The following is a 70,885-nucleotide window of genomic DNA, read 5'->3' as shown; positions in this document are numbered from 1 at the left end:
TCTACCATATGACCTGCATAGGCCTGCATAGACGTGTGTAAGGTGTTTCAGCTCTACCTTTGCGGAGATCTTCTGATAGATGCTCTACAGTCATGTTGATGACCGGCACAGTCTGGCAGTAACCTGAAGAATCCACACAAAGTGTTAGAAAAGGACACAACACACTTTAAGGTTATGGACACGGGTTCCTAAGGGCCCATATCCTACAGCTTCTTCCAGGAGGTCCACTAATAGCATTTGTGTTCATTTTATTTTTTCATGATTAGTCAAAGCTTGCAGCTGAACCACATGGGCGAAGAAACAGACTTCTAGAAGAAGTTTAATGATCAGATGAGATAAAGGTGTAAAGAATACTGGAACAGCTGTTAAGCATGGTGGTGGGAGCATCATGCTCGGGGCTGTTTTGCTGCCTGAGGAACTGGTACAGTGAGGTTGGATCACCTCCTTAGACTGCCGCATAATCCATCGGCTAGACAGTTTAAACTTGGACAGTGACCAACAGTACAGTGACCAGCAAGGGGGACATTTTCGAAGCTTTTGCAATACTTCCAAACTTTCTCTTAAAAGATCATTTTAATTATAGTGAGTAAAATTTAGTTTATTTGTAGTTTTAATTTGGTACAGATTAATTTTTTTATTATTATTATCCTCTTGATCTTGATCTTGATCTTGATGTGCAGAAAATATTATGAATTATTTGTTAACCATATATAATTTTTTGGAGTCCCACAGGGTTCAATTTTAGGGTCTCTAAATGTATGAGTATAAGTATGGGCCTACATCCAGGCCTACAACAGTGTAGCCCAGACTCCTATAAGGCAGCCAGTTATTTACACATATCAATCTTAAAGGTACAGCAGCAAAAATAGTCTGTTTAGTCCTAAAAAGAATAAAGAAAGATTGGGAAGTGGTCATGAGAGCTATGGTTTATTACCACAAACCGTAAGTCATTCTTCTACCAGCAATAAACCTCTTTCTTCTGCATGCTTCTTCAACAGTTATAAATAAGAATGATGACCGTGGCTCTGCATCATCATGAAATTGCTCAGATAATATTGTGGACTTTGGGCTTCTGCTGTATAACAAACACGAAACCTCAGCTCATCCCTTTCACCTGCTGCTCACATACTTACAGGTGGTAAAGAGGCCTATCAGCAGAAGCAGTGAGTTCCCCATTCTTCTGCCGTCCGTCTGTGGATGGAACATATCGTAACATTAAATATTAATTTGCTGATATTGGATCATCCATGAAAACATTTCTCTCACATCCAGTTATTATTCTGAAATGAAGTAAATGGACTTAAGGATCCAATATAATTATGTAACAATATTAGGAGAATTCAGAAAGTCTCTCAGAAGCATCATAACATTCACCCTAATGATTTGGATTATTTCATATATATATATATATATATATATGAGGAAATAAACAGATTTGTTGAGCAGGCCTTACTGTAAGTTCTATTGTCATTTAGATGGAGTCAGATCTTAATGGGACACAACATCCCTCTCATAAATACAAGCTATAATCTGAACATGAGGTAAAAAGGTGTCGGCAGTGAACCTTACACCAATAATATTTGTATATCAGCGCAGAAACTTTGTATCTCCAAAACAGCAACCTTACAGGAGAAAGAAAAAACCCTTCTTAGCCCTTACATAACTTTGTAGCTCTCAAAACGGCATTACTGTCGAAATTAACATCCATTTCATAGGCCCCAAAATAGAACCCTGTTGGACTCCACAATGTAAGATATGCTACCAAATGCAAAATATGCTCATAATAGTTTCTGCATTATGATTAATAAATGAATATTAAACCCAGGGTTTAAGGCTTAACTTTCAATGGCTTTTAATTTTAATTTAAAAGAAAAGTCATTTTCATTCCAAGAATTTCTAATGGTCCATTTATCATGAAATTCTGACGCAATAAAAAAAAACAACTGCCAGATTTGCAATAGACCAGAAAGTGAAAAATGGCAAAATGGAGATACAAGGTTTTTGCTTTACAGCAATGATTATTTTTAATGTGTTTTGCTAATGGGCACTAAAGATCTTTTTGTATATTACATATTTTGTATTAGTAAAAAATAAATTAGTGAATTTCGTTGGCTGTTGAAAGCCTTACTTTCAAAAAGCATTCACTTACAAATATCCTTTTAAAATCCATTTTTTGTTTATTTAAACAAATTTCTATTGGTCCATTCATCATAGAATTTGGACACACAATATAGCAAATATTCATTGGATTTCTTTTTTTTTTCTTTTTTACTTTTTGTTATATGAATATGCTACTTATCTGAGCAGTAAACACTGATTTGATCAGAAAACTCATTTTATTTATTAATACAAAAGATTGTGGCTTATATGTTAATGCATTGTAGCAAAAATGTTATATATGAATATATAATTAAACATTGCATACATGTTCATGTTATCTAACAGCATTAAAAGAACTTACCATGTCCGCAGGTGTCCTCGATGCTCCTCTAAAGGGTGTGAGGTCTGACTGAGTGAGGGAAGACTGAGGCCGTTGAGGGACCTTTGCCTGGGACGGATCTGTTGATTGCCGTCGCGCTGCTGTAAACGTATATCATTAACACAGGGGGAGCACGGCTCAGCTCGTCTGAGCTCCTCACACTCCACACACACATACACAAAGCAGCTTAACACCGACAGCAGCTCAGCGGGTCAGGAGTGGTCTGAGGATCTAAACAAATGTCACAGCAAACCATGTCCAGCACATACCTATCCATGCAGGAGGGGCTGCCTTAACACTGCGAGTGAATTACCTGGTAAATGTAAGACATTGTAATCAATAATTATATTAACCCTAACACAGTGTTATATACTAGCTTTAACACAGTGTTATATTCTAACCTTAACACAGTGTTATATACTAACCCTAACACAGTGTTATATACTAACCCTAACACAGTGTTATATACTAACCTTAACACAGTGTTATATACTAACCTTAACACAGTGTTATATACTAACCTTAACACAGTGTTATATACTAACCTTAACACAGTGTTATATACTAACCCTAACACAGTGTTATATACTAACCCTAACACAGTGTTATATACTAACCTTAACACAGTGTTATATACTAGCCTTAACACAGTGTTATATACTAGCCTTAACACAGTGTTATATACTAACCCTAACACAGTGTTATATACTAACCTTAACACAGTGTTATATACTAACCCTAACACAGTGTTATATACTAGCCTTAACACAGTGTTATATACTAACCCTAACACAGTGTTATATACTAACCCTAACACAGTGTTATATACTAACCTTAACACAGTGTTATATACTAACCTTAACACAGTGTTATATACTAGCCTTAACACAGTGTTATATACTAACCCTAACACAGTGTTATATACTAACCTTAACACAGTGTTATATACTAACCCTAACACAGTGTTATATACTAGCCTTAACACAGTGTTATATACTAACCTTAACACAGTGTTATACACTAGCTTTAACACAGTGTTATATACTAACCCTAACACAGTGTTATATACTAACCCTAACACAGTGTTATATACTAACCTTAACACAGTGTTATATACTAACCTTAACACAGTGTTATATACTAACCCTAACACAGTGTTATATACTAACCCTAACACAGTGTTATATACTAACCCTAACACAGTGTTATATACTAGCCTTAACACAGTGTTATATACTAACCCTAACACAGTGTTATATACTAGCCTTAACACAGTGTTATATACTAACCTTAACACAGTGTTATACACTAGCTTTAACACAGTGTTATATACTAACCCTAACACAGTGTTATATACTAACCCTAACACAGTGTTATATACTAGCTTTAACACAGTGTTATATACTAACCCTAACACAGTGTTATATACTAGCCTTAACACAGTGTTATATACTAACCTTAACACAGTGTTATACACTAGCTTTAACACAGTGTTATATACTAACCCTAACACAGTGTTATATACTAACCCTAACACAGTGTTATATACTAACCTTAACACAGTGTTATATACTAGCTTTAACACAGTGTTATATACTAACCCTAACACAGTGTTATATACTAACCCTAACACAGTGTTATATACTAACCTCCTTAAAAATTCTTTTACTGTGGAGTCACACAGAAACAGTGTGGACGCTCCTCTGTCCTGTTTAGCAGTGTCCTGTCATACCAGCATGTTCTGCGTACGGCCTAAGCAATTCCTAATTGAAAAGTAAGCCTCTTGAAAAGCAACTTGACCACTGTTTGTCAGCTCCTCACATTCATGATGCCACGGAGTGTCTTTCCTGACCAGACAGACTGGGAGATTACTCCAACACAGTGGCCTTGATGTGATGTGAGTCAAACTGAGAGCTTTGGATAAACCCTCTTTCCCTGGGACTAATGAGTTCTTTCATCCCTCGTCCCCATGTTCCCCCATTAGGGCTCTATAATGAATAAGAGATGAATGGGACAAGGGCCAAGTTCACTGTTAGCAAATAAAAAAACAATGGTGGACATTCCTCTGATGGCCCCAAGCATATCTGAACTAAGTGGTCACTGCTTGTTCCATCTTTTCTACTGTGGAATGAAGGGGAGGGACATCAGTACTGTTGGACTAGTACCGAACACTGTGTTAGAGCTGGTAATGGAATGGAAGGAATGCTGTGCTTGGCCTAAAGACTGCCGCTTAACTGTATTTAGTCTAGTATATAACATTGTGTTAGGCCTAGTGTATAACATTGTGTTAAGCATAGTATATAACACTGTGCCAGGCATACTATATGATACTGTGTGAGGCGTACAACATAACACAGTGTTAGACTTAGTATATAACACAGTGTTAGACTTAGTATATAACACTGTGTTAGACTTAGTATATAACACTGTGTTAGGCCTAGTGTATACAATTATGTTAAGCCCAGTATTTAACACTGTGTTAGGCCCAGTATATAACATTGTGTCAAGACCATTATATAACACTGTGTTAGGCCTAGTGTATAACACAGTATATAACACTGCATCAGACCTAGTATATAACTGTGTCAAGCCCAGTATATAACACTGTGTTAGGCGTAGTATATAACACTGTCTTAGGTCTAGTGTATAACATTGTGGTAAGCATAGTATATAACACTGTTCCAGGCGTACTATATGACACTGTGTTAGGCTTAGTATATAATACTGTGTTAGGGTTAGTATATAACACTGTGTTAAGGCTAGTATATAACACTGTGTTAAGGCTAGTATATAACACTTTGTTAAGGTTAGTATATAACACTGTGTTAAGGCTAGTATATAACACTGTGTTAAGGTTAGTATATAACACTGTGTTAAGGCTAGTATATAACACTGTGTTAAGGCTAGTATATAACACTGTGTTAGAGTTAGTATATAACACTGTGTTAAGGCTAGTATATAACACTGTGTTAAGGCTAGTATATAACACTGTGTTAGAGTTAGTATATAACACTGTGTTAGAGTTAGTATATAACACTGTGTTAAGGCTAGTATATAACACTGTGTTAAGGTTAGTATATAACACTGTGATAAGGTTAGTATATAACACTGTGTTAAAGCTAGTATATAACACTGTGTTAAGGCTAGTATATAACACTGTGTTAAGGTTAGTATATAACACTGTGTTAAAGCTAGTGTATAACGCTGTGTTATGGTTAGTATATAACACTGTGTTAAGGTTAGTATATAACACTGTGTTAGGGTTAGTATATAACACTGTGTTAGGGTTAGTATATAACACTGTGTTAAGTTTAGAATATAACACTGTGTTAAGGTTAGTATATAACACTGTGTTAGGGTTAGTATATAACACTGTGTTAAGGCTAGTATATAACACTGTGTTAGGGTTAGTATATAACACTGTGTTAGGGTTAGTATATAACACTGTGTTAAGGCTAGTATATAACACTGTGTTAAGGCTAGTATATAACACTGTGTTAAAGCTAGTATATAACACTGTGTTAAGGTTAGTATATAACACTGTGTTAAAGCTAGTATATAACACTGTGTTAAGGTTAGTATATAACACTGTGTTAAGTTTAGAATATAACACTGTGTTAAGGCTAGTATATAACACTGTGTTAGGGTTAGTATATAACACTGTGTTAAGGCTAGTATATAACACTGTGTTAGGGTTAGTATATAACACTGTGTTAAGGCTAGTATATAACACTGTGTTAAGGCTAGTGTATACAGTCAAGCCTCTGTTCTGTTTGTTTTGGTTTCTGTCTTGTTAGATCTACAGCAGCAGAAGGAACACAGCCTCAGTGAGTGTGTGTGTGTGTAGAAGTGGGAATCTAGCTGAGCTGAGGATTACGAGATTGTAAAATGTTTACCCAGCCATTCGATAAGTAACAAAAACATGTGTTATACTCCTAAACACTGTAAGTACATAATCAAGTATATCAGTAAATAATTAACCCCACTGTGTGAAACAGAGTATTTAACACTGTGTTAGGCCTGGAATATACCACCGTGTCAGGTATAGTATATAGCACTGCATTAGGCCTAGTAAATAACACTGTGTACGTTTAGTTTGTAACACTGTGTTAGGCCTGGTATAACACTGTGTTAGGCCTAGTATAACACAGTGTTAGGTATAGTATATAAAACAGTGTTAGATGTAGTATATAACACTGTGTTGGGCCTTGTATGTAACACTGTGTCAGGTCCAGTATATAACACTGTGCAAGGCTTACTCAATAACACTGTGTCAGGTCTAGTATATTACACCGTGTTAGGCCTTGTATGAAACACAGTGTTAGGTATAGTATATAAAACAGTGTTAGATGTAGTATATAACACTGTGTTGGGCCTTGTATGTAACACTGTGTCAGGTCCAGTATATAACACTGTGCAAGGCTTACTCAATAACACTGTGTCAGGTCTAGTATATTACACCGTGTTAGGCCTTGTATGAAACACAGTGTTAGGCCTACAATGCAACATTTCTGGGCTTAGTATATAACAGTGTTTGGTGTAGTATATAACACTGTGTTATTTGTAGTATATAAAACTATTAGGTGTAGTATATAACACTGTGTTATTTGTACTATATAAAACAGTGTTAGGTGTAGTATATAACACTGTGTTATTTGTACTATATAAAACAGTGTTAGGTGTAGTATATAACACTGTGTTATTTGTACTATATAAAACAGTGTTAGGTGTAGTATATAACACAGTGTTATTTGTACTATATAAAACAGTGTTAGGTGTAGTATATAACACTGTGTTATTTGTACTATATAAAACAGTGTTAGGTGTAGTATATAACACTGTGTTATTTGTACTATATAAAACAGTGTTAGGTGTAGTATATAACACAGTGTTATTTGTACTATATAAAACAGTGTTAGGTGTAGTATATAACACTGTGTTATTTGTACTATATAAAACAGTGTTAGGTGTAGTATATAACACTGTGTTATTTGTACTATATAAAACAGTGTTAGGTGTAGTATATAACACAGTGTTATTTGTACTATATAAAACAGTGTTAGGTGTAGTATATAACACAGTGTTATTTGTACTATATAAAACAGTGTTAGGTGTAGTATATAACACAGTGTTATTTGTACTATATAAAACAGTGTTAGGTGTAGTATATAACACTGTGTTATTTGTACTATATAAAACAGTGTTAGGTGTAGTATATAACACTGTGTTATTTGTAGAATATAAAACAGTGTTAGGTGTAGTATATAACACTGTGTTATTTGTACTATATAAAACAGTGTTAGGTGTAGTGTATAACACTGTGTTATTTGTAGAATATAAAACAGTGTTAGGTGTAGTATATAACACTGTGTTATTTGTACTGTATAAAACAGTGTTAGGTGTAGTGTATAACACTGTGTTATTTGTAGTATATAAAACAGTGTTAGGTGTAGTATATAACACTGTGTTATTTGTACTATATAAAACAGTGTTAGGTGTAGTATATAACACTGTGTTATTTGTACTATATAAAACAGTGTTAGGTGTAGTATATAACAGTGTTATTTGTAGTATATAAAACAGTGTTAGGTGTAGTATATAACAGTGTTATTTGTACTATATAAAACAGTGTTAGGTGTAGTATATAACACTGTGTTATTTGTACTATATAAAACAGTGTTAGGTGTAGTATATAAAACAGTGTTAGGTGTAGTGTATAACACTGTGTTATTTGTAGTATATAAAACAGTGTTAGGTGTAGTGTATAACACTGTGTTATTTGTAGTATATAAAACAGTGTTAGGTGTAGTATATAACACTGTGTTATTTGTACTATATAAAACAGTGTTAGGTGTAGTATATAACACTGTGTTATTTGTACTATATAAAACAGTGTTAGGTGTAGTATATAACAGTGTTATTTGTAGTATATAAAACAGTGTTAGGTGTAGTATATAACAGTGTTATTTGTACTATATAAAACAGTGTTAGGTGTAGTGTATAACACTGTGTTATTTGTAGAATATAAAACAGTGTTAGGTGTAGTATATAACACTGTGTTATTTGTACTATATAAAACAGTGTTAGGTGTAGTATATAACACTGTGTTATTTGTACTATATAAAACAGTGTTAGGTGTAGTATATAACACTGTTATTTGTACTATATAAAACAGTGTTAGGTGTAGTATATAACACTGTGTTATTTGTACTATATAAAACAGTGTTAGGTGTAGTATATAACACTGTGTCATTTGTACTATATAAAACAGTGTTAGGTGTAGTATATAACACTGTGTCATTTGTACTATATAAAACAGTGTTAGGTGTAGTATATAACACGGTGTCATTTGTACTATATAAAACAGTGTTAGGTGTAGTATATAACACAGTGTTATTTGTAGTATATAAAACAGTGTTAGGTGTAGTATATAACACGGTGTCATTTGTACTATATAAAACAGTGTTAGGTGTAGTATATAACACGGTGTCATTTGTACTATATAAAACAGTGTTAGGTGTAGTATATATAAAACATACACTATCAAAAGTACACAAGTACAAAGTATACAAGCCACTTCTGACTGAAGCGTAAATGGTGTGTCCTGTTACACAATTATTGCCCAAACATTTTTTATTGTTTCATTATTTATTTATTTATTTATTCTGTGTTTCCCTTCATGTCATTCCATTTCATATCAAATGGACCAATAAAGGTTAATTATATTAATGCAAATTTATGGTATTTTCTATTCTCTAATCTTTATTTTCCTCTATTTCCTATAAGTTATCATTTCTGCTGCCTGAATCAGTAAATGGGCGTGTGTTTGGGCGGGTCAGTAAACCAAATAAAATGCTTTTAAACAATCAAATGATAAAATGAATTTACTCTAAGTACCGAATCGAAACTCAGCTCTGATGGAAATATGTCATAAGCGTCTAATCTTATCCTCTTAGACTTTGGTTTGTTACTCAGTCATCCAGCTCAGTCCTAGTCGTCCAGAGGAAATATGGATTATTCAATAACAATGAAGATGGGCAATGCCTCCCCTGGTCTGAGGCTCATCCCTACAGTGTTTAGCAACAATACTGTAATAAAATATAAAATACAGATTTTAGCTCAGCTGATAAAAGTGTTGTTTTAATGCATATCCTGCCGTGTTGATCCGTTCATTCCCTGAACACTCCCTTAATAACAGGCTGTAAAAAAAAAAAACACCAGATCCACCAAATCAGATAAGCGGAGCTCCGCGTCGGGCTCTGCTGTGTTTATGGTTTATGGTTGGTAACAGAGTGTCTGCTGTTTCGGGCAAAGGTCACTAACTGAGTTCTGAATGTCATTTATGATGAAGCTGGAATACACTGATGTGATCAGACGAGAGGCTCCACGTGTGATCATCAGATGGAAACTGGCCCAGGCCAAGCTGGTTATACATAAAGCCTGAGAAGCAGCAGTTTATAGTAATAGTGTATAGTAATATTTTAAATGAAGGATGTAAAGAAAATACATATATATATTTATATAAGTCTCACGACTTCATTTTTTTATGGAGACCATAATACTGGGCACTACACTCTGCCTAAGCACTCTGGGAAGAGGTGGGCCTCTGCTGTTCCACCACTTCGGTGCAGGACAGAAAAAAGTCTGGACGCTCGTCTTCCGTGGCTCTTAAAGGATGGAGGGTCGAGCCGAGCCGTACTTGAAGCTGAAAGGGCTCTTGGTGCGGATCGGCTTTTGACCATCGCCATCACGTACGGAGGGGCTGGCTGACCTTGATGACCTGGGCAGCAGCTACAGGAAGCTACAGTGAAGAGAGAACGCATCAGCAGAGGAGGAGCTGAACATGGCTGAAGTTAGAAACGTTGAGGACGGCCCGCACCGCTGCATTCTGGATGAGTTGCAGGGGCCTAAAGGTGCCCCATAAGGAGAAGGGAGCCAGAAGGGAGCTGCAGCAATCTAATCAGCAAGAGGCTAAACGAGCACCTGGGTATATTAGCACCAGTAGCAGCAGCAGGGCTTGTGTTCAGGGCATATGAATATCCAAATACAGAAATGAAGTCAAATTTGGCCCATATTGCATTTATTTACATTTTTACAGATAGTACTTGTTTGTTAATTACTTCATATTAACTCATGAGCTCATGTTTGTTGGCGATTAGCTTGGCATGAGTGTCGTACTGGACTAGATTAGATTATTGGGATATGAATGTTTACGAACAGAAGCTCTTTATTAGCTGCATTTGCTAATAGGGCGTGATAAGGAACAGTGGAAAGATACTTGTCTTGGGGTGAACAGTACAGTAACTGTGCAGTGGGGTCTGTAATAGCCAGTTTTCTTGAGATATTCCTTGAACACAGCTGATCCTGGGAAATCAAGGGCTGTAAGGCACTAGTTACCTGTGGCAGGTGTGTTGGAGAATGGGACAGAGCAAGTACAAGGCCTGCAGTGGGAGAGGATCCTCTGGCCTACACCCCAGTCACTGTCACCACTGGGCCAGTAGAGGGAGCCATATCACTGCGCCGGGTAATGATAATGGTACAGCACATTTTTTAATATGTACTGACTGTATAACGTTTATTCAGAAAGAGAAGCTTTAGCTATAAAGAAAAACAATCCAACAGTGGACTGATAATACATATAAAAATAAATCAACACTAACAAATCCCAGACTGTGCTGTATTCATATTAATCATAATTCTACGTGTATATCCTCACTGCTTTAGACCTTAAATATGATCTACATTCACAGATCCAACAGGCATGAGGTTAGGATGTGTGCTTTTCCACCTTACAGTTCGCCACCCTGCATCATGGTTTATGATCTTGGCCGCCGTGCTGTGACATTGGGATGAAGTAATACAGTAATTACGGTAGAGCAAGTCGTAATGCAGGGCGCCTTTAAAACAGCCCACATAGGGGTGTCTCCAGAACCGCGCCAATGTGTAAAACATAAACTCAAGCCAATCCAGCTTCTAAAGTTATTTACAGGCATATTAAATGGTTTCTATTTCGTTACCAAGCAAAAATTGTCACGTATATGCTCTACGTTTGGCGCTTTTTCAAGTCCGGGATCCGCCAGCATCCCCGTCTCCGCGGCAGTGGTGCAGTCCGCGGACTGTTCCACTTGGCAGGAGGCAGCCGGGGACGTTAATGCCGCACCGAGTGGCCGAGAGACGGGGCGATGGATTACACAGCAAAACGAGAAAATGTCGGTGACTGAAATGCGAGCAAATTAACAATCAGGTAATCTTCTGACCCGGCTTTTATCCTCGCGTTTGGCCTGCGGTCGGGGGAGCTCCAGTGATAGTGTGTGTCTCGTCTGTTTGCCCCTCCTTGCTGGGAGAGAGAGCGGGAGACGGAGCCGAGCCGAGCCGAGCCGATGTCGTGTTTACATCGGGCTGCGAGTGCATCAGGCAGCCGCCTCAGCTTGGAGGTTAAAAACACACAACGACCATACGTTCCAAAAATAATAAGAAATAAGCCCCCTCAAAAGAAAAACTTAAAGAAAAGCAAACGACCCCCGGATTATTTGGTGTTAAGGTGTGTTTTCATCATAGGCTGCCTGGATGATGCATCGCAGTGCGGGGACGAGCAGGCTTCAGTTACCGTAATAACCCGCAGCTGCATCTGTGCAACCTCCGTTTGGCTCGTATTTCCACTCACAGGCTTATTTGGTGTGTTTAAAAACACTCTTGCTTGCTGTTGACTTATTTCTCAGATAATTATCCCGGGGAAATGATAAGGCAGCCCTGTGCTGTGTTCTCGCCCGTTGCCGGCTGCTCGTTTGGCGCAAGGGTTACGTAACAGGCTAGTGCTACCGCTAACCCAACAACAACAGTGCTGTGGCTCATTTCAGCCTGCTGTCTTCACACACACACACACACACACACACACACTTGCTTGTTTTGTGCATTTTTGTGCAGATATGTGCTGCATGTATGCTGTAAAGGTACTCAAATGTCTCATTAAAGAGCCCATATGCTGCCTTTTTGGGGTGATATTTTATTATTATTATTATTATTATTATAATTATAATTATATGCTGTGTAATTCCTGTTCCCAAAACACCCAGAATTCATTTACATTACATTTGTCTTCCTTTAAGCAATTATACTTGGTACTGTGCCTTTAAGACATCAAATATAGGCCTATGCAAATGACCTATGTTCTGATTGGCCTACTTGTATTGTGGCTCATTAAAAAATATTGTTGCTTTTTGTTATGATATCAGACATATGATCCTCAGGTCTTCAGATTAGTTTGATTAACTGTAAAAAAGGATTAAATGTAGTATATTATTGGATTGTTGTCTTCCGTATTTGGCTGGATTGTTGATCACATGGTTGTGGGTTCGATACCCATGCCTATTAAAGTGACTCTAAGTTAGGACCCTTGAGCTAGGTCCTTAACCCTCTCTGCACTTCTAAGCGGTAGTGGGGTTGTTGATCACATGGTTGTGGGTTCAATACCCAGGTCTGCTAAGCTGCCACTGTTGGGCCCTTGAGCAAGCCATAGCAGTATGAGATCACATGCTTTCATGATGTCACATGTGCTGCATGTCTTCATATGCATATTCAGCCTGCAGCAGTTTAGCTCCGCCCACTCCAGAACAGGTGAACGTAAATCCAGTAAAAAGGAGAAACAAGAGCTTCTCATTCTGAAGAGAGAAAGTAGGGAGATCTTGTGGGTGAGCTAGTCTGAAGAGCAGAGCTCGGTTCCTCCAGGGTTCTCCTGGACGCCCCCCAGTCCAGCCAGCACAGCGTGGAGGATGTGCTCACCTCCATCAGCAGCAGCAGCAGCAGCAGCAGCAGCAGCAGCTCACCTGATTTACCATCATTAAGCCCTGATTTACCACCAAACCAGGTGTTGATCTGAGGAGAACCCTAAATAACACTAGACTCCATGAGAGAGGAGAACTTTGGAGATGTTCTAATGATGAACACAGTGGAGGGGCTTGTTTTCAGCGCCGGGCCTGCTGCCAAGTGGAAAGTGATAATTGCACCCTTTTGGAAATGATCATATCGCAGAAGCTGGTGCTGCAACAATAATTAACATACAGACAACTTTTATTTCTTTCTTTTAGAACTTATCTCTAATGATTCACTGTGTAAATGACTCAGTGGTGGGTGAATCAGTTGCTCACTCTCACTGTTTATCTCATTAGACTCCACTGTTTGATTCATATCAACCCATAAACACGTGTCTGCATCGATCTGGAACTTCTACATCTACTAAAATCTACGTAAACTTCATATATTTTCATCACTCATTCAGTAATAATTGATCATTGATTCATTTAGGCGAGTTGTCAGTCTCGCTGAAGCGGCGAGTCCTAGGAAGAGGGCGGGGTCACGAATGAATCCTTACGTCACGGTTCTCCGCCGTAAGCGGCAGTAATGGCAAGTTTGATTCTGTTGACCGAACCGATTCTTTCTTGCTGTCTGTTTCAGTGAGTCGAACATGACTCATACGATTCGTTTGCGTTTGTTTTGCTTGGTCTGCAGATAAACAGCCGTAAGCTCAGCACAGTAAGGGTTAAAATGTGTGCGTTTCAGTGTGTATTCTTAAATGAATGGTTCATTTAAATGTTGTAGTGGTTCAGTGTTTAACCTTGAGCTGAATCGCTTCCCTCAACAGGTGCTGCCTGCTTTGCTGGATGTGTTTTTCCTGTTTTAACGATTTAAAGGAATAGTTTGATTAAAATCACATTGATGTAATTGATCACAGGCTCCAAAATGCAGTTAATCCGTCAGGACATGTCTGATATCTGACATGTGCTTCTTTAGTTCTGAACAGGAGGCGCCAGGCCAATGCAGCTAACAAATACTGGACTTAGACTGTCACCAGTTTCAGATCTGTATATACACGCCACAGCTTATTCACTTCAAAATGTATTAAAATCTTTGTAAAAAATAAAGAAAAGTAAAATAAAACATAAAACACAATAAAAGCATTTTTTAAGCCAAAATTGGATTCAAAATAGTTCCAGAATTCAGATTTATTTTATTTATTTTATTACTGGCCCCAAATTTAGTCAAACAGCCAGGATGGGTTTGATACCTGACACGTCTATATATATATATATAATATTAAATATAATAAATATAATATTATATTCAATTATTATATTATATTAATATTAAATATATTAATAATATTAAATAGTAAATAATATTGTTATTGCTTTTTTACTCCTTATTTATATTCTGTATATAGTGTAATTTATTTGTCTATGTTTTTGTAACTGAGTGTCTTGCTATCCCTTTCTGTTGTGACACTGAGAATTTCCCCACTGTGGGACTAATAAAGGATTATCTTATATATATATAGATATAGGCCAAAATCTTAAAATTTTTAAAATATACAGTAATCCCAGATTTGTTTGTGTTTATGGACTAAAATACAGTGATCTAAACCACATGAATGAAGATCTGGAGGTGTTTAAAGTGAGTTTACAGATATATGAGATTGGTGACAGTCTAGGGCCAGTGTTTGCACGCCAGATATCGAACATGTCTTGGCTGATTGACCTCATCCAGAGTAAGTGATTAAATACTGCTAATTAGACTAGTTCATTTTCACTTTGGGGTCAGAATGATAGGTCAGCTTCTTAAGCCCTGCATACAGCTGATATCCGCCACTCCTGTTCACCTCCAGACCTGTTCCAGTGCTAACCTTAAACCCTGCGTTCTTCCTCCAAGTCTGAGCTTCAGTGATGGACATATGGAGCAAGTGTGCAGACGTCTGTAAGGCCATGCATGCACTCTGTTGTGTTGGACAGGCAGTTGTAAACAAACCCATCGCTAGATTGCTAGGAAGGCAAGTCAAAAGCCCAGCCCGTACGACTGCGGATCACGGTCCTGCTGTGCCTGCGGACCGAGAAGGTTAAAAAATGTTCCGGCATGTTTTGAGAGAAGAGTGCTAGAGCTAATGGAAAGAACACCTTTCCAACTGTGAAGCACAGGGGTGGATCGCTCATGCTTAGGCAGCCATGTGCTGCAGCCAGTGGCACTGGCGATAACAATAACAACAATACATTGAATTAATGTAAAGAAATATGCATTTGCCAGCTGTGCTGATGTACAGGGTGTACAGTATAGTGTAAATAGTGCAAATTAAAGCTAGGATTAAACATAAGTAATGGTGGTTCTTCTGTGTTCCTCTTGTTCAAAGAGCCATTTGAAGCACCTGAATCACTCACTCTTCATATTGCGAGATAAATGATTTTCTTTAAATAGTGTACTTAGACGTAGAGCTGGGCAATCCGTTATATTTTATAATATCGTGATAAATGTTCTCATTGCATATTGAGGATATGATCATTACAAACACTGTAATGTATCTCCGTCTGGTGTTAACTGATAACTGATGAAGTGCAGCACATTTCTGAATATAGTATAAAGTAGTTTTTACAAATCCATCACTACTGATTCTTTTTTTATGAAAATATCCTGAAATATCACGATCCAATATTCCAATAAATCTAAAACCTCTGCACGGTATTTTATACATCACTTCATTGCAGGCCTTGCATCCATAGCTCTGTTCACAAAGGCTATTCGATTCATTTAGGACGCGCAAGCTTCGATTCGGAGCCGATTCCCGAGCCCCCAGCAGAATGACAACACGCGCGCTGGAATGTTGCGAATTAAACGAGTCGCGGCGATTCTGAAAGAGGCAGTTAAACCCAGCGACTCGCTCCTTCGACTCGGTTCGGTCTGAAATGGAGAAAACCCTCCAAAACATCGGGGAATAGGTCTTATTTTGGACATGAGCACTTCAGCGAGGCCGACGAGCAGCGAGAGGAAGTAATGGACAATAAAACAGGGAGGATAAGCAGCCCAAAGTGAAGCATGCAGGAGCGCTGATGAAGAGCCGCTGCTGGATCCGGACTATCGAGCACTGTTTCACTGCTAAACGCCTCGTTTTGTTGCTTTTAACGCCGTGAAACTGCGGGGGACACGTCCGAGTTGAACAGACAGGTCAGCCCTGCCAACTGGAGTCGATTTGCTGGTGGATAACATCATGTTTAGCTCCCAAAACAAAGCGAGTCGTGTGCTGTAGCTGCTCAGCCCTGCGCGTGTCGCTAGCTCGCTAGCTAGCTCGTTAGCTAGATAGCTAATGGTTTCAGCACAGATTAGAAGTGAGGGTTCTCGATAATCAGAGAGTTCTAGATAATAAACAACACTGTTGTGTGTATGTAGTGCTAGCTAAGCTGGCTGGCTGGTTAAGTCAAGCTAAGCTAGGCTAAGCTAACCTGCTACAGTGCACCTCTCTGCATTTCCTGTTGGAGCTTGTTTGCATACAGACTGCGCTGAAAACAGAGAGCCAGCAGCTCCCAGCAGTGCAAAATCGCCTTGTGGTTCATTCCCCCATTCCTGGCCACTTTTATCCTTTATTTTAGCTGACTGGGGAAGCACCACGAGTTAGTTAGATAGCTAGCATTAGCCAGTCTAAACAAAGTGAGCCACATGTGTTGGGTTGGCTCTGCTGCTCCTGCTCCTGCTGCTGCTGCTGCTGCTGCTGCTCTGTCTTTGTGCTTGCTGGCTGTTAATGGCTTAAAATCCACCCCACAGCTAAACTGAACGATATAAGAGCTTACCAGGAGGTCAGAGCGTGAGGAAACCGACTAATGTCGATGTGTAAACCGTGCTTTAGCACTGCATTGGCTGCACTTTTGCACAGGGCAGCTTAGGGCTGGAGCAGCCTCTTTGTTATTGCTTTGTCTGGGAGCACATGGCCGTCCCTGCTTTGTTGGAGAGTGCTAGTCTGGCCAGCCCTGGAGGCTTCCCAGCAGATGATCTCCACCTTTTCTCAACCTCAGCTCACTTCATCAACCCTGTCCACCTCTTTAACACCATGCTGTTTTCATTTTAGACCATTTTGGGCAGTGGGATGTGTTTTATATATATATATATATATAGGGCCTAGACAAGTGATCGCCCACCCTGCCCACCCACCTTATTTATTGCTCCCATTTCCAGTCAACCATTATTGATCTAGATGGTTTAAATCCAAGATTGCTTTAAGTGCTAGATTTGGTTGGATTTGGTCACTGGGTTTGGAGGTGAGACCTGCAGGAGGGTGGATGTCCCACTAGGTAAACAGCCCTGAATGCAGTCTGAGTATCGTGTTAAAGGGGAAGTTATGTTGAAGTTGGATATGCATGAATTTGTGTGTGGTTAAATTGTCCGGATGTAAACAAAGTCAGGCAGAGTGGCTGGTTGTGGGGAAACGCTCCGTTTTAGAGAAATGTGGCGTGTTGGAGTTGTTTACAGGGGTGGTGAATGGAGCCAGACGTTACGATACCTGATGCTTTTAAAGCCGTTCAGGGTGGATGGGGACGTGCGGGGAGAGGTGGAAGGCAAAGTAGTCTCCAAAGAAGGGGTATTGCCCAGTAGGTATGCTGGCTGCACTTGTAGTGTTGTAGATGTTGTGACCATTGGTTCCCAACACTGTGAAGAAATCGGCCACACACTCGGGTTGACCTCTGCTGTTCAGTTAGGCAGAAATGTTGAAATGGAGATCTGTCGAGTTCCCCTTATTTAAACACTATGGTTTTTAAGTAATGTTCAGATGTAAGGGCTTAACCCCAAAACCTTGACTGAACGCTCCTGGTTTGTGTCTTTGACAGAGTGAAGACAATCTGAGGCTGTGAGACCCAAGTGCCTCTAGCACTACCGCTCCGCCACCCCCAGCTGTGACTCGTTCGGCACGACGTCACAAATGCGACCATGGGAAATAGCTGTGAATAGGCGGCCGCCAACAGCCCCCTTAAACCAGAGGAGGTTCCTCGGGGAGCCCTGCAACACGCCTGTGCACCTCAGGAGAAGGTGAGTCAGCCGTCACGGATCTTGTGAGCGCACTAGCTTAGCATCGGGTTGAGCCATAGCCTGGCACATTTCTACCAAACCTGGCAATTATTATTGCTTGAAGGTGTTTGGGACTGGTGCCTGGGCTTCCTTACTTACGGCCAGGGGCGGTAGGCCGTACGGGAAACATGTGAATGGCCTGTTTTAGCCTTTGAAATACTGACCATGAATAGTGGATAAGAAGTAAAATCAACGACTGTTTTCTAACGTTTAGAAACACTAAGCAGTTTGGAAAAAACATTGTTATCAATAATTTTTTCAGGCAATTATTATTTAAAAATAGATTTGAGAAGTCTTCATAGAACTGCTCAAACTGAGCAGTGATCTGTATTACAGATTACAGAGCCTAGTAGTACCCGGAGATGCCCTTTCGTCCAGTTTTCAATGCTTATAAAGTGCTTATAAACTAGCCAGAGACAAACCCTGAGTTTATTTAATTCCAGTCAAAACTTGAAACATAGAGTTTCTGAAGTTCTTCAGGAAGTTATTGAGGAGATTAGCTAGAAGATAATCTATCTGGATGAGCAGGAGGTTTTCAAAAAGAACTTTCAAAGTTATTAAAGGTTAATAAATATTAGTAGAATATAAAGATTTCTGTTAATTTTTCCAGTAAATATGTTTTAATGCTATTTCCTCACCATGGAAAACAAATTATGTGTAATTAATGACCTTCTGGACTGGAAATAATTAAAATAAGAGTTTTTGACCAGCATGTGTTTGTCTAGTTCCCGACACTAATAGAATAAGGGAACGTTAAAGAGGGCTACTGATAATCCTCCATGAAAACAAGTAACTGCTGTGTTTCTACTGTTTTACTATCATGGGCTATTTTCATTAAAGGTAAATTCAACATTCGACATCATTTATCTTCATTTTTTGTCATTTTAATTTTCACTATTGATTAAGTACAAAAGCTGTCCACTTTATTATTGTAATATTTTATGATGAATGAACCAACATTCTCTGAAATGACTGAAGTGAATGAAATCTCTTTACTTCAATGTTTTTTTTGTTGTACAAATATAAGCTGTAGTTGGTGGGTTGAGACCTTTGGTTCTGACCACTTTTCAAATTAAGCATTGATCTGTATTACAGATTATTAGCTGGAGATGTACTTCCTAATACTTCTCAATGGATTAAGAAACAAACACCCTTCTTGATTATAGTACCTACAAACTAGTCAGAGACAAACCCTGAGTTTATTTAATCAAATACGAGATCAGGAGGCATTTCTGAGAAGATTAGGACACGAAATACTGAGGAAAATTAGCAACATATTTACTTTTCCATTAATTTTCAGTTTACAAATAAATATGTACTTAACAACCTTTTGGACTGGAAATAACAGAAATAAAAGCTGGTCTCAGTTTGCTACTGTACAGTGATCTCCAAAGCATATCATAAGTTTGGCAACTTCTCAACTCACAGCTTTTTCAATGTTGAAAAACATGAAAGATACACTGGCAATCTGGGCAAAAGTATTGGGACACCTGCTCATTAATTGTTTCTCCTGAAATCAAAGCTATTGGAGCTTCTCCTGCTTTTGTTGGAGTAAATGTCTCTTCTGTCCAGGGAAGAAGGCTTTCTACTAGATTTTGGAGGCACATTGCTGTGAGAAATTGATTGCACTCAGTTCCACCATGCTGTGGGTTTTTGGTATAGTGAAGAAGGGCTGCTTTCATATAGTCCTGCAGTCGAGGACTGAATTTGAATGCAAGTGAATATATTGTATTTATCATATTTCTGCTTATTGATTTGCATGTATCTTATTTTTTCATGATAAGTGAACCAATAGAAACGCTCCTAAATGACTTGGAATGAAATCTCATAACGTAATGTTTTTCTTTCTTTGTGGACTTACCATTTTTGGAAATATGCCGTTGTTATTGAGTGCAACAGTATGTTTATTAAATTGGATTTATTTCAGGCTTGAAAATTATGTGCTGTTTGAATCCTGTCACTTTTATCAAGTCTTGCAAAGTGCAGCCAGACTACTTTCAACCTCTTTGGCTGGAAGAGGAGCAGCTGTCTGCTGCAGCAAGAGTTACAGATTACAGACCCATATTAATCTACTGCATGGTGTCTGTATTGGTCTCTACAGTTTGGGCCTTATTTTGTGGATGTTGCTCCAAAGTTGTCAGTCTTGTTTCTGCCGCCCCTCTTAATGACCAGTCTGCATAAAAGCAGGTAACCCTGCAGGATGGTAACGCATGTTTGTGTGCTCTTTGTTCCCGTGCTCCAGTCCTCCAGTGCGACGGCAGTGGGGGCAACGAGACAGACCCGTTTTGCACGGCTCCCTGCGGCAGGATGAGACCTTTCACCATCCTGTGTTCTCGCAGCAGCAGCAGCAGCAGCAGCAACAGCAGCAGCACGTTCCTCTAGAGGAGTCCAGGCAGTACAGCCACCCCAGCGCGCCTCCACGCATGCTCCATCCAGCCACGCACCCGCCTCAGCAAAGCTCCATCATGGTGGACCTTCATGAACAGGTGGGCAGCGCACCTTCAGGGCTCCAGGAGTGGGCTGTGGTGGTAACGCGACCTCAAAGTCAGACACTGTGTGTAATTGACTGCATATTTGTATGAATATCATCACTGTCCCACAAAAGCCTTGTATCTCCATTTTTGCAGTTTTTCGGGTTTAAGTGTAATTTGAATTAGGATTCATTTATATAACCTTTATTTTCTCAATTATTTAAAGGAATAATCGATTATTTCGATTTATATTTAGCATAAGGTTGTTTTATGCATTTGCTAACAAACAGTGAAGACCGCAAAAATCATTTTTAATAAGGTAATGCATTATTTAATGAACTTTCCTGTGACTATAATTTAAAACCAAGGATGTGCAAATTAGCAGCTGTGAAATATAACAAATGAATTCCCTTAATCAGTTTCCCCCGTAATTATTTAGATCAGCAAAAAGGCAGACTTTGTTTATATTAGTGACTTTTATTTTGACACGGTCTGGCTGGAGCCACAAAATCATTGCCTCTCCTCCGCTCAAAATGTAACCAGCAAGCTGATTGGCTCTTTTTATTGATGGGCAGGACTAGAGTTGGGCAATATGACGATATTTTATTGTATCGTGATAAATTTTGTTATTGTGATAACAATAAGCTTTTCTAATCATATGGAGGAGACAGGTTTCATTACTAACAGTGTAATTAGACTGGGTTAATTAGATGAATTTCAGCAGATGTTGAGTGTAAATCACTGTATTCAGTACAGGAGAGGATCTGAACAGTAGTTCATAAGAGTCTGTTGCTACTGATGTTTTTAGTCTGTGATTTACATGTATTGTGATTAAATATTGTGAAAAAGGTCTTTATATATCGTGATATAGTAATTTTATGTACCATATCGCCCAGCACTTGGCAGGACTTACTTTAATTGTAACTAGCAAGCTGATTGGCTCTTTTTGTTGAAGGGTGGGACTTTCTCTATACACAGACGCCATGTTGAGCATTACAAGAACTCACCTGAGGAGATCTCCTCTTTACTCTCAGCCCGAGTCCATATGAGACTCCCACTCCTCACACTAATCTAACACGGCTCTCCACTCACACACCGGAGGCATGGCGCTGCAGACGTGGGGCCATGTTGGCTTCTGGCTCCGTTCACGTGACGGACAGCTGCTCAGTCTGCATGCTTCCGCCGCAGCTCTCGGCTGAGATTGAGGGAGTTATTACTGGAAGGAGTAACAGTGGCAGTAAAACTGTGCTCCACACTGTTTTGGTTAAACGGTGATGATGTTAAATTTTTCCGTTGACTTTCATCAATGGTTATGAAGGTTTATTTTGGACACGCAAGCAACACTAATACATGTGCAGAGATCTTTATTACAGATGATATTAAAATGTTGAAAAAATGATCTTGGCCGAGCGCTCAGGGACTTCGTTTGAACAGATGGACATGATGCTTTGACAATGGAGATGAATTGGGCTGGAGATGGAAAAGTTGCTTGGGTTCAACAATTGATCGTATTGATTTAGAGCCATTTTTTCTATCATTTTTATTGCTGTATAAAAGAAGTACAAAACATTCATTCTTGTTGGATGCACTGTGTTTTTTTTTTTTTTTGTTTTGTTTTTTTTTGTGAGAATGCAACAACCTTCAGAGCACAGTAAACTTTAACTTATTGCCCCCCTCCCCTCAAATCTCTGTAATGGTAAAGCAAACAATGTGCTATTCATGTTTTCTCATTTTTGATATTAACAAAGCAAACACATATACATGTTGTTTTGTTAGATCAGCTTTGTTACAGTTTATGTAAATCAACATCATCCGAGGTGTCTTATTATTATTATTATTATTATTATTATTATTGTTGTTGTTGTTGTTGTGGCAAGAGAAAAGTTTAAACAGATTAAACAGCAAAACTGGTGTTATCAGAAAAAAAAACTTGGTCTAGTTAAATAGTTTAAGTTAAATTGTTAAATAAGTTAATATTTATAGTAAAATGTTACTTGTGGTAGAGTTTGGTTTGATTGTTTTTCACAGAGATTTTGTACGTCAAGACTAAAAATGGAACAAAAAGGATAATGTAAATTTCAAGGATTATAATGTGTCCAATATGTAAAGTTGTTTTTATAAAATACTTGTAAACAATTAGATTAATTAAAAAATAATAATAAGGAACAATTAGTAAAAATAAATGTTTAAATCTACGCAAAAGCAAAAACGTTTTTCACATACATATCAAACACACTAGTGCACAAACTAGCAGTGAAATGCTTTGACAACTGATTATATGAAAACACAAGGTAGAGAGACAAAGTTCACCAAATTAGAATAAAAAAAATACTTTGGAAACGTTTAAAAAAGAGCAAAAAAAGAAATGTAGACCAAAAAAATTCATATATAGAATAGAAAATATACAGTACTATAAAGAAATGTAGTAATGAAGTAGTAAGAAATGTAGTAATTTATCATGATAACCTCGTCATATCACCCACAGCAAATCCACGGTCTGATTTATCTGTATCCTCAGACCTTTACAGAGTACCACAGTACCCTGGAATTAGAGCATCCTGCATGTTTTGGGGCCTTTTGTATTTATTCCCTGCTTTTAAATATTCATGTTCTGAATAACCCTCTTGTGTCTTCCCCCTCCAAAGATGCATCAAGGATCAGTTCCAATCTCTTACACAGTTACCACGGTGACGACCCACGGTTTTCCCATCCACACGGGGCAACCGATCCCAGCGTGCAACGCCCAGCAGCTCCCAGCATGCTCGGTAATGTTCAGCGGACAGCTCTCTCTGCTCTGCTGCCTTCCTCCTCCTGTGAGTTTGAAAAGGAAGAGCTGGAATGTCAGTGCCGTTTGTGTAGAGCGCACCTGCCGTATCCCACCACTCCAGCTTTACGCTAAGAAAAGAAAAAGAACAGTTTGACCAAAAAATAAATAAATAAAAAATAAAAACAACCCAAACAGCCAAAGGACACACTGACAACCTGGCTGAGAACAAGTGCAAGCTGGTCTCCTGACCTCCTGGTCAGCTGCCACTTCTTATAAGCCATCTGAACTTTTTGGTCGAACGGTTTCTTGAGCGCGTTTGGTCCAGGCCGCCTCAGCAGCCGCTGTACGTTAGTTATCAATATTCATCTAAATATATATGCTTTAATATATATTTTTTTTATATGGAAGGGAAGCATAATGTCTGCTAATTCTGTCATCTGCTTAACCCATTGCATCTGTGTTGTCGACATAGTTCCTGCCCATGTATTATGTTCGTGTATGTACTGTGGTGATGATGGTCATGATGATGGTGGTGGTGGTGGTGGTGGTAATAGTAGTAGTAGTGGTGGTCAAGCAGCCGTCTCTGTATCCAGTCTGTATTGTGGTTGACGCAGGTCAGGGCTTTTTAGTATGATCTGGTTTTCAAGTTTTGTAAACTGGGTTGTCGTGTGAGTGCAGTCTGTAAACGGGAGGCTTTTGGATTGCCAGCTTCATTTAAATACAGTTAAACATAAAAAAATTAGGACCACCCCATCAAGCAATACGGACGTATGGATCAATATTTAACCTTCTTTCAAACCACTGTCCGCTGTATCATGTACAAGTGCCCTGAACATCTGACCAACATGTCCAGGTCTGACCGTCCTAGCAAGTTCTTGCCTAACCGTTTCAGCAGCTCAGTGGAAATAAGATCCGGGCTTTGGATCGGTTTATTCAGACAGAACCAACTGTAGCAGGAGCTACCTGTGGTCCTGTGCTGACATTTTAGGACCGTTGGAGACTTCATTACGTGTCTTGAGGTCTGCTCTGCTGGGACGGTCAGATCTGGCCATGTTGGTCAGTTGTACCGCTTGGACTTTTAGTGGAACGGCTGATTTCTGATTGTCCTGAGATCCTTTTTAAACCCCTTCTCAGACTCCTCTGCATCTACAACCCTCTTTCTGAAGGTCTCAGAGAGTTCTCTGGATCTGGCCATGATGGTGATCATCTTCACCATCACCTCACTTCAACCATCAATCCAGAGCAGAGCAGTCTAAACGTCTGAGGTTTAAATAAGACCAACTCCTCCAGAATAATCCTCTCGAACCCTGTTCTGATCTTCTGATCCTAATTCCACACATTTGAAGTAGTGACAAATGTGGGTGGGTTCAAACTTCATTTCAGAGGCTTAAATGAGTTCAGAAAGACAAAGGCTTTCAATGGGGTGTCCTAATTAAATTAGCAGCTTGATGTTGGTGTTTTCTGCTGTGGCCTAGTAAGAGAACGTGTACTGGGAATGGTTCTCTAACCCGGAGAACTTTACTTTAATTTGATTGTTTGTTTGTTTGTTTGTTTTCTCTCCCTTCTTTCCATCTACTCTCTACAGCTAATTCAGGCATGCACCATGCAGCACCTGCCAGTGTCTTACCAGGCCTTTCCGCCGCTGATCTCCAGCGAGCACTTCATCCTGCACCCCAGTCCTCCAGTGCCGACTCACCAGCCCCCTCACCTGGCCCCGCTGAGCCAGTTCGTCCCCTTGCAGCCACAGCACCCACGCATGGTAAGACCCGAGACCTGCAGCCTGCCTCAGGTTCCGCTAGCAGAACGGCTCTTTTCTTGTACTTATTTGGGTCTGTCGGACCTCACAGTGAGGTACGGTTGAACACGGCTGCTCTGTAGGCATTCGTTCCAGCCCTCCTGAACAAGACTGTTAGATTTCATTAACTACGCTCCCTTGAGGAGCTGAGCTTATTAGTGAAATTAGGCCATGCTGGAATGAATCAGTGCAGACATCTCAGCTCTTAAGTTGAATTCTTAATTTTTGTTTGGGGGGGGGGGGGGGTGTTGAATTTCTGTAGTAATGTTAATAGGACTGATCAATGGAAAAGGTCAGATTGCTCACTCAAATACATGCATGCTCGTGCATAGTATGGGTCGGTGAGAACGATACAGGATCATTTGTTTAAATTAGTGTTAGTATTTACGAACCTCTTTACAGACGTACCCCTTTAGTCGCATTTGGGTAAAGCAAGTGATTGAGAAGGCATTTAATGCTGAGAAATGACACTTTTGCTGTTCCAGACATAAGTGCGCCCCCTAGTGGTTGAAAAATCAGTAAAAATGTGTCTGTAACTCTGCCTCAATTTTTTTATTTTAGAATTTTGTTTGTCTAATTCCCCCAATTTTCTTCCAGTTTGGTTCTGCCAATCATCCCACCAGTTTGTAGCGACCCCTAACACTAGGACGGGTCCCTTGCTCCACCACACCAGTTAACAGACAGCTGTGCTAAACAACATCATTTAAGACTGATAAAGAGAAAGAGCGCCATCTACCCACCTCCCAAGTCCTGAAAAAAACCATTTCTCTGAACATCGTTGTCTATAAATTGTACCAAACACTTGGAGAAGAGAAGAACCGAAAACGTAGACCACCCTAATGTTTGCATCGGCTATTTGCATGGTGGGAGCATCACTCTCGTAATGCTGTAGGTCCTCAGATGTTCAGCAGCTGCCTTTTGTGAAGCTGTGGCTACAGCTTGAACATTGGCATCCCACCCACCATCGTTAAGCCCACTAAAGAAAGGCGACACCTGCCTGTTTCTGTTCTCTGGTTTCTTACCAGCCTCTGCAGAGAGTGGAGAATGAAGTGGACCTGAGAGGAGACCAGCATCCTTTGGGAACATTCTCTTACCCTCCTGCCCATCACCCACCAGCAGCCATGCCTCCCTCTGTGCCCCTCCAGTACCTTCCCCAGGAACCTCTCCACCAAGAACTGCCCTTTGGAGTGGTGAGTCGTCTTCTACCCCAGACGCTGTTGTCTAGGTTTCATCAGTTGTCTGATGCAGTGACTGTAGAAAACATGGACAGCGCAGCATCTCTCGAAGGTGAAGCCACCACAGATCTAGAGCTCTTGCTGGCTAAGTTGCAGTATGATCAACTCGAGCAGTTGAGTAATTGTCTTTTTTTTAAATAGAGGGAATCCAAAATATATGTTTAGATTCCAGCAGGACTGAACAACTACTTGATGGCGTGAAGCCGAGGCAGAGGGGGTGGTAAGTTAGGCAACAGTGACGATGTTTCAGAAAAGGTCAGAAGCATGGAGGCATTTTTGAAGGAGGATCTTAAATGCAAGCTCTGTCTGCAAGAATCCGCTCATCATTCAACAACATCCAACATGGCAAACCACTGAAACCAGAAGGTTCCCACACCTGTCTCCAAAATCCTCCAGTGTAGGGCAGGTTTACTGCAGGCAGTGAGTTTATTGACAGGCTAATTCAGAATACAGGTTCTGTAGATCTCTGCTGAGCCCGTCATAAGACAAGAAAGCAGGACCACGCATCTGCCTTGTGATTTCTATATATTTCTATAAAGTACAGGCGCCTAAAAAGCATGAAATAGACCAGAAATTATAAGCAGGCAATGCTGCAAATGTCAAAAAATTTATTAAAAATGAAAACTTTTAATGAAAATTATTGTTTGTATATGTTAATTTAGTTTTTGTGTAAACAAAAAAACTGATTTTAATGTTTAAACTGATTTTTGCTGATTTTTAAATGACCAACTGTTAAAAACAAAACAAAGCAAATGAAAGTATAGTCAAATCTTCTTATTTAATGGATTGGAAACAGTCCTATATGTTTTAGTGACGGAACAGTTCATTTCCCATCTCCAGTGTCTTCAAATTTCAGCAGTTAGTTCTAGTGCACTTTTACTGTTGGAGCGTCCACTTGCCGGACAAACTGGGAATCCAGGGGGAAATCCGCTCTGCTTCTGCGCTGAAAGCTCAATGAAGGCGCTCTGAGACACTGAGGCTCGGTCTGGGAGAAGGGGGAGAGTCTGGCTACACCTCTGGTCTGCTCAGACTCTGGTTGAAAATTGGACGACATGGCGGACAGTTCTGGCATGATTTCTATAGCAGTCCATGTTTTCTGCAGTCACAGATCTGGTGTGAAGATTTTCCTCTAGATGGGTTCAGTTTATACAGCACATCCACCCTTACGTAACCGTGTCAATAATTTAACTCCAGAAGGGTCTAGACCATATGGTGCCCAGTTCATGCGCATGCTTCAGTGGCCCATTTTATCAGGCATATATCTGATCCTTTCCATTTCTTTGCAGTGCTGATCAAATAAGACCCAGTAACTTTACTGTGACACCCTATTAAATTTGTTCAAAAGGACAAAGGCTTTAATGGGGTGTCTGAGTTTTTCTCACGTGTGTGTGTGTGTGTGTGTGTGTGTGTGTGCGCGCCTTTTAAGTCTCTTTGCTGTTCTGACTTGAGAATGGCCACATTTAAGCATATGGGACTTGTGCTGACTTGGTGCCGTCTGTTTCCCCAGCCATATGCACATGTGCTGCCCAGGCGTGGGAGTGGCCAGAGATACCGGTTACAGCAGCCTCTTCCGCCACCACCCCCACCTCCACCTTACTACCCTGGCTTTCTACCTTACTTCCTGTAAGAGTCCTCTCTATCTCTCTCACTCGCTCGTCTTCTGCAAACCCAAAAGCTTAGTCCTTATATGGTTTATTCTGTAGGGGACATCTACACCGTTCTCCGTGTATTTACATGCAATGCCTTGTATCTTCCAAGCACCATTAGAACCCCAGCTAGTGCCTCCTTTTGCCCCATTCCAGATGCAAAAGCACTCTCTGTGCTCTGTGATTTTAGTGACTGCCGTGGGGGTAAGGACAAAAAGTGCTTTGGGAGCCAGTCATGCTTTTAAATGATCAGCTGCCCCCATTTCAAAAGGCTGTAGAAATACTACAGGTCCAGAATGCTTGGTGTTTGCCCTTAACTCCTTTTCCCTGGGTAATGTCATGTGTATTGCGTCCTGTGTGTGAATAGCTCGATGCTTCCAGTGCCTCCGACTGCTGTGGGCCCCGCCATCAGCCTGGATCTGGACGTGGATGACGTGGAGATGGAAAATTACGAGGTGAGCGAGTGCACCAGTCAAAGCAGAAGGTCATTTTCATACTGTGCTTCCAGTTCCCAAGAGCTGGACGGTCATCGCAGTGGGCTTTACCTGATTGCTTTCAACATTGTGTTTTCTGCTCCAGGCGTTACTGAACCTCGCTGAGAGGCTCGGGGAGGCTAAACCTCGAGGACTGACGAAAGCTGACATCGAACAGCTTCCATCCTACAGGTTCAATTCAGAAAACCACCAGTCTGAACAAACTCTGTGAGTGATATTCGTTGACACATACAGCCTGCATGGTTATATGCACTTTAAAGACAAAAGTATTTGGACACCTAAAGTCGAGAGTATGGGGGGGAGTTTATACTGGATTTGATTGCTATCAGTGATGGGAGCTTCAGTGAGGTCAGGATGTTGGATGAGAACCAACCTACCTCATCCCAAAAGTATTGGATGGAGCACCGTCCATCATTGTACATTTCCACTGCTTCACAGCTCAATGCTAAGGGACTAATACCCCTTTAGCCCATAGGCCTTTAGGTTTATCTGCTTCAGAGCGTCCTATTCTTTTGGCAGTACTTTTCTACCTTGCACATCTACGTCAGCACCTAAAAGTAAATCTAAAAGTAGCTGAATGCATTCACTAGAAGGGGTGTCCACAAACATTTGGACATGGTGTTGTCTTGTAGTGTTTGCGAAGGGATGCCAAACATTTTCTCTCTTCCTTTCAGATGTGTTGTGTGCTTTAGTGATTTTGAGTCAAGGCAGCTACTTCGAGTATTACCCTGTAATCACGAGTTTCATGCAAAGTGTGTGGACAAGTGGTTAAAGGTAAGTGACTCGCTTATTCACGTCATATTTGTCCACAGATTTTTCTGAAAAGCTCCCTTGTGCACTGACTGAGCACCTTATGATTGGGAACACCTGTACAACTAATCAGCCAATTGTGTGGCAGCAGTTTCGGGCAGTATTCAGATTGATTGATGGTCTCGGGTGTTGCTCACATTGGTGTAATAATGAAAACGCTCCCAGTGACCCTTGTTGATGAGAGAGGTCAACAGAAAGGACTGGTTGGAGCCGAACAGGGCAGAAAGGCTGCCGTAGCTCCGATGACCTCTCTGCACAACTGTGGTGAGAGGAAGAGTTTCTCTACTAGATTGTGGAGGAGCATTGCTGTGAGGATTTGATTGCATTCAGCGACAAGAGCGTTAGTGAGGTCAGGATGTTGGATAATTGATCACCATACCTCATCCTTAACTCCTCAACTGAACCTAAAAGTACTGGATGGAGCTCCACCACCATCATTCCAGAGAGTTCACAGTTCCTCCACTGCTCCACAGCTTAATGCTGGGGGGATTCATATCCCTTAAGCCCACGCCTGGCATTAGGCAGCATCATGAGCCAGAGAGTCCTATTCTATTGGCAGTACGTCTCAACTGGGACTAGACAAGCTGTGTGTGTGCTGAATGCATTCATTAGAAGGGGTGTCCACAAACATTTGTCCATATACTGTGTCCAACGTTTTTGTTTTTGTTTGTTTGTTTGTTTTTTCAGACCAATCGCACTTGTCCGATCTGCCGCGCGGACGCGTCTGAAGTTCACCGGGACGTAGAGTGAGTCCAGGCCTTCGTCCTTCACTGGAAAAACAGCACAAACCTTGGAGTGCGTCGTGCGAGCGGGCACACGCACCTGCCACCCAACTCCGTGCTCTTCAGCCAAATGCAAAAGCATCTCCCACCCTCAACACCCCCCCCCCCCCCCTCAACACCCACCCCCCACCCTCTCCAAAACCCTCCCACCTTTTGACAAATAAGCAATCTTGGAATTTGTACGGAACCTGTTAGACCTCTGCTGTGCATCATTGTGTGAGTTCTCATGAAAGCTACCGCCGCTTACAACTCCATAAACCCACACACCCACCCACATCTACCTACTCTACTCCACCCAGCTCCCTTTCCCTCCCTTCCACCTCCCCTCCTTTTAGAGTTCTGCAGTTGTGACCCCGTTTAGGTTCTCTGCCCTTGTTTTTCGCAGATTCCAAAGATGAACCTGTAATGCGTGTTGTGTTGGCATCTTCGTTTACACAATTGAATATTCTCTAGTCGTTCGATCACAGATAATTGAGAGTCGTGCTTTTCGTGGTTGTCGAGGGAGCTCGGGAGAGGACCAGGGCGGCGGTTTGGGTGGGTTCGCTTGATTGATTTAACGCTGTGCAATCAGACGAGCGGGGCGAGAGGGCGAGGGTAAAAAAAAAAAAAAAAGTAAAAGAAAAGAAGAGCTGGTGTTGGTCCATAAAGACGCCATTCTGCTTGGCTGAGGGGGGAAAAAAACACGTTTCGACCATCATAAGATGCATGTTTGTATAGGTGATGGGCTCAAGTGACTTGTTAATAATGTATGTTTTGCAATAATGTATTGATGATTTCAATATCTCTCTCTATCCCAACTCTTTTTAACCTGCGAATGCTAATGTGAACGTTATGACTTGCAGTGGTTCTGAATCTCCGAGGCCTGAAAAAGAAAAGAGAAAAAAAGACAAGCAGTACTGCAAATATGAGGCGGGATGCGCGAGTGTGTGTGAGTGTAATAGGGGGAGGAGAAATTCACAAAAGAAAACAAAAAGAGACGCTGGCGGGAAGCGTACTCCTTGAGACGGACTCTGGGCCTCATCGCTGTGGAGTTTTGCACTGTTGCTTGCGCTGGGAAGGTCACTGTGCGGCCAGGAGAAACGAGGACAAGGACAGCTCCGTGCCTCTGACCTTCTATACCCCCTCCACCCCCCCACACCACCTTCTGACCTCCGGCCACCTCCCTCTCTCCCTCGCGGGCGGGCCACGCCGCACACACTTTAAACCCGTCCCCCTTCCCCTCCACTGCCGACAGGCCCCCTTACGGCCCTCTGGGAAAGCCGCCTGACCTCCACCCATCCACTCTTAACTACGCTCTGGTCTCCAGGAGAACTCACCGCAGGCCTTTGCACGGACTGTTTCTTTTAGGTTAGCAATATTTTTTCCAATCGACGAGCTCCCGCCGCATTTCAGCAGTTTTTTAAGACGACCCGGGTCCAGCGGGAGGGGGAAGAACGAGCGCTCGAGGTGGAGAAAAGCAGAGGGTCGACCTCGGCACCGGGTGGTGGTGGTGGTGGTGGTGGTGGTGGGGGAACTTTAGTTACACCTTGACGTCCAAAAACAAACTACAAAAAAACAAAAAAAGACTTTGGAGAAGGTGCAAACCCCTTTCTTTGCAGAAAGCAATATGTGCAATGCGTGTCTGTCTTGAATGAAACATTTTACATTTAATTTTTGTGTTTTTTTGTTTTGTTTTGTTGGTTTTTCCTTTTTAGTTTCTGAAACCTTTCCTTTCGGAGGACCAGGCTTTTTTTTGTTTGTTTGTTTGTTTGTTTGTTTGTTTCCTCGTTTGTGAGCCAAAAATTCAATATACTCTACAAGAATTCAGCTCTGCCTTCTTCAAGACCTTCTGACAAGCACAAACCTGTTACTAATCTTAAAAAAAGAAAATCAAAAAAAAAAATCAAAAAAATGAAAAAATGTGGATTGAGGATCGCTCGTCGTTTTAACTCATTTTGAAGAGTGCAGTTTTTAAAAGGAGAGGGGCAAAAAAATAACGGTGTTATTTATTTGGTTTTATCTTCCTGCAAAAAAAAAAAAAGATCTGAAGGATATGGGCGCGGTTCAGAGCACTAGCGCGGCGTAACGTCGGTGTGTTTTGGGTTTTATTTTTGTGTTTTGGCAATTTATTATAATTCACTTTTTTCCGTTTTTATTTTGTTGGTCAGGTCCCAGGCCAATGCTAGTGGTGTAAAAGTGTCGTAAAAGATGAAGCATTGTACGTGCGCTCGCCTCGCCTCGCCTCGCTGTTAACAACAAAAAAAAAAAGAAACGGACAAAACCGTCTTTATTTTGTTTGTTTTTTGTTTGTTTTGTTTTTTAAAGACAGAAGAATGTCAAAAACAACCCCGTAACGTAGTTGACTCTACTAGTGTGTGTGTGCGTGTGTGTGCGTGTGTGTGCGTGTGTGTGCGTGTGTGTGTGTGTGTGTGTGTGTGTGTGTGTGTGTGTGCGCGTGTGCCAGCTGACTGTAGTTAATTCCGCGATGATCCGAACCTGAGCGACGGATCCGGACGGGGTTTGAAATTTTGAAGCGAGGGAGTCGTTGTTAGAAATGCACTGTAAACACGCTCAGCTCTCGGTTCACTGCTTAAAACCAGAAGAAGAAAAAAAACAACCTTGAAACGAGGGCCGGTCTTCTTTCTTTACTTACTTACTTAAAAGTACGCGAATTCTAGGACACAGATCTCTATAAATATATATATTATATATATTATATACATATATATACATATGGTATATATTCCTGCTTCATTGTGTACACTGAGTAGCGGTTCTAAGCAGATAGGCAGGCTCGCTTTTTTGGGTAAAGATGTAAAGATGGGATGTTGCTGTGATTTTTAGGAGCATGTCTGTGCTGATGCGTGCCAGGTATTTAAAAAAAAAACAACAACAAAAAAAGCCATTGTGATGAATTTAACCCACACTTTTGATATTAATAATAATAATAATCTGTGTATACATATCTGTTCACTGGCATATATTTTGAAAAAAGAAAAAAAAACTCTCAGGGCCTCTCAGTAACTGAAAAATAAAGGAAAACAGTCCGATTAAAATGGGATTGACGCCATTTGAAGGGGGTGTGTTTTTTGGGGGGATTTTCTTGGTTGTTTTCCTCAGGCCACGCATATTTTAAGTGTAATCAACTCAATTAATATTCCTTTTTAAACGGTAGTACTTTAATATTACTCCATCTAAAGACCGGCATGCAAGGGGGACATAAGAAGTGTAAAAAAAAAACAAAAAAAAAAACAAAACAGACGGACAAAAAAGTATTTAAAAAATTTAATATATGAATAAATAATAAAAAGCTGATTCATAGAAGCCGTATTAAGTGAAAATAGGCAAACGTCGTCACTGCAACCAATCATACGAGTGTTACTCCAACTTTTCAACATTTTCACTGTTTAACGTTTGATTTTTTGGGGGTTTCTTTTTTGTGTTCTCGTATTCTCGAACTACAGATAATTATTTCAAATTGGTTGTGATCCTGTCGAAGAGCGTGCAGCCGAGCACATTATCCTACCTAAACCACTTCCGAAATAAAATAAAAATACAAAAAAAAAAAAAAAAATACTATTAACAGTGTTTGCATGGACAAATATTTAAAAAATGGAAAAAAACCCTGTATTTTCAGTGAGATATTTAGACATGGGTGGGCGACTATTTTTAATTAATTGTGCACAAACAATATGCATGCGTGTCTAACCAGATCAGATCCCAGCTGGGTTTTTCTTTTTTTCTCGTTTTTACCATTTTTTGTTTATTTTTTGTTTATTATTTCTGTTTATTTTTTGTTTGTTTGTTTGTTTTTTTAAGCTCTAGTTGGCTTTGGGTTCCGGGGGATCGGGGACTTCCGGCTCAGCTGAAAACTGCCATGCATTGTACTGCACACATTTGTAACAGAACTGAATGACTACAAGATTTTATCGCGCTCCTCGTGCTCTCACAAATAAAGGAAAACAAACAAACAAAAACCTACTGAAAGGAACGACGGACGATCCTAGACGGTCCACCTCGGCTCGGCCCGGACGGGAGTAGATGGGGATGAAAGGCCGCTTTTGAGATGCCCCAACTCGTCGGCTCTTGACCACATTAGTGCTTCTGCTGTTGCCTCGGCGACTGCCTGGAAACTAGATAATTGAAAGCCATAATAGTGCAAAAGGTGCTAGATGTTCTATTTTAGGTATGTTGCTACGTTCACATAAGGGAATGCAATAGTTTGCTATGAATCATAATGTATTCCTCACAGCATGCAGTGCTAGTAGTGCCCCTACTGAACGGCGGTCAGTAACGGTGTTAACGGTGTCGACAGGGGTTCTGACTTTTTAAAAAGGAGAAAAAAAAACAAAACGACAAAAACGAGAAACAGGTTTTAACGTCAAGGCTACTGTTCACCGACATTGTCGACGTGTTTCCTCCTCGATGCGTACTATTCTTTTTACTTACTGCCCGGGTGATCAGATCAAGTGCATCTGCCTTAAATTTGTGTGTATTCAGAAAAGAAGAAAATAAAAAAATAAAAAGATTAAAAGCTTGCTCTCACCAAAACTGTTAAAAAGATGTACCTGCCATAGGGTCTTTTACCTTAACTTTAACTTTAACCAAGCACTATCTGACTATCTGTAAACGTTACGGTTTAAAAAATGTAAAAAATAAAAAAAATTATTAAAAAATAAAAACATTAATGAATTCAGTTGCCATATATAAAACACGAGCATTTTAGCTTGGGGGGAAAAAAACCCGATGGCTGTTTATAATGTACTCTTATTTAGATTTATAAGGAAATTTTCACAATAACCCAATTCCTCTGGACCCTCAGTGTTACCTGTACTGAAAAAATGAAAAAAACAAAAAACAGAACATGCATACAAAGAAAAATACATAAAAAAAGAAATAAAAATCTTGTAGTCTTTCTGTGATCCAATTAATAAATAATCTCACAGCTTGTGTGGTGCAAAAATTGTGTTCCAATAAGCAGCTAAAAAACAATTATTTAGGATTTGTGATTTGTTGATTGCTCCGTAGATGCCACTGATTGTTTACCAATGATTTCTTGCTGTGGGATAGTGGATTGTTTACTGTTCTAATAGCCCCCCTGGCTTCCAAGGGTCGCTGCCTGAACTCCAGACTACCCAGCCGCCAACTGGGCCAGGGGCATGTGTTCTGTGTTAGGAAGATTTTTCTTTTTGCTTTGGTACTTGCACATTTACAGTTACCTCATTTTTGCCATGTTTGTATTTGGAAGAAAAAAAAAGAAAAAAAAAACGACAAAAAACCAAACAACGTTCAAAAAATAAAAAAGCTAATATATATATTATATATAGGAAATGGTTCTTAATGCTATAATTTTTTCATTCCATTTGAATCATATTGTTTGTAGCATTTAACATATAACTAGGTATAGTGTATTATTATATACACACATCTGTATACTGATTGAAATTTTTAAGATTTGTACTTTTTTTAAATGAAAGTTGCTAGTTCTGCTTTACTGAGTAGTGCAATCATATTTTTTTCAATTGTTGTGGCTGATTTGAGAGGGTTGTTCACTAATAAATGTATGATGTATACCAATACTACGCTGACTTAAGTAATCACTGCTTTAAAAAATAGAAATCTTCCACAATCCAGTTATTCATAAGGATGCACCAATCCGATATTAGGATCGAATATCGGTCCCGATTCTTAAAAAAAAATTAGCTGGATCAGGTTGCAGATAATTAGTCTGATCCAAGGGACTGATCCATTTTTACGAAACCCGATTCTCACACTGTCGGTATTCTAGGCTTCATAGCGCAGGGTCAGAGGAATGTACAGATGGTATACACATATAGCAAACAGCAAGTGTGGCGCCCATGACCGGTCACCCCCTCTCAGCGAGTAATCCAGCTGGTCTTCATTATAAGTAGAACGGAAAAGGGAGGAGCTGCTAGCTCCTCTTTACTCTCATAGACTACAGAAGAATTTCAGAATAAAAGTCCTGAGCCCAGACAACTCTGTGCTGAGATCCAGCAGTTATTCATTTTAGTGACCAATAAACAGAAACCATTTGTTATAGTTTGTTTTACAAAGTTAGTAATGATTACATCAATCCTAACGCCTCAAGTCTCTCCCACATGGAAAAATATGATTTATTAATTCAACAATATCGGATCGATATCGGCCGACTTTTTACTAATTACATAAAGCTGCTTTGGAAAAAAAAAAGGGATTGATGAGACTCTAGTTATTTAGCGTTAAAATCGCCTCGTTTTGTCGGAGGATTTCTTGCACTATGCCTAGTTCAGTCAGCAGCCGCCGGGGATGTCCCGAACCGATTCAGTGGCTCGGGACAGGGCGCTGATCCAGGCATTTTTAATAGATCAGGTATCGGCTTTCTTTAAGATTCCGATCCACCTCTAATATATAGGTTTGCTGTAGTAGAGCGCCATCTGGCGTCCTTTAGGCAACTGCTGCAGTGATGAACTTACATTCACACTGAAGGCCTTTAGCAGAGGCTCTTTTCTAAAGCGTCTTACAGCCGAGCTTCACTGTTTTTACCCTTAGCTAGTTCGATCGGCTAGAATCCAGAAGATCCCGCTAAGATTAGACTCTACTGAGTACAGAAGTTAGTCAGGACGTCTCATTTGTTGGAAAGCTAGCCAGGCCGAGTTCATCTGTGGCATTATTTCAGTGAGCAAAACTAAACAGAGCTTTACTTGAACTGATACAAGCGGCGATGTTACCAGTTAAATGTCAAGACAGAAGCTAAAGTTGGTTCTAACTCTCCATTCCACCTTAAATAGTGCCGCAGTTACAGTGAGTGCATCTCAACAGCAGAGCCTAACTTATTTGGGAGAACTTCAGCTTAGCGTTAACTCAAAGCCTCGCTGTAAACGAGACGTAGCAACAGCAGACTCTTCACTCCTCACTCTTCCACAATATGTAGCTCTATCTTCTGCCACTTCTGTCTTTGCTGCCAAAAACACCCCCAGTTTAGTTGTAGCTGTGCAACGACATACCCATCCCATCATCTCCATTTAGGAAGACCTAACGTTCCTTCATCCTGAACTCACTCCTGATTAGAAACCAGACTGGACGCTACTTTCTTTGGTTCTAAACCGCCTCTGAATGGCTCATTTAGAACCAAGGAGGAGGCTAATGCTGATGCTAAAGCTAATGCACGCACACACACTAAGTGATCAGACTGCAGAGCTGTAAAGGAGCTGGGAGCTGAATGGTCAGGGAGGTCAGTCAGACTGGACTGTAAGATATTCAACACTATAGAGTTTAAAACATCGTTTAAAAAGTTGCTCCAATCAAAATAAATCTGATTAGAATCAGATTTTAGAAACTAAAATATGAATATTTATTAAAATAGTGATTTTACTGGGGTTTACTGTTGTGGATTAGCACAGCTTATCTAAATTGTGGAGCTGTAGTATTTCGGCTTGAAATATATCCTTGGAAATCGGACGACAGTCAGCAATAAGAGACTTGGATCGGATTAGGTAGGGGGGGGGTAAAAACACTTGATCAGGACATCCCCAGAAAACACCAATCCACCCGAAACCAGACCCCCTTCTTTTCCTGTGAAATAAAAAAAATATTTTAACCCGTACTTTGGCATAATAATTTTATTGTTTTTGTTTTTTTGTTGTTTTTTTTCACATACCTACAAAAATATTAAAACTGACATGGCTTTAAGGTCAGCGATGTCCGCAGCAAGCTGCAATGCAAAGGTTACCGAGAGCTGGAACTAGAGTGTTATCAAAGTCAAACCACACCGACATTTTAAAATGTTTAATTTAGAATTGGAAAATTACATCTTTACATGACCGGCCCAGTCAGATGGAAGATGGGCAAAATAGGCATTCATGAATTACCACAGGCACACTATGGGCAGACTTTACTACTATAGATACAGAGCCACATAGAAAAGATGTGGCCTTTCGTTGTTGCTTTTTTTGTTGCGTTATTTTTTTTATTTTATTGTTTTTAAATTTTTTTTCCCCTCCCAAATTGTTATGAGCTGCAGACATCCTGTCAGATACTTCAATCAACACTCATTTGGTCATCGTATGGCAGATACATTAGATGGTCGACTTTGATTTGCATTAAAAAAAAGAAAAAAAAAAGAAAAGTAAAACAAAAAAAAAAAAAAAAAAAAAATTTGTGGACTGAATTCAGGCTCGTCTTTAAATATCTAGGTCATATTTACAGGGCTGTTAACTTTGCGCTCAGCTTACAGAAAGTGTTACCTGTGGAGAGGGAAGGAGGGAGGGAGGGTACGGGGTTGGGAGAGTGGGTGGGTAAGCGGGTTGGTTGGTTGGGTAGGTCAAATCCTTATTTTAATTAAAGGAAATTTTAGTGATCCCTTGTACACAGTGGCTGTTTCACAGAACCGAAAAGAAAAACCGGGAGCTGGAGGGAGGGAGGGAGGGAGGGAGGTGGAAGGGAGGGTGGGGCGAGTAGAGTTGTATGCAAGGAGGAGGAGTTAAGCTAAATGTCAATCGTCTGTGAGGTCCTGCACGAAAAGCACCTCTGACCGGCTCAGGCCGGCCTCCTTCAGCGTGGGGGGGTTTGGCTGCTCCTCTGTGGGCAGGCAGGGCAGCACCCGGCGTGGGAAGTTCGTTACAATTTGGAATTTCTCTGGAGTCTCTTTCAAGGAAAACAGGAAGTCGTAGATTACCTAAAGGGGCACAAAATATATAAATACACTTTAGAAAATTTAGAATTTCACCGGTTTGCCCATTCTTCTTCATACAGGTTAACACAAGTGCAACGGAGCGGCCTGTAAAGGGTAAATCCAGCCTCAAGATCAGCACATTTACAGGGTTGATGATGAGTGCAGAGGCGAGACCTAGTGAGGAGTGGCTAGGGCAGAAATAAGCCAATCAGATGCTGTTCTGCTTCGGGCACCAAATAGGGTTGTCAACATTTAGAAGGTCGCCGCCCACTGCTACCTAACAGAGGGGGAACTCTCCTCTGTTTCAACATTAAGAGTTACAGATACAGCAGAGCAAATTTTTTTACCTCTAGGGGGAGCAACAGACAGCAAACGGTTGCGGTTGAAACTAAAACTCATATCTCCACAAAAAAAAAAAACATATCTTGACTTGGAAATCAATGTAATTTAATTTAATTCCAAGACATTTTTAAGCATTTCTATTGGTCCATTTCTCAGGAAATTTGAAAACATTTTTATGCCTAAAAGTGAAAAACTGTGACCACGGAGATACAAGGTTTGTGTGTTGTTTCTCAGCATAAAAATGGTTATCATTGGACAAATCACTTGATTTAACAAAATTCTACCAGGATGTCTATAAAATCGAACTTTCACTACTAACGTGATCAATAGTTTTCCAGTTGGGATTATTCTGGAAGTCAGAGAACTGACGGACCCTTTGTACCATAGATCTGCTGAGGGGGTTCCTTAGCTTTGTTGTCATGGCCCAAAAGACCCGGCCGCAGTTCCACCGAAGACTGGGCTTATTTTCAGCATCTCCTGAACTTGACCAGAATCAGTACAGCACTTTAAAGTGCACTTCTCAGGTACGAGAAGAAGTTGTCTGTAAACACACTTCTAAGTTAAGATGAATCTACCGGCTTCAGGAGGCCCTTACCGCCAGAGACTGAGAGAAGAGGAACCGTCGCTCTACACGCGTGTCGTTCGGCAGCTTGAACACTATTTTGACGCTGTCCGGGTCGTCCAGAGCCGGCTCCGGGGGAAGACACTCGGACTTCCGCTCCTTTTCCTCTTCAAGTGTCTGTGAACATGAGAACAGCAGACAGCCGTTATAAACAAAGCCAACAGGAATCACATCGCCATCAGTCATCACAGCAGCCACTGCCCCTTTAAAGCACGCCAAGGCTATGGTTCAGTCAAAACACAGAATTCTGTCTGTACTTCAGCCCGTGTTTACAGAAAACACTGAGTCATACAGGGTCTGAAACCGCATTAGCAAGACTATTAGAGATTGGTTTAAGGCGAGTGTGTGACGATTTGGGCATTATGAGATTTTACGTAGTGCTAACTGGTGGCTATCAGGCTTCAATTCCAGCACAAAAACACTGCGAAGATTGGGGGGCAGGTTCATATAAGCTGTGTGAAGAATCATAAATTCATAAAATTAGCCCTCATTCAACTGCAACGTCCCAAGAAAAGTGTTCAATGTGTTCTTGAGAAAAATCGTAGCAGAAAGTCGGTGTCAGATTTGTGACGTGTTTATGAAGTGCAGAACGGTTCGTGGCTCTGCTCTTATAATGATGGATCCCACTGACCTCACAAACTAAGCACATCCCAAATTATAAACACTGGTCAAAGTGTCAGAACGAGAATATAAGAATTATTATTCTTAAAAAAAAACAGTTGAACAGGAGAATGAGGCCCAATATTATTAAATGCAATTCTCAAATAAATAAATAATACAAAAAAATTAATAAATAATAAAATAAATATATATTCTCTTCAGAAAGTCTTATTATTTTCTTAAGATTTTGTTAGACACTAAATGTGATCTTTGTAACAGTCTTTTACATTTCACAGCCCATCATAAACGACAAGATTAAAATGTTCTCTTCTCAGTTAAATCCATGTAAAATGGAGAAAATCAGAAGCATCAAATAAATAAATATATATTTCTAAAGTGACAGTGAAAGAAACAGCCAGCAGGAGACAGAGAACTGTGGCATGACATCAGAAAGCCATATTCTTCCTCATGTAGAAACGAACAGTACTATAATAAAATAAAATCTCTTATCCTGTTAAATTAGACCGTGTTTGTAATTCAGCTTTTTAAACTGATCATTTAGAGACTGACCTTCTGAATTCCTTCTGAGTTAAGTGTGATAAACTCAGTGTTTATCGAGTTTATCGTAAGATTAAGAAAATAGTAAAAAAAAAAAAAAAGTGATTGTTTTTAGATTATTTCCTAAAAGTAAAGAAAATAAGAACATTCTTGAGATTTTTTAACAAAAATATAAGAAATTATCTTCAGTATGAAGTTAACAAAAAACCAAACCCACACACATCTAGGAGGAATTTCTTTTTTTTGTGAATCCGGCCACAGATCTTGGCTGATTAGGAGAAGGGGAATATTTAGGGTTGCAAAATTGAAATCAGCCAATCAGTCAAATGTAACATTTAATGGCGTAAGCAACACCAGTGCAGGTGCACTCTTGCTGTACCTGAATGCTACTGCTATAACTAAGGCCTTTATTAACCAAAGCCTAATAAATCTGCCATCAGCCAAAAAGATTCAACAGGTGGCCTCCTGAGTTTTGTAAGAGGCCGCGTGTGTCGTGGTTTGTGAGTGTGGAGCTGCTGACCCTGCGCCTCCTCTCCTCTGCCAGAACGCTCTGGCGGGCGGCCTCCTCCTCCTGCCGTCTCTGCTCCTGCTCCTCCTTCTTCCTCCGCTCCTTCTCCTGGTCCGCACGCAAGGAGGCCAGGTACGCCTCGTCCTGCTGCTGCCGCAGCACCTGTGTCTGGTTTCTCTCCTCCCTGACAGACATAGACACAAATGTCAAATCAAGAGCCTGTAGAGTTGTGCTGTACAGGATATTGGAGCTCGGATCACTCGATTAACCTTTAAGAAGGAACAGGAGGAAAGCGGTGATGCTCAGACAGGTCGTAAAGTGTTTGTGATCCTCCCAGGCCACCATAAACTTCCACTTTCATTATTACAAACTCAAGCATCTTTGTCAGGGGGCTAGACTGCAATGTTTGTGGTGGGCGAGGGCTTCGCAGAAATCCAGTAAGACAAAAGATTAACACCACATAAAACAGAAGACCCCCGGTGAGCAGCCAAAGGCAACAGTGGCAAGTCCCTCACCAGTCCCTCAGAGCTGCAGGGACAAACCCTTGAGCAAGGCCCCTCACCCTCTCCGCTCCCAGAGTGCCGGAGTTGGCTGCCCACCTCTCTGGGTGGGCGTTTACTCACTGCCCCTAGTTCATTAGGGTGTGTGTTACAGACCTGGTTACTTTGTGCCTCATCTCACCTCTCAAGCCGTTCAGACATCAGGTAGGTCTGATTGGCCTCCATGATGAAGGTGAGCTGGTTGATGAGATCCTCTGGCTGGATCAGACCCTCCAGCCGCCCCACAACTGTCATCTTGCGGTCCTTCAGCATGATCATGGCCAGGAAGGGGTAAGTGTTCTCCCGTAAGGCCTGGGACACTGCACACAACAGTATGGTGAGGTTTGGTCTATCACAGCTTTCAACAGATATGCCTTGCAGCCATAATGACAAATGAATAGGTTTCTCAGTCAGGATCTCTCTCTTTCTGATGGAAGTACAGATTGAGCAGAAGATCCAGTTTAGATTTAACTTAGAGATAAAAAAGTAACATTTAATAGAGTCTTAAATTAAAAAATGACCCAACCCACTCGTTAGTACTCTCTCCCCATCACATGTAACGCCCCTGACACTGGTAAGGAGGGTGAGGACTGACACATGCCTTGGGCAATCAGCCACCACCTGCCCCCACGCAACGTCACCGGGCAACCAACGGGTACCCAGCTCTGATTCCCGTGCCGGCCAGTTGGGAGAGAAAGCACTATCTTCCCACCCAGAGAGAGCAAGGCCAATTGTGCTCCCTTGGGCTCTGGCTGCTGATTACAGGCAGCATGACCCAGGTTCGAACCGGCGATTGTCAGGCCATAGTGAAACAGAACTGAACCAGACTGTGTGAGTACCTCTGTATCCCTCAGGCCTGCTTGTGGAACATGCCCAGAAGAGCATCCGTGTGTTGATGAAGGTGAGTACCTCTTCAGTACATAACGTGCTTCTGAGGGAGGAACGTGAAGGAAAATCAGGACATTAGGACAAACTGAAAGCGTGAGTGGACAAATCCACACGTTTAACCATTATGAAGACCATCTCCAACCTACCGGCAGAATTCATCAGTGTCCTGGTGGTCTTCGCCATGGAGGTAAACTAACAAGTAGCGAAGTTCTCGTTTGGCATCATTCAGAGCCTGCGGGAAGCACAGGGGAACAAAGGTGAAGAATTTTTTAATGTTATAAATAGTGGTGCACTGATTCTGATACCATATCGGCAATAGAGAGCACAGATACCATGAAGCTACTTTATTTTATTAATATTATTATTTATTTACATAAATCTTTTTTGGTTTGCATCTTTTTTCCTGAAACTAAATGTTTAAATAATCAGTAAAAGCCTGTCATTACCATTAAACAGACATTTAATAAAATTTTGTTTTTTGGATCTGAAACCAAAAGCTGAGTTTAGCAGCTTAGTAGTTTAGAGGCTCTGAAATGTGAATTTAAACACCAGTTAAAAGACGTTTGGTAAAGCTTAGTCAGATTATGCTTCCCTACCTGCATGTGTTTCTGCATTGTGGAATTTTAAATTTTCTCATAGCTTGAAACTTTTTAAATGTGCAGTTAGTCAACCAGTAAACGCTGCTCTTTCAAGCATATTAGATAAAATATATAAACAAGCACAACCTATAAAAAGTGGAATGTTATTAATATCAGGATTTATAGCTGTCTATCGGGTGTTTAAGTCAGGGCTGGTGTGGGTTTCTGTTCTCTGTATCGGCACATGCTTGAAAGTCTGGTATCTTTATCGGAAAGGAAAAAGTTGTAGTTCGGAACGACGATGTGTAAACAAACCTGACTATATGTTCCCTGGTAGAAAACAGGATGTGATCGCCCATATTTCTCTTCAAAACTATGAATAAAGGACACCACGTCTCCAACAGGATCTGTGACACGACCCCGAGGATCTGGCCTAATGAATCTCAGGGCAAACCTGAACAGAAGGACAAGACGTTGATCAGATCATTTAACAAACATTACACATACGGTGCACTCTGAATCAAACAAGGTGGTGGTAGCAGAAATGGGTCACCTGAATATGTCCAGAAGTGTGTAATACGTAAACCTGAATGGGAGCATTATCAAATAGTAACTCCAACCTAATAATCCCTAAAAAAAATAATAAAAAAGAGAAAGAAAAGAAGAAGGTAAGGAATAAAGGAGAGCGTAAACACATTTGCCAACATTAACAAACCAAAACGTCAGTATCAGAGGCAAGCGAGGCACTTACTCTGGGCTGTGGCCTTGAGACAATATAGCTATACACTCTGTGGTCTGCTGTGTTGACCTGTAAGGGTCTGGCGGGTGGCGGGTTAAAGACACTCGGAACTCCCTCCTGCTCATTTAGTCTGTCTTGTACGGCGGCCTGCAAGACAATGAGATTCTCCATTACAACAATGCATTTCAAGCTGCCAAAAGGTCACTCCAAGCATCTCTGTGAAAGGAGTCATTGATCTCCCTCATCCGCGCTCACCTCAATGTTCCAATTGTGCTGTTCTAATGTGCGGCGACATTGGTCCATTGACTCCAGTCCTGTCAGGTCCTTTGAGGGCAAAAAGAAGGATTTTTAATATTTATTATTAATTATACATCAAGGACAGACCACACCTATAGATTTTTAGCTCTGAATCAGTTAAGGAGTTTCCCTGCTGTTCTCTTCGGTGAAGACCTGCTCGTTTCAGACCCATTTAACGGGATACGAGGAGTAGGGATGTATTACAGATTTATAACGTCATAAAGAAAAATATTATATTTACACAAAAACCACACAGAAACTCAATTTTTGTTATATTTCTCAGCTTGACTTTTTGTATTTGTAATTTACTGGAAATTGTCATCGTCGGAAGGTCATGCTAAACAGACCGATAGAAAAACTATGAAACAACTTTTTACTTTGATTTGAACTGAATGTTAGTAAGATTTTTCTTTCTTGTGTAAAGCTGCTGTTTTGGAGATATGAGAATTTCGCCTGAGAGAAACAATATATAGCTTTACATACAAAATCAACTCTTATTACACCTCAATACTGTGCTGAGTAACATGTGCTGTGAAATTGCATTCAGGTATAGCAATATTTCTGACATATCATCCAGCCCCACACTACTACTACTACTACTATTACTTCTACTATCAGTTTAACTATTATTACTACTACTACTATAACTGTTCTTACTATTATTACTACTACTATAACTATTATTACTATTACTATTATTACTACTACTACTATTATTACTATTACTATTATTACTACTACTACTATTATTACTACTATTACTATAACTATTATTACTACTACTACTATTACTATTATTACTACTACTATAACTATTATTACTACTACTACTATAACTATTATTACTACTACTACTATAACTATTATTACTACTACTACTATTACTATTATTACTACTACTACTATAACTACTATAACTATTATTACTACTACTACTATTACTATTATTACTACTACTACTATAACTACTATAACTATTATTACTACTACTACTATAACTACTACTACTATTATTACTACTATTACTATTACTATTATTACTACTACTATAACTATTATTACTACTACTACTACTACTATAACTATTATTACTATTACTATAACTATTATTACTACTACTATTATTACTACTACTATAACTATTATTACTACTACTACTATTATTACTACTATTACTATTATTACTACTATTACTATAACTATTATTACTACTACTATAACTATTATTACTACTACTATTACTATAACTATTATTACTACTACTATTACTATAACTATTATTACTACTACTATTATTACTACTACTATTACTATTATTACTACTACTACTATTATTACTACTATAACTATTATTACTACTACTACTATAACTATTATTACTACTATTAGTTAAACTTATTACTACAACTATTTTTATTACTATTAATATAACTATTATTACTACTATTAGTTTAATTATTACTATAACTATAACTATTATTACTATTAATATAACTATTATTACTCATACTATTATTATTACTACTATAACTATTATTACTATTATTCCTATTATTATAATTATTATTATTATAATTACTGCTCCTATAACGGTCACTGGAACCAGCCCTGCTCTCAGTGGTGTTTCGGGGCGGGTTGAGGCGGTGGGGTTGAGGCGGTGGGGTTGAGGCGGTGGGGTTGAACGAGCTGAGGCGGTTTAATATCCCGGGGCTGTTCACAGGAGCTCAGTCTGATTAATACTGAAAGCAGGCGGACAGCGAGCCTAACCCCGTATCTCCTGAGCTCCTAACTACCTCTCAACCCTTCAGATCCAGCGAGCAGATTACAGCCGGGAGTCCTGCGGTCCTGTAGCGGAGGACGAGGGGCTGCTGAATGCTGAGTAACCAGCTAGCGACTTCAGCCAACAAAGCTGATGGTGACTGACAGCGGCGGCGGCTAAAGGAGCGGCCGGCCGGCCAGCCGGCCAACCCCCGCGCCCCCCAGAGCTGCCCCCGACCCGCCGCTGCCCCGCCGCTGCCCCCCTGCCGGGTAGATGTGATAAACGCCGAGGCGAAGCAGCTTAGCTAGCACTAGCACTAGCACTAGCACTAGCACTAGCCAGCTAGCTAGCTAACTAGCCACGGCGGCTAGCTTTAGCCTAGCTGGAGACAACATCGCCCTCCGTCAGATAGACCGCGGGGACGCGGGGCTCAGCAGCGACCGTAAACACGCACAGCGAGCAGCGCACGCGTCCTCCGGTATGTCAGCACTGATTACACGCAAAAGCGAAGGCGTCTGTACCTGAAACTGGAGGAGTTTCTCAGTCTGAGCCTGAGATAATTCCTGCTCCTCTGGCGCCGCCATCTTCCCTCGCCAGTCCCCCCGCCGCGACGTACTGACGTATAAATGCGACGTGATGACGTGGCGGCGCGCGGGTCCCGCTCGTGTCCCGCTCGTGTCTGACGTCGTTAGGAGTGCACCCGACCCGCGCTGGCCCGGGCTCCCGTTTAAAGGGCGTTAAAGGGGCAGTCTGCTCACAGTCAGACACGCAGCCGCGGCTGCAGCGGGGTGAGCGGGACCCCTTTCTCCAACAGCGGAGCATTTCAGCGCCTCATGAGCGAGATGTTCCAGCTTGAAGACCAGAGACCTGACGCGTCTTGAAGGTGGGAGGAGCTTCCGAGGAGCTGTGTTTGGATTGGGCGGCTGATGGCTGATGAGTTTCTCCCTGTAATCCTCAGTTACAACAGTCAGCGATTCTCAATGTAAAGTACAGCAAGTTTGGACGAGGTCCGTACGAGGACGGGGGACGGGGGACAGGGGACGGGGGGACAGCGGGGACGCAGTACAGTAATTTTGCCATTGGAACAGCAGCTTGGTGCGTGATGCATTTTGGGATATTTGGCTGTGTGCGGGCACAGACCCCCTTTTAGCTTTCCTAGATCATCCTCAGTTTTTGATGATGTCACTATGTACCTGTGGGTGGAGCCACGTTATATTAACCAATCATTTCATGTTAATCTTGAACATTGTTAGAATGCCAGCAATGCTAATATTGATTTATTTATTGAAAGCACAAATATTATTTTACATTAATATTGACATTGTAAAAGCAACACCACCAATAATAATAATAATAATAATAATAATAATGTTTTATAATAAACATCACAATGTATTATTATTATTATTATTATTATTATTATTACACAAATCAGCAGCAGCAGTACAAGAGCACTAAAATAAATGTGTTTTTTTTTTTGCTTTGTTATTATTATCTTTTGATTTTTTGATGACATCACCATGCACCAGTGCCTGCAAATTATTATAATTTATTTCATGTTTCTCATCCCTTGAGTGGATTAATAACCATGCTCATTAAAAAAATAATAATAATGATGTAAAAATATTTATTATTATTATTATTATTAGTAGTAGTAGTAGTAGTTGTTGTAGTAATATTAACAACAGTTTTGAGTTAATTAATTAATTATTTTGCAATAACAGCACTGTGTTGATATAAGATAATGATGATGACAATGATAATGGTTATAATAATAATAATAACAATAATAATGCTGATTATTATTATCAGTAGTAGTATAAGTAATTTTAACAACAGTATTTTTATTCATGTTGATATAAATTATTATTATTAGTAGTAGTAGTAGTAATAATATTTACAACAGTTTTGATTTAATTAATTATTTTGCGATAAGAACATTGTGGTAATAATAATAATAATAATAATAATAATAATAATAATAATAAAGAGACAGGTAGGTGAGTGAAAGCCAGGGGCAGTGCTGAGGCCTGCAGGCCTGTAGGGGGCAGTGTGCAGTGCTGGTGATCGTTCAGCAGCAGTAGAAGCAGCGGCAGCAGCGGCAGTAGGGGGGGTAAGTATGGCAGTCGCTCCGAGCGCGGTACACGACGAGCGCGCGGCCCAGACAGCGGCGCGCGGAGCCGCAGCCTTCAATCCGGGCAGCCCACCCGTCATAGAGGGCTTCACCCCGCTGCCCCGGCACAGAGAGGAGGGCTTCCAGGAGAAGTTCATGCGCAAGACCAAAGAGAACCCCTTCGTCCCTATCGGTGAGTGACGTCACTCAGTTACACAAGTCCCGGGGTGGGTTGATGGTGGGCTCCAGAATTATTACTGGACTGGGTTTCATAGCCTGGAGGCTTTAAGACTCATCCCTGCTCTGGGTTTGATCACTGGTGGTGATTTGGCCTCACTTCCTCCTAAATAGCTGGTGAACACCTTCATGACCTTTAACATGGAGCCATGAGCTCTGAGCTTCTACAGCTGCAACATCTGGACAGCCTGCAGGACAGCCAGCCCACTGGAACCTGCCTAGCCGATGAGGCCACAATGACCAGAGCTATGTTTGGAGGAGTGAAGGTGAAGCCCGAACCCCAAAAACAGTGTACCCGCTGTGAAGCATGGTGGTGGTAGCATCACGCTCTGGGGCTGTTTTGCTGCCGGTAGAACAGCCACAGGATGAGGGGATAATCTCAGACCATCAGCTGGACAAACTTGGACCCCTGCACTTGGGTGTCCCAACAGGACAGTGACCCCCAAACTCACATCTGAGGTGGTTGTGGAATGCAGCAGGACTGGAAGCATGCTAACGTTTAAGCATCCTAAAATCCTGACCTCAAGGTCAAATATCCAACTAGATCAAGAAGCAGCAGCTTGTTGATGGCTACCAGAAGTATCTGGTCAGCTGAGCAGCTTGCTGAGGGTCAGCTAACCAAATATTAGGGGGGCCGTATGTGTATTTTTGACCCTGTGTTGGTTTCAGAAAAGCAAGAATTTAAAACCTGTGACCAAAACAGTCGACAGCTTCACTTGTCATAACAGGTGAAATGATGGCGAAACTGACGAACGCAGCCCTTATTACTGCTGGCGCTTGTTGGAACGAGCCTTTATGAATGTTTATGTAGGTGGATGTCTGTTTTCATCAACGGTTAACGTAGGAAATGTAGCCTAGGGTCCACTACAGGACGTTTAAAGGCCGTAGCAGAGTATGAGAAGACTGGGTATCACAGTACACTACACCACCCCAACCTGCTGCCTAGGATAGACCGTGGTGGGTGGGTGGGTGGGAAGATGGAGTCAGCAGGGTCTGTACGGACTGCAGAGGGAGCTGGAGGTGAGGCTACCCTGTTTACGCGGTGGGTGTTGGCGTCTTATGAATGGAGCTGCTGAAAATTGGCTGTTGCTGACCAGTTGCTGACCAGTGACCAATGCAATCAGGAGGCCAAAAGGCCGGCTGATTGATCTGCAGACTGGAGACAACCAGCACAGACTCAGCCGGGCTGGGAATCGGGGCTAAAATCCAGGTAAACATTAAGTAGCGTAGCCCTGGATTAACCCTAAGAACATCTAGAAACCCAAAAATCAGTTTGGGGTGTCTGTGGTTCGGATTTTTGCCTCCCTGGTGATCATACAATAATATGTAGCTACAATTTGGTGACGATATTGGGAATATAGGACAGTGCTTCATGCCTCGGTCAGCCAGTGTAATCACCACTTTACTCAACCAGCAGGATCTGACATGGCGATTTTCCCCTCCAGCAATGGCTGATGGTGGCCTCCAGCAAGGACCCCAAACATGCCCTGGAAGGCTGAGTACTTCTGAGATTCTGGAAAAACTGTAAATTAGAAAGAGCCATTTCTTCTCCAGTTCCTCAGCAGTGGACCAGCATGAGCTCTGTTGGTCTCAGAGGCTGTGGGACTGCAAACACCAACAGGAATCTGGACAGTTTGTCCCCAAACCTTTGCTCCCCCTGGACTTGAGAGGGTTTCTGTGATGAGTATCAGGATTCCCTTAAAGTCCAGCTGGGATTCCCTGCAAAAATAAACCTGGACAGGAACAGGAAATGACTGTTTAAATAGTCATTCAAACCCGAGACCGGCTGGAAAGGGAGTGTCCAGCTTGTAAGCTGGAGCAGAACAGCGAAGGTAAACATGTTGGTACATTATATGTCCAAATGTTTGTGGACACCCCTTCTAATGAATGCATTTGGATATTTAAAGTCACACCCATTGCTGACACAGAGCTTCTCTAGTCCCTGTAGAGAAGTACTGCCAATAGAATAGGACTCCCTGGAGTAGATAAACGTGAACCTATTGGCACCATGCTGCTGCCTAATAATGCCAGGCGTGGGCTAGAGGGTATAAAGCCTCCCAGCATTGAGCTGTGGAGCAGTGGAAGAACCGTGTTCTCTGGAATGATGATGGTGCTCCATCCAATACTTCTGTGATGGGGTAGGGTGGGTTGGTGCTCAATCATTGGACATCCTGACCTCACTAATGCTCTTGTCGCTGAATGCAATCTAATCCTCACAGCAATGCTCCAGAATCTAGTAGAAAGCCTTCTTCACTGGACAGTAGAGACAGGTACTCCAACAAAAGCAGGGTAGACTCTTTTAAATACCCTTGAATTGGGAAGAAATAATAAATGAGCAGGTGTCCCAATACTTTTGTCTATAGTGTATATGCTACTACCGCCTTTACCAATGTGACTTGCTCTAAAATGGTCATTTTTGCCAAACTATCGCTGTAATGCTGTCGATGCTTTAGGCAGTTAATAAGCAGGTGTCCCAATACTTTTGTCCATATAGTGTATGTTGCAAAAACATAGTAAAGTAGTACTGGAACAGGGTGAGAACGGCGTCTCCGTCATTCCCACTCCGGGCCGGAGCGCTGCTGCTGCTACTGCACTATGGAGGTTTGGTGGTGGAGCTGCAGGAGGAGAACCTCTCTCCAGAACTGCTGTGTAATGCTGCAGAATCCATAGAGTCATATTAGTGTAAAATCCTGTAGTATTACTCTACCACCTCAGCCCACATGCTGCTCTACCTTCAGATGCTGCTTTTGTGTATCTCAGCTTCTCCACAAGAGGGCGCTCAGAGCGCAATTTGTATTTACAGCTGTGGTGTAAAAGTGAATCACACTAGATAACTATAGGGGGAGCCCAGGAGCTAAAAATACCCATTCTCACATACCGCTACTTCAAAAACAACAGATCATTTAATGAATTGATGTTATTTTTCTTGTGTTCGTTTCTCCGCAGGTTGCTTGGGGACAGCGGGAGCATTGATCTACGGTCTTCGGGCCTTCAAGCATGGCAAAACCCGCCAGTCTCAGCTGCTCATGCGAACGCGTATCTTCGCCCAGGGCTTCACCGTCGTCGCCATCATAGTGGGGGTGGCGGTTACAGCCCTGAAATCCAAACAGTGAGAGATGAGTGGGGCAAAGGGCGAGAAGCACCACAACCAGTTACTCCATCACCTGAGCGACAGCTATGGACTTCAGGTTTTCAGACCTAACGTTGATGTTTGTTTGGTTGAAGCATTTATTATGGGACAATTAGAGAGATGTTCAGGGAGAATCGGACCCCTCCAGCTAGCGCTGTGGCAGTGTGCGCCATTCTAGGACTTTAATTGCAGGTGTTTCATTTAATGGGGCATCTTGAGGAACGTCCCTACTGACAGTAGGTGTACCCCCCCCCCCCCTCTTTTTTTTTTTAAGTTTAATTGCATCTTGCTTCAGCTATATTTGTACCTCTCAGACTGTGTGAGTAATGCAGTGTGTGGAATCTCTGAGAACACTTTAATATTAAAGCAATTTAAGGCCTAACTGCTATTTTCTGTCTCATTTAAAAGCTCTTTATTATTATTATTATAATTAGCCTAGCCAAACTACTCCACTATATGTGGACACCACTTCTAATGAATGCATTCAGCTACTGATTCTCTGTTCCCATTTTGCTGAATACAGTCAAATCCTCTCAGCAATTGTACTTCAAAATCTAGTAGAAAGTCTTCTTCCCTGGACAGTAGAGACAGTTACTCCAACAAAAGCAGGATCAACTTTAATACCTTTGATCTCATAAGAAACAAAACAGGTGTCCCAATACTTTTGTCCATATATGGCCTACATATTTTTGTATGATTCAGAATAGCATGGTCTGCACTAGTAATAGGTGACAATCAGTTCAGTTTGTTAGCAACGCTAGCCTAACCACACTCCACTATATGACCAAATGTTTGTGGACACCCTTCTGATGAATGCATTCAGCTACTGATTCTGTGTCCCCATCTCTGAGACCGATGTGCAAATGCACACAAACACAGCTTGTCTAGCCCCTGTAGAGAAGTATGGTCACTAGAATAGGACTCTCCGGAGCAGATAGCATGAATCTATCATCACCGTGCTGCCTTATAATGCCAGGCGTGGGCTAGTAGAGGGGTGTAAAGCCTCCCACCATTGAGCTGTGGAGCAGTGGAAGAACTGTTCTCTGGAATGATGAAGGGGTGTAGTTGCATAGTTAAGGATGAGGTGTGGTGGTGATCAGTCAATGCTCTAAAATCTAGTCGACGGCCTTCTTCCCTGGACAGTAGGGACAGTTCCTCCAACAAAAGCAGGATAAACCATTTAATACCCTCGATTTTAGAAGAGACAATGAATAAGCAGGTGTCCCAATACTTTTGTCCATAATCTCTTTGTTCAGTATTGAAGAGATTTAAGGCCTTTTTGTCTTATTTGAACTGAAAAAAAATAATAATAAAGTCTCACCATTTGAAAACACCATTTCATTTTTATTGAGTTGTACAATTCAGTATTGCATGGTCTGTAGTTCTAGGCCCGACCGCGCACACCCTCATATGCAATTAAGGTATCAGAATTCAGTAACAGAACATTTCAGAAAGGCTCTCATTACAATTCTTGGACAATTCTACCAACTATCATCTACTAAAAATGATCAACAGCTTGAGATGACTGTCCAGACCTACGTTAAGCCCGTGTTCACGATGTCTTCCATTGTAAAAATGCTTCATCGCCAAAAGTAGACAGCATCTGGAAACCCGTCCCGATATTTTTAATTAATTGTTATTAGCATTATATATTTTTTAATAGTTTTATAGTCAAGCAAGGGCATACTGATGGACTCTTTGGCAGCCAGTCAACCACAATCTGTCAACTGAAAGGCAAGTAACAGTATTCAATCTGTTCAAAGTGGAAAAAGGCCTCAAAGCTGTAAGGTCAGGAACACTAACACATGCCAAACTAACTGCATCTTCAAGGCGATGCATGGGATACTAATAAAGCCAAGTCAAACTTGCTACAGAACTCTAACCAATATACAGTAGGTTAAAATGGTATAAACAAGACCACCAATAAATAAGCAGATAAAGTCTGGAAAGAATGTGTTAACTGTTAAATATATGCGTCAGATAAATGTTGCTTTTCTCAAACTGGCTGAGGAACTGGAAATGTACTGTATATATTCCTGAATATAATGGAAATCCATACGAATATACGATCCAGCAAGGATGATTGGATGGAAACAGGTCAATGCTGATCAACAGACAACGGGAGGACGGGTAAAACCTTTCTATAAAAGGTGTCTGCTTCTAAATCTTAAGAAAACGCCACGAGTGAGGACTGAACTCTTCCCCCGATTCACATTCCCAGCATTTGGCTGATGCTCGGACACTTCTCCAGAGCCATTTACATTATGAATGAAGGTACACAGGTAGGCAAGGGTAGAGTTAGAGGAGTCTTGCCCAAGGACTCTTATTGGTGTAGAGGGAATTGAATCCTAGTCCGCCACAGGGAAGGTGGTGCTGTTACCCACTGCGCTACACTAACCATTGGACAACCATTGGAAACGAGCTAGACTATTCCTTGGACAATCGTTGGAGATGGTCTAAACCAATTATTGGACAACCATTGGTACAGCAACCATTGGACAACCATTGGAGAAGCACTGCACCAACATTTGGACAGCTACAGGAGGAGAAGTACTACACCAATCATTGGACAACTATTGGAGAAGTGCTGCACCAACCATTAGACAATCACTGGAAAAGCTCTACACCAATTATTGGACAACCATTGGAGAAGCCTTACTTCAACCGTTGGACAACCACTTAACAAGCGTTTTACCAACCGATGGACAACCACTAGAACATCTGATCGCTTCATCTGAAGTAAATGCCAAATGTAAACCGGGCCCTCAATGCTCTACAGCGGTCAAACCACTATGCGAACACTCCTCTACTCCCCTTCACTGGAGGCACATCATTCCTTTTATCACTTTTTTAAAAACAGGCAAACTTTGTAAAGGGGAAAGGCTTTGTTTGTTATCGTTACAGTAGAAACGATGGGGTGTAACAGGGCCCAAAAGTTTAAATAGAGATCATCCACCTCACGTGACGCTGTTAAAAAAAATAAACCTGAACCGCTAGTGTGTCGAATCGTACTAAAGTAAAGTGCGACAGGGAGAGGGAGGAAAGGCGAGATGCAGCAGAGGTATGAGGTCTTAGCGGACCAGAGGCGTCTGTTTCAGAGAAATGAGGACGGAGCGCATCCGGGACACGTCTTTAGTCTGGCGGCTCGTCTTGGGGTTGAAGTCGCACAGACGGGCCACTTTCTCCCACTCGGAGCCGGGACTGTCGTCATCACACTCCTTCACGAAGGCATCTTCTGACGCTCTGTGGAGGAACATACAGAGGAACGTTAGGATAGAGAGACGAGTGGAAGCCTCTTGGTAACACCGGATACATGCCATGCCAATGGAGCCATGAAATGGAATGGAAAAGGAATCGACATATGCATGCTCCGCCCCAGATGAGCTGTTCGTAGCTATGGTTGTGAGGTTAGACATGCTACTGATCAAGCTTCAACCTATTAAACACACTGTAATAATGGTGTCCTGTATGATTATGATATAATTAATTGCTGCCCGTCTAAATAAGCGAGCACACCAGTCAGTTGTAGCAGAGTGCAAAACGATCGTCGCGGGCAAATGACTCGATTTGACTAATGTCCAAAAGAGCATGATAATAGGGTACCGGGTGAAAGGTGGTAGAATTTGGGAAAACGATAACTTCATGGGATGTTCTAGAGCTGCTGTAGTGAAGATGTGGCAAGAAGGGACTTCTCTACGTGACTGAGCGCCTGCCAACAGTACAACAGTGGTGCCCTACGGTCCACTGATGCCAGAGAGGAATAATGGTACAGAGCAATCAGAGCTTCGCTGTGGAGCAGCTAACCTCTATAATAAACACCTACCATCACCCTAATACAGACCCTGCCACAACGTCTCGCCAGTGTCATCCAACCCAAGGGTGGTATTCCCAGTATTAGGTAGGTGGTACACATACACACACAGATCAGCTATAACATGAATGCCACCTGGCTAATATTGAGTAGGTCCCCCTTGAGCCTTCACAACAGATCTGAGCATTAAAGGCATGGCCTCCACAAGACCTCTGAAGGCATCCTGCGAGATATCTGGCCCCAGATTCTAACAAGCAGCAGATCCTTCTAACTGTCCTGTAAGAAAGTGAGGTGAGGCCTCCATAAATCACATAAATGAACCTTATTTATCCATGGCTGTCCTTTCTTGGAGCACTTTCGGTAGGTGCGGACCACCACTGCCTACCAGAAACACTCCACAAGACCTGCCTGATTTTTTGGAGATGCTCTGACCTTCTAGTTGCCTAGCCATCTCAATCTGCTTCCTGTCAAAGTTCTAGTCTGGTTCTTGAACTAACTGGTTACTTGCTGACTAATTGATAGCCACCCCTTGACAGATGAAGCTGGTGTAGATGAGGATAATCCATGTATTTCGCTTCACCTGTCAGTGGTGCTAATGTTATGGCTGGGCGGAGTTTAATATAATTTGAAATTAATAACACTGCAGGTTGCAATACGGATGTGGGCGGAGCATAAATAAGTGAATTCCTTTTAAAGTATGGGATTATGAATAACTCCTAGTGTGGGGAATGTATACCAATGGAGAAAGATGAGCTACTGTATGTACAGCTCCTACAATGGCTTACAGTAACCAATCACCCTGTGGATTTAAATGGAGACATGCACATTCAGCACATTCACTACAGTGATGCACATGGGCAGTCCCTTAAATCCTCCAGTGAAGCTTGGCAACTGGTTATGAAGGGTGTCCTGCCTGTTCACCTAATGGAGGAAACCCACAACAAGTGATGGATGCGAGAAAATGCGAGATGCCACCCAGGTTCTCCAAAAAATACATAAATAAATATCTTGGATTGGGTGGAGAAGAACATTCCTACCTACGGAAGTGAAGAATGTGTGGGAAATAGTTCCTTCAAAGATAACATACTCATGTTGGCCCCTCCAGGGTCCCACCAGGGTCGTTGACAGGATCCCATCTGGGCTGTACGCTGTACATAGGGCGAAGCTAGAAGGAACCCAAGTGAGCTTCACGTGGGCTATAACAATAAAGGCCCATTTGGGAAGTCCAAATGTATCTGTACAAACCCACTCAGAGCCCACACCCACCTGAAACCCACCTAGCCCACGTTCCACCCACATGAGCCCTACATAAGCATGCTGGCTGGGTTTAGGACAGTATAACAAAGCACAGTGAGGATCTGTGAGAGGTTCTCGGGGACAACCTCACACTGCTTTGCCATGCTTTCAATGATCTGAAGGACCTGCTTCCCACACATTCTTCACTGCTGTTCACGGATCTTCTACACTGACTGGATTTGGATTTTTACCTCCACACTTGAGAAACTGTGTGGAGTCCTGCGTTGTCTTGGTGGAGCATCCATGATTTGTTGAGGATTTCATCCTTCAAGCCAAGAGACAGTATAAACACATTGGCAGCAGCTGCAAAGCATCAGTGTGTGACACACAGTCCCTGCATGTGAGCAGTTCTTTTGGACTGCTAGTGTGTGTGCTGTTGCAACAAAGGAAGAATCTGCAAGAAGACTTCACCAGTGACTCCCCCCCCCCCCTCACTACACACTGAAAAAGCCAATACTGAACATCTTGGGCATTGTGCTTCATCCACCCCTTAAACCCTGAGGGTCTACATAGTCATGTGAACATATTTGGACATGGGATGTCCTGGTCAGGTTACTTTTTAACTATGCTGGTGGACCAGCTAAACCATCAAACTAAAAAGAAGACATACACTATATGACCAAATGTTTGTGGACACCCCTTCTAATGAATGCATTCAGCTACTTTAAGCTGCACCCACTGCTGACACAGATGTGCAAATACACACACATGCAGCTTGTTTAGTCCCTGTAGAGAAGCACTGCCAATAGAATAGGACTCTCTGGAGCAGATAAACATGAGCCTATTGGCACCATGCTGCCTAATAATGCCAGACGTGGGCTAGAGGGGTGTAAAGCCCCCCAGCATTTGGGTTGTGGAGCAGTGATGGAAGTGTGTTCTCTGAAACGATGTCGTTGAGCATCTCTCTGATGCTCTTATTACCGAATGCAATTAAATACAGCAATCCTCCTCCAAAATTTAGTAGAAAGAGCCAGTTACTCTTTTTTTTCTTCTTCTAAATACCTTGATTTCAGATGAAACAATGATGACTGAGCAGGTGTCCCAATACTTTTGTCCATATAGTGTAACAATAAGCTTATCAAGCTTGTCAGGCTGGAGATTTTTTTTTTTGTCAGCAGGCCACAGCTTGTACAAGGGGTTAACAGGAGGTACTGTGTGATGATGTGCTTTTGCTGATTGGTCCTTGACAGGAGGAGAACATGACTGGACACATACACAAAGCCTATCACATCAGAGTTGGGCTGTTTGTAGAAAGCCTTATCAGCGATCCTAGTATGCGAGTCGGCAAAAGAGGGGGAAAAGAAGATGGGAGAGAAAAGAGAGAGAAAGTAAGAGACGTTTGGGGAAGAGAGAATCAGTTTCAGACAAGTGGTTAAAAAGCACACAAGACAGATGTTAATAAGCCGTTAATAAGCCGTCAACAAGCCGAGAAGATTCTGTGGGGAAATAATACCACCACTACCTACCACTAGCTACCACAGCATTTGGAAGACTGGGGTTTGATTCCTGGTCTGGGTGACTATGCTGCGCTACACCAATAAGAGCCCTTGGGCAAGACTCTGAACACTACATTTACATTTATGGCATTTAGCAGACGCTCTTATCCAGAGCGACTTACAAAGCGCTTTGCAATTTACCCAAGAAAGCCTCAGCTAGTTAGAATAGACTAATAATTCAAAAGATACCTCTAAGCTTAGACATTACTAAACACAGGGCAATAAGGTGACCATAGTACTCTATTCGCCCAAGTACTCTCTGAAGAGGTGGGTCTTCAGTCTGCGTTTGAAGACAGCGAGCGACTCGGCCGTTCAGACTCCCAGGGGAAGCTCGTTCCACCACTTTGGTGCAGGACAGAAAAAAGCCTGGACGCTCGTCTTCCGCGGGTTTTGAGGGACGGCGGGTCGAGCCGAGCCGTACTTGAAGCTCGAAGGGCTCTAGGTGCGGATCGGCTTTTGACCATTGCCATCAAGTACGGAGGGGCTGGTCCGTTCTTGGCTTTGTAGGCCAGAGTCAGGGTTTTAAATCTGATGAGGGCAGCAGCTACAGGAGGCCAGTGACGAGAACATTGGCTCACCTCTGTAATACGAGTAACCTTGTAAGTCGCTCTGGAGAAGAGCGTCAGCTGTACTCAAGGTAGCCTTCAAATGAACCATTTACTGAATTCTGGTCACCTTTAACAGCTAGCTGTTTCATGCGTCTGATGATTTTACCTAAATGCATTTCTACTGTGCAGGATTGACAGTGTACTATACAGTACTGTGCAAAACTTTCTATGGAATCTAAGAAAACGATACGTCTGATGGTTTGTGGACACTCCTTCTAACGAACGCATTCAGCTACTATAAGCTGTCCCGCTACTTGTCTATATAGTGTGCTTCTGCCGTTCTCTACAGCAGCTTCATGAAGGACTTTCATGCTGAAATGGGCTTTTGCTCAGATTAGCACCTAAATCTGTGCTCGTCTAACTAACATATCAATAACTCTACTCTACTAATACATTCTTCTCATTTCAAATACTCTAAAAATATTTCTCTAAAATACACCGACCTCAAAGTCCTAAAGTCAACTATCGTCTACCAGGTGTAGCTGGGTGGAAATACCTGTTGTTGGATTTATTCTTCTCCATTTGCTCTTGCTGGTGCAGGTGCCAGTCCTCCAGCTCCTTCTTCGCTTTCTCCTTCCACTCCACCTCTGCGGCTTTAGAGGCTGAATCTGCAGACCAAAAACAACAGTTCTCGGTCACTCTCTCGCTACGTCAATGAACTTCTCTCTCTTTCTTGTGTATATTTCCAATAACACAAACAATATATATAAGCAATACAGAAGACTACATCACATTCACATGCCTATTTATCTGTTTTTGTCCAGTTATGGTCTTATAATTACACTTTAAACCAATTCTTTAATTTTTAAATCTTGTGAGCTAATCTAAAAAACAGAGCTTGGTTCCTCCAGGGTTCTCCTGGACACAGCAGCAACTCACCTGATTTACCATCATTAAGGCCTGATTTACCACCAAACCAGGTGTTGATCTGAGGAGAACTCTAAATAATACTAGACTCCATGAGGAGAACTTTGGAGATGTTCTCATGATGAACACAGTGATGGAAAACTCTACGGAGCTCGCTTGTGACATCCCATATAAATAAAACTAGATAGTGGCCATGACTTAGTATGGAGTGAGAACAAGATCCTAAGACGTGGCCTGAACTTAGGATCTTGTTCCCTAATACTAAGTTGTGGGAACAAGATCTTAAGTCGTGGCAATGACTTAATAAGGTGTGGGAACAAGATCCTAAGTCATGGCTATTACTTGGTATGACATAGGAACAAGACAATTAAGTTGTGGCCATGACTTAGGAAGGAGTGAGAACAAGATTCTAAGACGTGGTCTTAACTTAGGATCTTGTTCCTTACTAAGTTGTGGGAACAAGATCTTAAGTCGTGGCAATGACTTAGTAAGGTGTGGGAACAAGATCCTAAGTCATGGCTATTACTTGGTATGACATAGGAACAAGACAATTAAGTTGTGGCCATGACTTAGGAAGGAGTGAGAACAAGATTCTAAGACGTGGCCTTAACTTAGGATCTTGTTCCTTACTAAGTTGTGGGAACAAGATCCTACGTCAACAGCACTGCACTGTATATGTATAGTATACCTAGCTGCTCCAGCCTGGTCTTCTGCTCCTCCCGCCACTTGCGCAAGCTTTCAGGCTCCTGCCTTAGCTGGTCGACCTGGGCGATGGCTGCATAGCTGTCAGCTACACCATTTGAGTCCTAAACCATTTATTTATAAAAAAAAAATATATATATATAAAACCAAACCAAAACAAAACATAGGAAACCCTCTGATGGCTATTTAGCAACGTATAAGTGTGGGTTCATATGATTAAGTACTCCACAGCAAAGACTACATGTAAACAGTGTAGGTTTAAACAGACTAACCACACACAAACGATCAGCACAACAGCCTACAGCGTAACTACAACGTCTGATATTTCAATTCTTTTCAAAGCCAGTGACACCAGAACATACACACCTCAAACATGTCTCCGTTCACTGCTGCAGCAGGTGCTTCTCCAAACGCATCTGGTTTAAGAAAAGAAGAGGCACAGCTTGTCAAATCCACGGTTTCTGGTCTTGCAACACTTTTCGTTTTGCCTCTCAGAATTACTACAAGCGTAACAGGAATGCTGTGAAACCTGTCCACCTATACGACTGTTAGGGAGTCCTCCTATAGGTAAACGGCTGGCTCAGAATGAGGTGGCAACACAACTCCTTTTACCAGAGGTAAAAAACCACAGTAGTAATCTAGATAATTAACTAGGTAAAGATATGCTGACCACTTTGGAACCTTCAAGAACCTGCCAGTAGTTGTTCTACCAGGGGTTGGACAGTACAGATGCACTACACTAGTTAACAAACAGGGTACAGATATGCTGATCACATGTGGAACCTTCCAGAACATCCTGGTAGTTATTTTACCAGGGATTTCACAGCATACACATACTAGCCTAGTTAAGCAACTAGGTAGAGACACAATGGCCACTTTGGAACCTACAGGAACCTGACAATAGTTCTTCTACCAGGGGTACTCCACTCTTTAACTAACCTACAAGGTAGAAATGTTCTGATTGCACTGAAACCTTTCAGAACATCATGGTAGTTATTTAACCAGGGATTTCACAGCATACACATTTATAGGCTAGTTAAGTTACTAGACAGAGATACAGTGGCCACACTGAAACCTGCAAGTAGTTGTTCTACCAGGGGCTGGACAGTACAGATGCACTACACTAGTTAAATAACATGGTAAAGATACACTGATCACATTTGGAACCTTCCAGAACCTCATGGTAGTTATTTAACCAGGGATTTCACAGCATACACATTTATAGGTTAGTTAAGTTACTAGACAGAGACACAGTGGCCACCCTGGAACCTACCGGAACCTGTTAGTAGTTGTTCTACCAGGGGTACTCCATTCCTTAACTCACCTATTAGGTAGAAATATGCTGATGAATTCATTGAAACCTCCCAGAACCTGCCAGTAGCTGTTCTACCAGGGGTTGACAGTACAGGGGTACTCCATTCATTAACTAACCTAGGTAGAAATATTCTGATTGCACTGAAACCTTTCAGAACATCCTGGTAGTTATTTTACCAGGGATTTCACAGCATACACATTTATAGGCTGGTTAAGTTACTAGACAGAGATACAGTGGCCACACTGAAACCTGCCAATTGCTGTTCTACCAGGGGTACTCCACTCTTTAACTCACCTATTAGGTAGAAATATACTGATGAATGCTTAGAAACCTACCAGAACCTACTGCCAGTTGTTCTAACAAGGGTTGACAGTACAGATGGTCAGATAATTAACTAGGTAAACATAGTGGAACCTACTATGTTTAGTAGGTTCCACTATGTTATAGCTGTGTATAGTTGTTCTACCAGGGGTTGGACAGTACAGATGCACTACACTAGTTAACTAATATGGTAGCGATGCTCTGATCACACTGGAACCGACCAGAACCTTCCAGCAGATGTTCTACCAGGGGTCAGACAGTCCAGGGGTTCTCCACTGGTTAACTAACCTACTAGGTAGGAATATGCTGACTGGGTTGAAACCTACCAGAACCTACCAGAGCCAGTTGTTCTAATAAAGGTTGACGGAACAGATGGTCAGAAAATTAACTAGGTAAAGATACACTGATCACACTGGAACCGACCAGAACCTGCCAGTAGATGTTCTACCAGGGGTCAGACAGTCCAGGGGTTCTCCACTGGTTAACTAACCTACTAGGTAGGAATATGCTGACTGGGTTGAAATCTACCAGAACCTACCAGAGCCAGTTGTTCTAATGGGTTGACAGTACAGATGTTCTAGACTAGATCATGAACCAGGCACAGATGAGGTGACCACACTGGAACCTGCCAGCAGAAGTTAGCTGTTCTACCAGTGGTTGGACAGCACAGTAGCTAGTTAGCCAGCTAGCCGGGCTGGAAATGATCAGAACCCTGGCTTTAATGAGCTAGCTAGGTTAATGAATTAGTCTTAATTAATAAGCTTGTCTACATGGCTCGTGTGCACTGGCTTTCCATAGCGAGGGATGCTAGCTAGCTATTTAGCATTAGCGGTCAAGCTAGCTAGCACTAGCTAGCTTCAACTGAAACAAGCGATCATTTGTAGCAGAAAATATCAGTTTTATAAAAGTCTGATTCTCTATAAATACTCTAAAATACAGTTTATGCATCAGATAATCCTGTTTAGTTATCTGCCCCCTCCTCCTCCTCCTCCTCCCTCTGTTTAGCCCGAATGCTAACAGGCTAAGCTAACGCCCGTGAAGGCGACCTGCCTTCGGTCGCTCCGAGCCCGTCCGCCTCGCTCTCGATGCCGGCGATCTCGCTCTGCTGCTGCGCCAGGAAGGCAGCGGCGGGGTCCTCCTCAGCCTCGGCGCCGTTGGAGAAGCTGGAGAACCCGAAGGCATCGGCCATCTTCAGCGGAGAGTAGACACCTGCGTCTTATTCCCGGGACCTCGACGGGGGTTCCGCTGGGCTCCAGCTGTGGCTTTGTGTTGTTGTTGTTGTTGTTGTTTGTTCTGGAAGAGTTCGGCTCGCCCTGAAGCCTGAGCCGGACTCCTAAACAGGGTCAGCTGGAGTTTAGTTCGGCACTTCTGTCCCAGAACAGCAAACAGCCTGATGTGGCGAGGAGCCCCGGGGTCAGAACGCGGGGAGGAAGACGTAGCGCCAGCGAACGCTCACACCCTCCGTTTGGGTGGTACGGTGTCGCCATCTGCTGGACAAGCGTGAAATTACACGCTTTCGTGGTAAACACACACAGACACACAGACACACACACACACACACTATCCACTGCGTTAGGAGTGTCTTGTGCATCAGCCAAAACATTAAACTCTGACCTAAATTGATGATCTGTTTCTAATGGCATCCATTCAGAATAGCTCCATTCAGAGCATCTCCCAAACATCAGGCAGCTCCTGTGGAAGGTCTGGTAGGTATGCAGCAGTCAGTACCTACCCAAAGTGCTCCGGCAACAGGTTCATGGGTCCCGAGACTTACTGATGCTCACAGGATGCCTTCAGAGGTCTTGTGGAGTCCATGTCCATTGAGAGGTCACAGCTGTTTTGGTGCCATGAGGGGGGCGCCCCCTACACAAAGCAGGTGGTTTTGGTGTATGTAATGAAATGGGTCATTATGTCCAAAAGTGTATAGAAGGGGATCAGCAGAGTTTGTCCAGATGTTGGGTGGTTCATTCTGGATCACAGACAATCCCTTTAGCCCGTACTTGGCACTGGGCATGTTGACTTTAAGCTCATGTGCGGTCAGGTACCATGCAGTACGCACAAAATTAGGACACCCCATGAAAACCTGTGGATACCAGGATACCTGTAAATCCTGAGATGAAATTTTAGGATTGTTGGAGGCTCGGTCAGCTCATGGGCTGAACTTGCTAAGATGGCCTGACCTGATGTTCTCCACTTGTAAATGATTTAGCGGACGGTGCAACAGCTGCTTTTTTATAAGGTCTGAGATCCTTTCGAACCCTTTCCCTGACCTGACCTGCTCACTTCAACCATGAAGAGCAAGCCATTCTACATTTACATTTATGGCATTTAGCTGACGCTCTTATCCAGAGCGACTTACAAGGTGACTCGTATTACAGAGGTGGACAAATGTAGTGTTAGGAGTCTGGCCCAAGGACTCTTATTGGTGTAGCGCTGCATAGTCACCCAGACTGGGAATTGAACCCCAGTGTCCCACATGGTGTGGTAGCTCACTAGCAGGTAGTGGTGTTATCTGTTGCACCACACCAACCAATTCTACATGTCTACATGAGGTTTAAATAAGACAGGCTCCTCCAATATATATATATATATAATATATAAATATATAAGATAAGATAAGATAAGATAGTCCTTTATTAGTCCCGCAGTGGGGAAATTCACAGTGTAACAGCAGAAAGGGATAGCAGGACACTCAGTTACAAACATTTAGATAAATAATTTAAACTATATACACAATATAAATAAGAATTAAAAAAGCAATAAACAATATTATTTACTATATATATATATATATATATATATATTTACACACACATATATATATAAATTTATATATATATAAATTACAATTACAAATAATTCTTCCAAATTTTAATTTTAATTTTAATGTTTATTATTTAATTTTGTTCAAATGAACAAAAACACACGTGTCCATATGTTTAAACATGTATATGCATAAATGTACATGTGGCTCTGCAACAGCATGGCTTTGAAATCCACGGTATCAAGGTGCACGACACACCTTATTTTTCCCCACCCGTTTTAGGCAAAGCTCCGCCTCTTTACCGCTTCTGCCAAGCCGACTACAAACTTTCAGCCAATCCGAGTGCAAGCCTGTCAACTCCCAGCCAATCCCAGCACGCAAAGGGCGGGACATGTCTGAACACGGGTGGGGAAAGAAAAAAAAAAAAAAAAAAAGCGGGCGCCGCGTCACTCCCCACACCCCACGTGACGCATGACGTCGCGCCCAACTCCTACTAAAAGTATTGGGAGCGGGGAGACGGCCGCTGCGGAGCGGAGCAACCAGCGCTAACCCCACAAGTCCACAGCTTCCATCGGCCTGTTAGAGCTCAGGATCCACGGAGAGGCCTTTTAAAGATGTCTGGAGATACGAAGGACACGCAGGAGGTAATTATTCGGCGCTGTTGTCGAGTTGAGTCGGCTTGTACAGCCCGGCGCTCACCGCCCGTAACGGTCGACCGTTAAAATCCATGTTACCTCAGGTTGCGGCTCTGCAGCCGGACCTAGCCCGGGAGTTAGCCGGCCGGCCTGTTCCTCCACTTACCTGACCATTACCAGGCTCGTCTCACGCTTTTCCACCCCAGAAACACGTAAAAACTTTAAAATGATAAATAGCTAATAGCTAAATAATAATAATAATAATAATAACAGCTTTTAAACCATTTATTATCAGTTTAATTCAGACAGCTGCAGCCGAGCAGTTTACAGGCTGGTGAACTTGGCTAGTGCTAGCTGTAGATAGATAGATAGCTCCAGCTATCTGGAAGTGCTTAATTATGCTTAATTATGCTTAATTATTCTTAATTATGCTTAATTGTCATTACCCAGGACAGCCAACATGTCATTCCATGACCCCCATCTGTTTTAGGGAGGTCTAAGTTAGCTATCTCAGCCTAAAAAGTTATAAATAGGCTCATATTGGGCATGTTTGGGTCTAACTGTAGTGTATTTTCACACTTTCAGACTTTATCTAAGGGGTTCTTATGAGTTATGCCATTGAAACAGCCCCTTCTAGGAGATCTAGCTATGTGGAGAATACCTAAAGGCTGAAATAAGGCAATCTAAAGGTTTATTTAGCTATCTAGCAAGTTAGAGATTCATTTAGCTACAGCAAAAATGCATATTTATGGAACCCCAAATTGGGTTCTTGGGTGGCATTGCCCTTGTAGCATATTAATTGTAGTAGGTTAAGACTGTAGTGTGTTCAAGTGCAATAAATTAGTCCAGATATGTCCAGTATGGGTCTATTTGGCATTCAGGCGAATGGTAGTGAGCTAGGATTGAGCAGTTCCTTAGAATAGCATTTTTTGGTTCTGTAAAGAGAACCGAAGAACCTTTAAAGTGATAAATGGTTTATTTTTATGTTTTTATTTTGAAATAAACCTTTTGAAAGCTTCTTCAAATATACTGTATATCTATCTATCTATATATATATATATGTATATGTGTATGTATATATATATATATATATATATATATATATATATATATATATATATATATATATATATATATATATATTACAGATGTGGGTCTTTGGGTCTATGGCATCGCTTGAAGAACCCTTTGCAGCACCTATTGCTGTGAAGACTGTAGGAAGGACTCGGTCTTGCTTATTTATGCCAAATGAAAGAAAGAGTACTAGGAATAGGTTTGACCGAGGTAACTGCAACCTATACTTGCCATGCCCATGTGAACCTTGCCATTCTCCAATTTCCAGAGGACAGTTTTAGAGCCTCTGAGACTTTCTCCAGCTTATTTGCAGTTAAACTGGCCTGTTTCTTCTGGAGCGGTTTGCTTAGAAGTTTACGTTATTTCTCAGAATGGTTGTTCTTTGGACATGGCGTCTACATTAAGGACTTCTAAACTTGCCCGAAAGATTGCTTTGGCTTTTTTTTGCTTTAAACTAGGTCAACTGACCTGCAGTGATGTGGGTGGCAGCGCTTTGGTGACCGTTTAGAAGTGGTCAGTGGAGACTGGGCACTGCTCTTTTAAAGTGGCAGGCAACTGAAACAACAGGAGGAGGTTTAGACGGCAACTCTGCCAAGAGACTGCAACTAGGGTTAAGCAGTTACTTGCAGATGTTTTCATGGTATGTGATGTTGGGTGATATTTAAAGAGTCATAAAATGCAAGTGGTATCTTACATTTTACTAGAAAAACAATGAAAGCTCATCAGATCTCTAAATATAGTTGTTGACCACACTTACATCTGGTCTCTGTATGTGTCTTGAGTATTAGGAGTATATCTGGAGTGTAAACGCTCCCAAGACTCATTTAAACCAGATGCAAATCGGATCACCGAAATCACTCGGTGGACCTCAGGAGGAGCCACATCTTCTAGCAGTGTAAACCCATCTGTCTCTCCAAGTCGCATTCCACAACCACAACTCCTCCCAGTACAAACGAAACACCAGTAATAACTGCGGCACGATGAGCGAATTTGCATATTCCGTCCCACGCGGTGATCGGATTTCAGTCTGACTAACCGGAGATGCATTTGACTACAGGGTGTAAATGCATGTGGCTAAAATCTTTATAAGAATGCTATCTAGATACTAGGCACATGCATTGGCTAGATGTAAACAGGTCTTGGATAGATAAATTCTTTACTAAAAATAATCATTTTTAAAAATTATTATAATATTCGATTAGGGAGTGAGATTCCATGTTAATGGTAACGATTGGCTTGTCAAAATTACATTGAGGATATGTTGTCCTGGCAATCTGACTAGTCAGAATAGCTTTATAGATCTGATTATTATTATAATTATTATTATTATTACTCGAAAAATGTCGTTGTTGAGGTCAGAGTTCGTCATTTTTTCTAGTAAAAAATAATTAATAATATTTAATGGACTTTTTGCTTTAAATGTAATTATAGTATCTTAGATTCCATGTAAATCAATGGTAACAGTTGACTAGTCAAAACTACGTAATGGACATGCCGTCCTCCAGTTTGACCTGTCATAGTTGATCTGATATTTCTAGTAAAAAAGTAAAAATTTTGTAACTAAAATTAGATTTTTTCTTTCCTCTTAAGATGAGGTTATGGTTTGTATTGCTGGTGGCATTTCAGGCTAAAACTGCTGTCATACAGTCATACATTAATCCTTTTATGTTTATGTAAACGTTAATCCCGTTTATGAAACGTTAAAGCCTGCTACATCTATTTAACCACATATGAGACGTATAACATGGTTATATTTATTTCTTCTTTGTTGTTAAGACTCCCTACAATTGGTGTAGTTCTTGGTGTAGTCATACAGATCAAAAGTAGCAGAGATGTACATATGATACCTGCAATGCTCTTATTAAAGTCGAATGTTATGTTGTTTCTTGTAATGGCATTGACGAGACAAAACACTAGATAGATACTTGATTTGTTGATGGTCTCGGATATCCTTAATGGTTAAAAAATGATACTTTTATTTAAAAACAGTTTTGTTTGTTATTTAAAGTAAAGACTAAATTTTTGGGTGTTTCATTTGTGCTTTGAGGCACCACTAAAGGCCACGTTTTTCTGGAAAAGCTGAGAGATACAGAACGGTCGCTGGAGGTAAAGAAGCATGTGGATTAAGGCGATGGAGTACTGTTGGAGGATTTTACATAAATATGACTGGTTATGCAGCGTTACACAGTTTTTGTGAGCGTTGTCCTGCTCGCTTCAACAAAGTTACATAGCACAGTTAGCAGCGTGCTGAGCCCAGTGTAGCAATGACAACATTGCTATTATCCCTGTTACGGCTCAGCGGAGCATCAATATGATTTTTTTTTTTAGGGTAGGTTACTTTTAAATACAATTTGAATTGATACTATCCAAATTAAGGAAGGCTAAATTGGTATATTGGTATCTGTGGGTAACAAGATTGGGCTGATATCAGTAGACAGCAGTTTGTGTGAGGTAGTAGTGGTTGAGCTGTTTCTAACGTGCTTAGTAGTTTTTAAAGAAAGATTACGATTATTTTGGTCTTAAAAGATACTTTTGGTTTCAGTATTTCAAATGGGAAAAAACTGAACGATAATGTATGGTGTCATCTTTACCAGTGATGCAATTTAATATCAACAGGCATCAACAAATGTCCGATTGCTCTTGGCTCAATCAGCTGCATTACCCTGGAATTAACAGAGTTGCGATGTTTGAGAGTTTCCAATTCAAGCCTTAAATGGACAGTTGTGCATTCCACCATATTTGTAAAATTATTGTGTAATTAAGTGTTTAAGATGTCGGTCAGAGTGGTTAAGTAGTGGGACCACTACTTAAATGCGTTGAAAAGCTGATTCAGAAGGTTAATTAAATTAAGTGCTTAAGAGGAAGACCTTGTTCTGATATTGTTCCTCAGTATGTTTGAGAATGCTCAACATTATTTTTCAACAATTCCCAAAGAAAACATTACTCTTGCTGTGGGAGTTTACCAGTACTTGACCATTACCAACATATACACTATGTTGGACACCCCTTCTAATGAATGCGTTCAGCTACTTTAAGTACCTATTGCTGACACAGATGTGCAGATACACACACACACACACACACACACACAAACGGCTTATCCACCCCTGTAGATAAGTACTACCAATAGAATAGTACTCTTGAGAGCAGATTAACATGAAACTATTGGCATCCTTGCCTACTGCGTGGGCTAGAGGGGTATAAAGCCCCCCCCCAGCATTGAGCTGTAGAGCAGTGGAACTGTGTTCTCTGGAATGATTGTGGTGCTCCATCGTATGCTTTTTGGGATGAGTTGCTGAGTTGGCGGTGAAGCGGGTGGTATATCATCCAAGTAATAATTTTCCATAATTTAGTAGAAGTCTTCTCTGGAGAGTAGAGACAGCTACTCCAACTAAAGCTGGATAAACTATGATAAACTAACTTTCAAGAAAGGATGAATGAGCAGATGTCCCAATACATTTGTCCTTAAAGTGTAGTTATAATAAGATCTAAAAACTCCGGCTCAGACAGGGTCTTCTGGTCATTTTGAAGTGCTTGTAGTGTTGGAACATCACAACTTCTAGTTTCTGTAGGCTTCACTGTAGGGAACCAAAAATAAGTCTAGGATTCGGCTTTAAGGTGTATCGCAAGTTTGCTTCTAGGTTTGACTGTGGTACGCTACAGCTACGTCAGTTCTCTGCTTGAAATAGTTCTTGGGATCTCTTTCCCTCTCCCTCTCAGTCTCCCTCCCTGATGGTGGGTTAGTAATGTCCTCTGAAATGTGTGTTATTCACACTCCGAGGAATGTTCGCTCTGCCTTCTCCACATCCTCGTTCTGGATGTCTCTCTGTGACTATTTATTGGTTTAATGTTCTTTCTGAAGCCAGAAAATGTTGGGAAGCCAATGTTTTCTCTGCCTCTCTCTCTCCCCCACTCTCTCTCTCTCTCTCTCTTGCTCCGTCTCAGTGCGTGACTCATGTGGGTGTTGGGCTGAAATAGTTTGGTGTAGTTTTACATTCCTTATATAGCCTGTGGAGTGGGGAGAGACGTAGAGCCTTACCCCTGTCACTAGGAGGGTGGGGGGTGGGTCGGGGCAACGGGGTTT

At 41.4% G+C, this 70,885-nt stretch overlaps 6 protein-coding genes across 13 annotated transcripts in view; 3 read left to right on the top strand and 3 right to left on the bottom strand.

Moving 5' to 3' along the window:
- Positions 1-1,206, bottom strand: part of cdhr2 (cadherin related family member 2) — a 25,991-nt gene extending 24,785 nt beyond the window's left edge. The window contains exons 1-2 of the mRNA XM_072694338.1: positions 1,134-1,206; positions 58-123 (exon numbers count right to left, since the gene is read on the bottom strand). Of these exons, the coding sequence (XP_072550439.1) occupies positions 58-123; positions 1,134-1,206 (139 nt within the window). The remainder of the gene's footprint in view (positions 1-57; positions 124-1,133) is intronic.
- A 10,402-nt stretch (positions 1,207-11,608) lies between these two features.
- Positions 11,609-31,840, top strand: rnf44 (ring finger protein 44). Of its 4 annotated transcripts, none has more exons than XM_072692990.1 (11): positions 11,609-11,723; positions 18,115-18,313; positions 20,595-20,838; positions 23,469-23,588; positions 25,176-25,349; positions 26,411-26,575; positions 28,128-28,243; positions 28,634-28,721; positions 28,846-28,967; positions 29,435-29,534; positions 30,258-31,840. In XM_072692990.1, exons 2-11 carry the CDS (start codon positions 18,207-18,209, stop codon positions 30,318-30,320), a joined length of 1,299 nt encoding a protein of 432 aa, XP_072549091.1. In that variant the 5' UTR covers positions 11,609-11,723; positions 18,115-18,206; the 3' UTR covers positions 30,321-31,840. The 4 variants fall into 4 exon arrangements, with proteins under 4 accessions (XP_072549091.1, XP_072549089.1, XP_072549092.1 ...); XM_072692988.1 differs by having other exon boundaries at positions 23,469-23,636; XM_072692989.1 differs by lacking the exon at positions 11,609-11,723 and adding an exon at positions 16,099-16,462 and having other exon boundaries at positions 23,469-23,636.
- Positions 31,841-38,101: 6,261 nt separating this feature from the next.
- faf2 (Fas associated factor family member 2) lies at positions 38,102-47,060 on the bottom strand. The gene is made up of 11 exons (XM_072693494.1): positions 46,954-47,060; positions 44,632-44,700; positions 44,389-44,523; positions 44,191-44,267; positions 43,953-44,091; positions 43,206-43,291; positions 43,011-43,102; positions 42,314-42,491; positions 41,645-41,816; positions 39,940-40,083; positions 38,102-39,005 (listed from the first exon to the last, which is right to left on the bottom strand). Exons 1-11 carry the CDS (start codon positions 47,014-47,016, stop codon positions 38,823-38,825), a joined length of 1,338 nt encoding a protein of 445 aa, XP_072549595.1. The 5' UTR covers positions 47,017-47,060; the 3' UTR covers positions 38,102-38,822.
- A 1,441-nt stretch (positions 47,061-48,501) lies between these two features.
- On the top strand, positions 48,502-53,243 carry higd2a (HIG1 hypoxia inducible domain family, member 2A). The gene is made up of 2 exons (XM_072693071.1): positions 48,502-48,738; positions 51,729-53,243. The coding sequence occupies exons 1-2, from the start codon at positions 48,552-48,554 to the stop codon at positions 51,893-51,895; spliced, it is 354 nt and encodes a 117-aa protein (XP_072549172.1). The 5' UTR covers positions 48,502-48,551; the 3' UTR covers positions 51,896-53,243.
- On the bottom strand, positions 53,236-63,802 carry cltb (clathrin, light chain B). 2 transcript variants are annotated; one of them, XM_072693069.1, is made up of 6 exons: positions 63,379-63,802; positions 61,059-61,108; positions 60,679-60,796; positions 59,620-59,731; positions 58,235-58,288; positions 53,236-55,155 (listed from the first exon to the last, which is right to left on the bottom strand). In XM_072693069.1, exons 1-6 carry the CDS (start codon positions 63,515-63,517, stop codon positions 54,984-54,986), a joined length of 645 nt encoding a protein of 214 aa, XP_072549170.1. In that variant the 5' UTR covers positions 63,518-63,802; the 3' UTR covers positions 53,236-54,983. The 2 variants fall into 2 exon arrangements, with proteins under 2 accessions (XP_072549170.1, XP_072549171.1); XM_072693070.1 differs by lacking the exon at positions 58,235-58,288.
- Positions 63,803-65,602: 1,800 nt separating this feature from the next.
- pdlim7 (PDZ and LIM domain 7) overlaps positions 65,603-70,885 on the top strand; it is a 55,901-nt gene continuing 50,618 nt past the window's right edge. For all 4 annotated transcript variants that reach the window (XM_072692960.1, XM_072692959.1, XM_072692962.1 and 1 more), the window contains exon 1: positions 65,603-65,736. In XM_072692960.1, the coding sequence (XP_072549061.1) occupies positions 65,707-65,736 (30 nt within the window). In that variant the 5' untranslated portion in view covers positions 65,603-65,706. The remainder of the gene's footprint in view (positions 65,737-70,885) is intronic.

This window comes from Salminus brasiliensis, chromosome 12 (assembly GCF_030463535.1).
Source record: "Salminus brasiliensis chromosome 12, fSalBra1.hap2, whole genome shotgun sequence".
In the NCBI taxonomy this organism is placed as follows: domain Eukaryota; kingdom Metazoa; phylum Chordata; class Actinopteri; order Characiformes; family Bryconidae; genus Salminus; species Salminus brasiliensis.
Note: the sequence above shows the minus strand (reverse complement) of the source record. Positions and strands in the feature narration are given on the sequence as shown.

What these genes read in the sequence shown, in the direction of transcription:
- cltb (XM_072693069.1), bottom strand. Translation starts at nt 63,517, where the DNA reads ATGGCCGATGCCTTCGGGTTCTCCAGCTTCTCCAACGGCGCCGAGGCT. An exon ending in CGGGCTCGGAGCGACCGAAG is followed by an intron (nt 61,109 to 63,378) that starts GCAGGTCGCCTT and finishes TTCTTAAACCAG; the next exon opens with ATGCGTTTGGAGAAGCACCT. An exon ending in TGAACGGAGACATGTTTGAG is followed by an intron (nt 60,797 to 61,058) that starts GTGTGTATGTTC and finishes TAAATGGTTTAG; the next exon opens with GACTCAAATGGTGTAGCTGA.
- higd2a (XM_072693071.1), top strand. Translation starts at nt 48,552, where the DNA reads ATGGCAGTCGCTCCGAGCGCGGTACACGACGAGCGCGCGGCCCAGACA. An exon ending in GAACCCCTTCGTCCCTATCG is followed by an intron (nt 48,739 to 51,728) that starts GTGAGTGACGTC and finishes GTTTCTCCGCAG; the next exon opens with GTTGCTTGGGGACAGCGGGA.
- faf2 (XM_072693494.1), bottom strand. Translation starts at nt 47,016, where the DNA reads ATGGCGGCGCCAGAGGAGCAGGAATTATCTCAGGCTCAGACTGAGAAA. An exon ending in AGCACAATTGGAACATTGAG is followed by an intron (nt 44,524 to 44,631) that starts GTGAGCGCGGAT and finishes ATTGTCTTGCAG; the next exon opens with GCCGCCGTACAAGACAGACT. An exon ending in TCTCAAGGCCACAGCCCAGA is followed by an intron (nt 44,268 to 44,388) that starts GTAAGTGCCTCG and finishes TATTTTTTTTAG; the next exon opens with GGATTATTAGGTTGGAGTTA.
- rnf44 (XM_072692988.1), top strand. Translation starts at nt 18,207, where the DNA reads ATGCGACCATGGGAAATAGCTGTGAATAGGCGGCCGCCAACAGCCCCC. An exon ending in AAGAACTGCCCTTTGGAGTG is followed by an intron (nt 26,576 to 28,127) that starts GTGAGTCGTCTT and finishes CTGTTTCCCCAG; the next exon opens with CCATATGCACATGTGCTGCC. An exon ending in GTGTGGACAAGTGGTTAAAG is followed by an intron (nt 29,535 to 30,257) that starts GTAAGTGACTCG and finishes TTGTTTTTTCAG; the next exon opens with ACCAATCGCACTTGTCCGAT.